Source organism: Tauraco erythrolophus, chromosome 16 (assembly GCF_009769465.1).
Source record: "Tauraco erythrolophus isolate bTauEry1 chromosome 16, bTauEry1.pri, whole genome shotgun sequence".
Lineage (NCBI taxonomy): Eukaryota > Metazoa > Chordata > Aves > Musophagiformes > Musophagidae > Tauraco > Tauraco erythrolophus.
Genome location: NC_141480.1, coordinates 1,793,094 through 1,863,768, shown reverse-complemented (window position 1 = coordinate 1,863,768; position 70,675 = coordinate 1,793,094). Strand labels below are relative to the sequence as shown.

The following is a 70,675-nucleotide window of genomic DNA, read 5'->3' as shown; positions in this document are numbered from 1 at the left end:
CTTAAAAGTCAGTATACCAGTGCTCCTCTATCAAAGTATCTTGGGAAAATGTGAGAGAAACCCAGAAAAAAACCATACAGCAGGGCAGGGGAGAGCATTCAAAGCTAGAAAACGTCTTCAGAAGACTGAAACTGTCTCCAAATGGCATCCAGGCTGTCACCTGGCAGATAAAGGGCAGAATCACCTTTGTGGAAGTTAAAAGAGACTATGGAAAAAGAAGTTGAAAAAAGAAAAAGCATAAATTATTTTTCAGCACCCTCTGCCTCCATAGGGGCACCTGGCAATGAGAGCTCGTGCCCCAGGCTGGGGACAGCCCAGAAGGAAAGAAATAAATGCAGATCCACGTACCGTGGGCATCCCAGCTGTAACGCTGGAAGGAACAGGGAGCCCGCGGTGCCGGCTGCCTGCCCTGGTGGAAGGTGATAAAATGCTGATGGGGGGTCCTCTGGGGTCTGATGGGATTTGTTGTGCAGGAGAGCGGAGTGCAGCCAGCAGGAAACCTGCTGACCCTTTCCATCAGACCTCTCTTTAGTTTTTGTTTGTGTAAAATATTCAGATGTTTTGTCTTATCCCAATTTGGACTGAAATGCTGAAAAATCTCTTCCAGCGGTGTGGATCGGAACAGCTCCGGGGTGCTCTTGTTGAGGCAGCTCCCAGAAGGAGGCTGAAAACATTTTCCACCAAAGGCACTTTGCAAAAGTGTATTTGTGAACAACAAGGGCTGTAATTTCTGTGGCAGGTCCGAGGAGACGCTTGCTTATTTATTTAAAAGGCATTTATTTTACATTAGAAACCTCACCAGCTGTTTTTCCCTCTGTTTGCAGCATGTTTATCCCCAACACTTGGAGTTACTCAGGCAAAGTCGGACGATCAGTATCTGTTAGATGCTGGCAGGTGTCTGCATCTGAGAATAAGCACCAAAAAACTGTTCAACTTCAAGCCCCAGACATTGCCACCACCTGGAGCAGGTTCTGCGGTTAGACTGGCGCTTGGATTCTCTCCCCTTCTATTTTAATTGTTGAAAATGAGGAAGAGAGACCAGTAACCTCTTCTGTGACCAGCTGCTTAGGTCTCCATGGCCCATCAGACCATGTTCTGCAGGAGCCCTTCAACAGCTCTGCTAAGGTAAAACCCGACCTGCAAGCTCAGCTCCGTCACAGAGGTGCGTACCTTGAATGGTCTCCTTGGTTTTCACTTTGTACATCATTAGAAATAGTTTCTAGCAATACCCTGGCTCGTTCACCCCAAGGATCTAATTCTCTTGACCATCAGAGACTTTACAATAACTAGATTTGCTCAAGTGTTGAAATGGCTTGGAAGAAATTTGTGGGGGAAAAAAGACAGTGACAAACTTTTATTCACTTTATTAAAAGTAGCAAAAATACAGAATAAATATTTTTCTCCAAAATACATATACCTATAAAATGTAATATAATTTATACCACAGAAACAAACTTATACTGATCTAAACACTCCTATCATCACCACTAGTTTTAGAAAAAAACATTAATTCTCTAAGTGGCATATGCTCAGGTCCTTACAAACCTTTAGTTGCCAAATTTATACTGATCTACCAAAGCTGCAGGTAGAGTAAAACTTCAGGATGTGTTTCTCAGTGCTGGTGAAAGATTTTGGGCAGGGTGCTAAGCGTACTAAATCAAGGTGATCCTATACACGAGTGCAGTGTTCTGCTCCTTGCTCATAAGTGATAGCCGTGCATATTTCATAGATTTCTAGGTTGGAAAAGACCTTAGAGATCATCCAGTCCAACTGTCCCTAATCCCCATTAAACCATATCCTCAAGTAGATCATCCACCCTATTCTTAAACACATCCAGGGATGGGGACTCAACCACCTCCCTGGGCAGCCTATTCCCGTGGCTGACAACCCTTTCAGAGAAGAAATGCTTCCTAACATCCAACCTGAATCTCCCCTGACTAAGATGGTGAGGCTTAGGCAGAGCTCAAGAGGTGGATGTTGTGTGACTGTGATCTTGCAGTTCAATCTCATCTGACCCCAAAGCAGTGGCAAAGCCAGCTCTGTACTAGGAAAGTTTTGCTCGTGTAATTATATGGATTGATCCTCTACTGTAGATGGGAATGGTGACGCTGAGATTTTCCCAGTACAGCCACACCAGTTCCCTGAGCTAAACCACCTACTTCAGCAGCATCGCTTGTGTACTGGTTTAATGGTCTGTACATGGGATCCTGCTCTTCCAGACGTGTTATCGAGAATAATACCCATTCCACTGAGGTGGTGTGGTACCAGCAAAACTTTCCAGCGGAAATTTGAACCTAAACCTGAAAAGTAACAGATCCCCAACCCGTATCGCTAGAGCACGTGTGTCCTCCCAACACTGGCCCACCCTGGTCTTAAAGAAAGGCCAAAGAAATATATTGATGTCACACCTTGATAAAGCACACAGTGTTCATGGCACAGCGTGCGGAACCCGCGGGGCCAGCCCATGGTTAGACCAGGGACGTAGGGCCCACCTGCTGCTTCTGCTCACATCTGTCTATGTTGAGTCTCGCTGTGACTGCTTGGACATGAACTTCACCTTTTCGTGAGAAACCAGCAGTTTTGTGCCTAATCGGGTCCTTCATAACCCCCTGCACTGTTTGCCTTATCAAGCGTTGGATTTTTCCTCTAGCAATAGGGATGATGTTTCACCATCGGTACTGTCAGAGATTCCATGTCAAACCCGACCCAGTACGGTACCCCTGAAACCGAAGACATGCCCTGCCAGATTTTAACACAAAGAAAGAGTACTTTTAAAACAAACAAATATTTTACTGCTCGCTTAAATGTACAGCAATTCTAGAAACTTATAACTCTATAGTCTTGCTCTTTTTGATGCCTTTCGGATGAACATCATCAGCTTTTCTATGAATAGTGTCGCATTCTTTCTTTCTGTATCACATTTCCCCTGGAAAGTTAACCAAGAAAATGAAATTACTTAGTATTTAATCATTTTGTAGAGCTTTTTTAATCTTGAAATCATTTTATAAATGATACGATTTGCCTTAAACCTTAAATACGCTGATCATGCATATGAATCCTTGTTTTAAGAGTGCGTCAAGCTGAAGATTGGCACAAGGGAAGGGTAGAAATATGAAATAACACCAGGATTTCTTCTTCCATGTACTCAGCACAAGCGAGTACAAAAATTATTCTCTCTTGTAGACATAAGGGCTCAGTTATGAATTATGGATCACCTTTTATTACTTCTCTGCTGCACGATCTCAGTTAGACAAGAAACAAATTCCTACCTCTTTTGCCAGGCTTGGTGTGAGCGATTGCTTCAGCCTTTCAAATTTTTGGAAAAAAACACTGAATTTTTTCATAGCTGGATTAGTTTTCAGCTGTTCTGTTCCTTCAAAGATTGTGCTGACACAATTCACATCCTAAGATGGGAGAAAGAGCAAAACCGAGATCCAAGAATTTGTAACCATTAATTACAATAAGTCTATTAAAAATCATCTTGAGTTATGTCCAGCTGCCTGATGGCAAATTAATTGTTACTGATTTTTGGGCTTGTATTTACAAACAGGCTTAACTGATGATGTGCACACTTATTTACTCTGCAGACAGAAACCTGGCAGATGATGGTTTCTGCTAGTGTAGGTTTTGTAACATCCAGATGATAATTATCTAAAGACTTGGTCTTGTCTCTTCTGCAGCCATCTGAAGACCGGTTTGATTTCTTACATCTGCTCGTGTCAGCAGATAATTCTGGTTTATGTTTTCAGTTTGGATGCGAGATGCTTTCTGCCCCAGAAGCTGGAGCTGCCTGAACACGAGAGAGAGAACATGAATGAGCCTGAAACTGCTCCAAACGTGAGGTGACCTCTGCGGCAGCCGACGTCTGCGTGCTGGGAGAGGTGTGGACAACGATCATGCTCACATCTCACAGCCCTGTTTGCCTTGTCTATTGGCTTTGTGTGCCAAGGTTTTGGTAGCGGGTGGGCTACGGGGTGGCTTCTGTGAGAAGCTTCCTCCATGTCTGACAGAGCCAATGCCAGCCAGCTCCCAGATGGCCAAGGCCAAGCCCATCAGCGCTGGTGGCCGCACCTCTGGGATAACGTAAGAAGGAGAAAAAAAACTGCGCATCTGCAGCCAAAGAGAGGAGTGAGAATATGTGAGAGGAACAGCCCTGCAGGGACCCAGGTTGGTAAGGAAGAAGGAGGAGGAAGAGGTGCTCCAGGTGCCAGAGCAGAGATTCCTCCCTAGCCCGTGGTGAAGACCATGGCGAGGCAGGCTGTGCCCTGCAGCCCAGGGAGGTCCATGGTGGAGCAGAGATCCACCTCCAGCCCATGGAGGACTCCACGCCGGAGCAGGCAGATGCCCGAAGGAGGCTGTGACCCCGTGGGAAGCCCACGCTGAAGGACTGCACCCCACAGGAGGCACCCACGCTCGAGCAGCTCGTGAAGAGCTGCAGCCCATGGGAAGGACTCATGTCGGAGAAGTTCACGGAGGACTGTCTCCCAAGGGAGGGACCCATGCTGGAGCAGGGGAAGAGTGTGAGGAGTCCTCCTCTGAGGAGGAAGAAGCGGCAGAGACAACATGTCGTGAACTGACCACAACCCCCATTCCCCATCCCCCTGCACTGCTTAGAGGGGAGGAGGTAGAGAATTTGGGAGTAAAGTTAAGCCCAGGAAGAAGGGAGGAGTAGGGAAATGGTGTTTTAAGATTCGGTTTTATTTTTCATTATCCTACTCTGATTTGATTGGCAATAAATTAAATTAATTTTCCCCAAGTCAAGTCTGGTTTGCCCATGATGGTAACTGGTGAGTGATCCCTCCTTGTCCTTATCTTGACCCACGAGCCTTTTGGCATGTTTTCTCCTCCCTTCCAGCTGAGGAGAGGAGCAATTGAGCGGCTTTGGTGGGCACCTGGCAACCCCGCACACTTTGTCCCATCTCAAGGGTGGCTGTGCACTTGGCACGCTGGGCCTCTGCCACAAAGTGATAGCTGGCATTTGTCTCCGAGACATCATCATCCAGGCAAGGTGGCCAGAAGGGCTGGAGGGGATACAAGATGGAAGCGAAGAGTGATGATGGTCACACTTACCAGCATGGGGTGGTTTTGGAAGAGATCACCTTGAACTGATGGAGAAGGAAAGGAGGAGAGGACACGACTATCAGCATCAGGAACAGACTGAAGTGTAATGGGAGAAGAAAGTGATGAAAAATGAAGCAAAAACTCATCAGTGAAAGTCAGAAGAAAAGCAGGCAGCTGCCAAAGGCCAACATCATGTCCGTGACATTCTCGACCAACACATGGTCTCCTGTTGGTCATTCCTGGATGCTGCAGGACAAAGAAGATCATTTTTCCCACGACCTTGCTTGGGAAGGTCCTCACTTCTGCCACTGACAAGCAACAAACGCAGAGACTCCGGAGGATTCCCCATCATCTCTGTATCCAAAGTACAGGTGGGAGCGAAGCAGTTGTTCTGCCCGGAGCAGAGCCGGGCACCGGCACGGTGGCTGTGGTGGCACTGCCAGGGACCTCAGCCGGGGAAGGGATGAGCGAGCTGCTGGCGTTTGCTGCTGCCGATTCTGGGTCTGTTTTCATTATTAAAGTCTCAGAGTTAAACCCAGCCCGAGCCTCAGCCTGGGGACAGAGCTCTTCCAGACAGGATCCAGAGAGAAGTGTCAGAGCTGGGAACTTCACCCTTCATTTACAATCCAGCCTGGATTTGCTACCAAAAAAACCAAACCCCACCCCTCCTGTAGCTGGATGACAGCACAAATATAAATTATTCTGCTCCTTCAATAAACTAATGACTCAGATCACATTCCCACAAATAGCCGTCTGGCCGGGATGTTATCCGAAGAGCTCGCGTTGAATCCGAGTTTCCAATTGATGTACAGCAGAAAAAAAAAGCCTCATTAGCAGCGTGTGCGTCAAGAGGAGGTTGGATAAGGTCAGCTCGCAAAGAACAGAGCCTTGACGCGGAGAGGGAACAGGAGAAATTTATTGGAGATGCGAAAGAAGGTGGCAAATGCATAAAGGGGAGTTTGGTGTTTAAGACATCTCGTTCGTGGGCACTAACACACCGTCTTTCAGACAAAACGTGGGGATGTCACTATTTAATCCCCTTACTGATGGTAAGGGTGTTTCTCAAATAAAAAGAAGTATTTTTGCAGAATGACAGGACAGAAATGTGAAGGAGTTTGTTCTTTCCGTTCTAACTGTCCTTCGTTTAAAAAGCTGATTCAGAAAATCACTGTGTCTGTGTGCTCAGCAGGAGATTTTCAAAAGCATAGAACGCAAATATTTGCTGTCCTTGGCTACTTTTATATCACAGCATATTTTTCTTTGACTCAACATTTGATTGTTTTAAATAACATTTACAATAACATTTAATATCTTTAATAACATTTTATAATAGCTACAGTTAAAGTCATTGTTTCTTCTTAAATACAAATAGAATATTTTAGGAGATAACAATTTTAAAACTGTCTCAATTTCCAATGACTAAATTTATGAAAAAGTTAATTTTATTTAAAAAAAAAAAGTTTTACTTACATCTATATTGTCTGGAGTTTCAATCCTCAGAGTCTGAAAAACAACATATCAATTAAGCCTTTCAAATATCATCTTCATTAACACTGATAAAAATAAAATGTCGCTTAAATAGGTTGGCTTTCAAAAAAGCTAAATGTTCAAGAACAAGAGGATTCAGTATATCAAATCTGAGATTAATAAAGTGGAAATTGAACTTACCTGCATGTCCTTTGTCACTGACTCACACATTTGCTGTAATAATGTCAGTAACTCGGCCATGCTGCTCATCTGGGGAGCAGCAGAGATGCCTGCGGCCAACAGAAGAAGGTAGAGATGGGTCTTCATCCTCCTGATGTGCTCAGAGAACCTGTAAGTGCTTCTGGACCGGTCCTCGACAGTTTTATTGTCTCTCTATAAGGAAATACCAGTTTAGGTTGGTGTATTTTGAAACCATTCGAAAAAAGGTCATTCGTTGAGACTTTCTGGAAGAGAAAGGTTCCAGTAAGTTTGGTGTTTCATCTTCGGGAGCGCTCCTTACCCAATCAGTGTTTCCACAGAAATAGGTACTGAATATACAAGGATGTGGTCTGTCAGTTTAAATACCAGTAAAATACAAAATAACCCAAAGCATGGCCAAGCAGTTGCTGTCTCCACAGCACTTCTCTAGAAATCAGAGCTTCTCTGATAACAACGTGCAATCTCCTGATAGGCGCTAGGAAAAACACTGTGGTTTGATAAAAAAAAAAAACAACATAAAAAACCCTGAGGAAAATCATGGACCACTGCCTAGAGAGGGAAAACGACAGCGTTTGTGCAATGCTTGTGGCATCGTTTTGTCAAAATGCAGGTACTCCATAAAAATTAATTGATTTACAGCCGCGGAAGCGGGAGGGTGCTGGAGCGGGAGGGTGGCCCTGGGGATGGGCACAGCCAAGTGGCTCCTTTTGGGTGGGGAAGGAGGGATGCAGGATGCCCTGAGCGTGTCAGCCTGGACCTGGTGGGCAGAGCTGGGGCCAGGGAGCTGATTTTGTGCCCCCGCTGCCCCACTCGCCGGCCGGGAGCTGGCAAGGGGAAAGCGTGCTGGGCTCGTGGGGGTCGTGCCAGAGGCCTTCGTCCAGAGGAGGCATTCTGGCTTGTTATCGGGCCAGGACAGCTGACTTAGTGACTTGTGATTCCGACAGCTGACTCTAGTGACTTGTGATTCCCTCTTCCCTGGAAGCTGGAAAAAGCCCTTTTTGATTCCTTTTCAAAAAGAATAGCATCATTTTGCAAAAAGTGCTGGCGTTTGCTTTCTGCTCGCGGGCTCCCTGTTCTGCGGGGCAGGAGCGGACCCACCAGCTCTGCTGTGCCAGCCCGGGTGGCCCAGTGCCCGCTGCCACAGCCGTTACGGACGAGAGCCTCAGCATCTCGGTTCCTCGAATTGGGGAAGTCAAAAAAATCAGTAGCCGGCGCGTGGCTTGGCTCAAGCCAACCCGCGAGCCGACTGCTGCCTGCTTCACCATCCCCAGCGCGTTATCTCGAGCAGGATTAGTGGTTTTTTTTTCACGCTGCGTGCTTATCTGCAGCACTTTCTCATCACGCAGCCCCGAGCACCGTACGCTCGCAGGAACACGGGCTCTGCGGCAGCGCAGCGCCGGGAGCTCTGCAGAGAACCTGCCTGGAGCTATCAGTTGTCCCCGGGCTGAATTTGTAAGTCACCCAGCTGAAAATATTAAGCCCCGTCCTTAATCTGCTGTATTTCTGGCGTTTTACAGCTTGTTTCCATTGGTCTCCCACAAACTCCCAGTGATTTTTCAGGCAAAGCCTCCTCTCCCCCTCGGCTGGCACCTGGGCTGCGCGTGCCAGCCAGGCTGAGGTTTGACCCCACCACTGCCCACCTCCGTGGACCACCTGGGTTTGAATTGTTGCGAGGCCTCGAGGTTGCCTTGGGAAATGTCTCTTTTCCACCTTTTCCGCAGTCAACGGTTGGTCCATCCCGTACCGCAGCGGTTCCCATCGCCGCTGCGAGGGGCGACCCACGGAGCCGGAGCCGCCCGCCGCTGCCGCAGCCCCACCGCGAGCCTCCCCGCGCCGGGGCCGCTTGTCGCAGAGAGCACATCTGGCTCCACTTCTCTTCCTGGCCAGCACCACGGCCAACAAATTTTATCTCACGCTTTTCCTTTCCCCTTGTCACTTGCGCTTGGAATTTTTGACCACTTCTGCAGAATCCTAGCACTGTCCCGGAACCTTGTGTGAATTGTACAATTGTTTGTGGTTTGTTGGTTTTTTTTTTTTTTTCCCTTGGCAAATTTTGCTTTTTTGTTTTCAGGAGATAACTCCCAGTTCCCAGGAATTATAGGGTATTTTTGTTGCAAATACCAGTCGTACGAGCTGGTCTTTCCCTAGGGCTTTGTCTAGGTCCCAAAGGAACAGGACAGCTTCTTCACTGTTATATGACCACTCTGTCTTCTTGTGGCATACCCCAAAATTGTTAGACTTTGCAATCCTGATAGGATAGGAATAAGAAAAGGAATAGGGATGGGAATAGGAATAGGAATAAGAATAAGAATAAGAATAAGAATAAGAATAAGAATAAGAATAAGAATAAATAAAAAAAAAAAAGAATAAGCTAAGAAAATATTTCTGAAGAAACACTAGAGGCTGGAGAAAAAGACAAGTGGAAATTCAAACCATTGAATTAATCCAAAGTGACTCAGTTTGAATTCGGAACGATCAGTATGGAAGTGAATAAGCAGTGTCATTAATTAGTGAATTCATGAGCTCTGATACTAATGAAATAAGTATTTGGGTGGGGGTCAGGGTGTGATAAGCAGTGTTCATGTTGGAGCTGATTTAGGAACATTATTGAAAAAAGGAATCAGACGATGCTATGACTATCCTGAAAGCTGCACAAAGGTCTGCTGATGCCAGAGCTGCCAGCTGGGGTCGTCCCCTGGGGTGAGGGCTTCTCTGCATCGAGAAACGGCCATTCCCATGGGCACGTGCCAGCACTGACTGCCTGGTACCCAGGGCAGGATGGATCCCTCCAGCTGTCATGAAGGCCCTGCAGAAACCACGGCAGCTTGAAACACCGCAGTGCCCAGAGGTGGTGGACCTGAACTGGCACACAGGAACTAGCAAGCTATCGTATGCTACTGTCACTGTCGTATCTCTTTGCTGGCATCATTAGGTGGAAGCTGCAACTGTTTGCAGGAGCTGGTTTTGCTCCTTCATCTAGATAAGCATGATGCTCAGATAAGGTTTCTTTACTGGTGCCAGTATGAAATGCAGCGTGGATATGGTGCAGTAGCTTGTGCCTCTCTGGCCTTCCAGGCTCAAGAAAATAGAAATTTTGGAAAATCTGGGAACAGGCTTCATTTCCTAGACTGTCTTTCCCCTGAAGTCAGCAATGGCTGCTCGAAGGTGCCTGCACTCCGCTGCCGGGGCAGGTCCCAGGGATGGTGGAGGTCTCAGCCGGAGCTGCGCTGCATGGAGCAGGTAACGCTCCGGGTGCTTCGGGGTGAGGAGCCCTTTGTGATCCCCCCCCACCCTGTCCTGAGGTGTAAGGAGCAAGGGGAGGTCCGAGGGGTGTCCTTGGGTGCCCCAGCGCTGCCGGCCGGGGCTGCCGCCCACGGGCGCTGCTGGGAGGACGCGCTGCAGAACGGTGTGTGGGTGTTTCAGTGGTAAATGGGACGAACGTGTGGGAGTAAACAGAACCCTCGAGCAGAGCGACATTTGTGATAGACCCTGCGTTGTGTCCTTTCCCTCCTTTATCTGAAAGGGCAGGCTAGATCTACGAGGACATCATGGAGCTTTGGGGACCATATCTTGGTTTTTTATATCCTCCTTAATAAATGGGCAGATTTTAACTCATGTAATCTCACAAATGGAAACTACATTTCATCAGTTAACCTCGTTAGTAAATGTTATGTCTAGTTTGCTAAAGCCAAGTGTTTCCCAGACATCTCTGAAGTGGCTGCGATGTCCGTATCCCACCTGAGCAGATGCTCTGTGGGTACATAAAAAGCTGCAACCGTGGTTTGTGGGATGCCCTCCTGCCCGGCTCCTCCCTCCGTTCCCGGGAAAGCCGTGCTGCTCAGGACCGCAGCGTGTGCCTCCTCCTGAGCAGGATCCAGCCCCACACCCAGAGCCAAGCTGGTGACTGGTGGGGCCAGGAGGGCTCCCAGCCACCGGCTGTCATTTCCATCAGAGTCTGAACATACTTTTACTAAGCTGCAGAAATGCTCTGAAACGCTTTCTCTCAGTGATTATCTTTCAATATTTTGTGGTGGGGACAAATTTTCTGACCCCAGACTGAGCCATCTCCTGGGGTCGAAGAGGCTGGTTTAGGGATACTGGCCCCTCTTCCAGACAGCAACAGGGAAAAGCCAGGTAAGGGCAAAAAGCAGGTCACTAGCAGGGGGCCTCGAGTCACATCCACAGTATTTAGGGATGGAATACGTATCTATCCGCCGCCATCCGCCAGTGCGTGCCCCTCGTTAGGGCGGCTGGCACGGCGAGGTGCACACACACGTGCCAAACCAGGCGGGGATGCTCCAAGCAGGGAGCAGGAATCCTGCTTCATGCAAAAGACAAAGCCCCAGACCTTGCTCCTGCTGGAAGAGCATCCCGAAGCAGCGCCGCTCCGCAGTGCCGTTCCTGGAGCACCTCTGCCACAGAAACCGCCCGGGGGCTTGTTCGAAGGCCAGTCCCAAGCCAAGGAAATTGAGAAATTTTGTAAAGACTTGTCTTGACCTAAATTGCATGAAGTAAAATCTTTTCTTAGGAAACAAGCTCTTAGGAGGAATGCTGTTTAGAGTTCTCCAGCAGTCCGTGGGAGTGACAGTTTTCTGGAAATATGTACAATATCTGACGTGTTTTTTGGGGGAGAAAGATTTGAACTCTGCTTGGGGGGATGGGAGCTTGCCAAGCAGAGGTGGGCTGGGGGTACACTGGGAACCAGGGGCGCACTGGGGACAATGCCCTGGCTGGTTTTTACAAAAGTATAATAGAGCTGAGTACGTAAGGCTTATTAAGTATGTACTAATTCCTTAATGTAGGTAATTTATTAAGTCTGTATTACCAAATGCACCCCAAAAGCATAAAGGATTTTAAATGCAAGGACTAAGCAAGGCTTTTATTTTCACAGATTTTCCCTTTTTCTGCACAAAGTGGGTCTCAGCAATTCCTTCTGGCAGCTTTAACATCTCTTCTGGTTTCTAAAATCCTTTGGCTTCCCAGCAAGAAAATGAAACTGGTAGGAGCTCAGAAACCAGTGATTATAGTTCTTTCATCTTAAATAATTCAGTATATTTGTCTGTAGTCTTTCTTTTTTTCCTTTGTTTTCTGATTTTTATCATGGAAGCGACGCGCTGGGTTTCAGTTTCCACACCACGCATCACGCTCTGCAGAAGGAGCCAGCCCCAGTGCGGGCTGCCCTCTGCGTTCAGAGCCCTTCCCAAGAGCAGGCTCTGCCCGAGTTCCATTTTTTTTTTTTTTGCCTATACATCTTGAAAATCTAAACCTTAAGATTTTTCCTCTTCACTCACAGCAGCGAACAGCATCGTGTACGTTGGACGTGAATTCAAAAGGTTGCACAGCCCCCTCCCAGGGCTCCTAAAAACCCCATTCCTGTGCCTTAGTGACTCTGGTTTGAACCAGCACCTTTTCTTTCTCTTCTGAAATGACTTTTCAACGAGTTGGCCAGACTGCAAACAGATGAAGCACAGCGTTGGCAGCACACCAACTGTCCACTTCTACCCCTCAGGGTAGAAAGTGCTCCCAAGGACTCTAAATTGTCTATAATCCTGGCACTCGTATTCCTAAAAAGCAGATATCATAAAATGAGAATTAAAGGTGCTCTGTTAACCTGTACTAATGCAGAAAGTAAAATGTTTCCAGAAAAGCAAAATGGAAAGAAAACAGATTTCCCTGTGTTTTTTTCCTTGCGGTGGGTCCGTTGCGCGGATGGACCCACCGCAGGGTAACAGGAAAGAAAAGGGAAGGAAAATGCTTGTAGGTATGAGCTGACCTTACATAAAGTTGCATCAAAATATGCTGTAATTAGAGATCTCTTCTGCTTAATTAGTTAATTAAGCTCCAGTGTGGTCTTTTAAGCAGTCAGCAGCACAGGTCTGTGATTGCCTCCTGAGGTTTAGCTTGACCTGAGGGAGCGATGTCCCACCCGCAGGTACATCACGTTGTAGCTGACACTTTTCTCGAGTTTTGGTGTACTTGGGTATGCTCAAGAAAGGTGAGTTTTTAAGATGACCTGTAGTAACGTTACAGTCACTCAGCAACGGTTGGTTCAAAGGGGTTTTTGCTTGTTTTAAGATTATATCGTTTCTGCAATCATCGTGGTAAAACACCAACTTTGCAATTTTTAAGTTTTAAGCAGAAAGCTGGAATGAACCGTAAAATAAAAGAAAAAAAACTGGTGCTCTCCAGCCTTGCATCAATTTTAGCAGTTGTGCATCATTACAGTTACTCGTGACAGCTGTTGTTCAAGTACATAATACCTCCTCTGCAGGGGTGTTATGGTTTGAAGTGGGGGGGGGAGGTCCGGGTGGCACAAGCTGCCCATCAGACCGGACTCCCGTCCCCCTCGGGGCTTGAGCCAATCGGCGCCTCTGCGAATTGCCCTATTTACGTCGGACAAAGGAACCGGAAAGGTGTGCCTGTGCCCAGGAGCGGGAGCCGGGAGAGGGGGGCACGGTCCCGGCTCCCGGCCGGGCCGGCGGCCTGGCCTGGTCCGGGCCGGGCCCGGCCCGCTCCATGCCGGTGCCCGCTCCGTCGAGGATGGTGGCGGCGGAGCCACTTGGGGAACTCGGGGAGAGCCCCGCTGCCGGGGCGCCCACCGGGCCGAGTTCACCCAGACAGGACTGAAATCTAAGAGAAACGGCCACACAGAGAAGAGGTCAGTGAAGATGGGACGGAACAACGTGTGCCGCGGCTGAGTCCCCCTTGTGAGCGGCCCCTTCTAACAAACAGTCCTCGGTGGAGCAAGCAGAAAACCCACTCGCAACCAGTGGATGACCCACGTTGGAAAGAGATGCCTAAGCCTGAGACTATTGTGAATCATGGGCACAGGTAGAGACACTTTTACGCATTTTACGCATTTTACGCATTTAGAGTCTGTACGGAGACGCATTTAAGGTCGACATGACGACCCACGCCGGAGCACATTTAAAGTTTGTTGATGACCCACGCCAGAGCGAGTGGCTGCGGCTCCTTAAAAGCCCAGGACTGGTAAAGCCCGCACTTGGGGCAAATCCGATGGGGTAAGGATTTGACCCCCAGCGGGCAGGATTCACGCCTTCGCCGTGAGTAGGGGATCCGCTGGAGCAAGGGACAATGGTGTAAGGACTCCTTTTCCTTTAAGAGAAGCGGCAGTAACAACTTGGAATGAACTGACCTGCACTCCCCCATTCCCTGCCCCCCTGCGCCGCTGGGGGGAGGAGGTAGAGCTGGGAAGAAGAGGCAAAGGTGGGGGGGAGTGGTGTTGGTTTTAAGACCTGGCCTTGTTTTCTCGTTATTCTCTTAAGTAACCGTTTTTGTGTGCTTTTCTCTTTCTAGGTAGCTGTTAATAAATAGTTTTGCATTAAGAAAAAGCCTCTTTTGCCCGGGACCGTGGTTGGTGGGTGCTCCTCTGTTCCTGTCTCGATCCTCAGCTCTTTATTACATTTTTTCTCTCCTCTCCATTTTACTGGACTGGGAGAGCTGCGTGGGTTTGGTTGACGGACTCAGCCTAACCCACGACAAGGGGTCAGGTTTCCCAGCGCGTTGCATCCCTGAGGATGTGCTGTCGTTTCCTTAGGAGCTGCGCCAGAGGGGGACACGTTTAGAGAGGTACCTTCTGGTGTTCAGGTCTTTCAGAATTCGATGTTTTGTTGTTGCCTGCTCTTGCTAAACCCCCAGCAGTGAGTAACGGGCACGGGCTGTGGACAGTGGCTTTTGTGCTTCCTCTTTGCAGCTGTGTTTATTCGCTCCGGCTATCGGCTTTGCAACCCGATGGATCAGCTACTGCTAGTAACGGTGTCTGGTTTCATCCTGGTTTTTCTCAGTCATCAGGATGGGAATCACTTTGCTGTGCATCCTTCCACTTCTTACATCTTGTCTGTCTGTTATGGTTTTCACAAACCCGCGGGTTCTTTGGACATAATTACACTCGGTTGCTTACGCGTGTGGTTTACCTCATTAGTGAGGGTCTATGACTTCCCAAAAACACATCCATGCCAAGTACCTTTGACTTAAAACTTACACAACACCTACTTGGGCAGGTCCTCAAACTACTTCATGCCCCAAAAGCCAGCTGGGTGTATCCACCGCGTTTCCTTTGGAAACAAACGTACACATCCATACGTCAGCGAAAGTGTTATTTTCCGCTGACGCTTCAGATTCTTGAAAAATGTAGTATCTTTACTTAAGAAAAGTAACTCACAAATACGTTCTTCACTTCATGAAAAGCAAAGCTTAAAGCAAAACATGAGGAAAAAAAAAAAAACAAATCCAGCCTAAATTAGACATCCTTCTCTACTACTGTTACTTTTGTTGGTACAACTATCATCTTCTGTTGGTACAATTATGATTACCATATTTCTACTGCAATAACCACTGAGAGTCCAGCTCAAGGTCTCATTTGGCTCAGCACTGAGTCGACAAACACGAATTCCTCACTTTGTCCTCCAAAGTATGAAGACAACAAACTAAATTGGCATAATATTAAAATAAATATGATCTGCTGTCATGATAAATATATTAAATAAATAAAGAATGGGCATGATGCAGGTATACTGCACTGCAGTTATGCTGTAGAGTTGCAGGAAAACATGCAGATTTTATGCACATACTTAAAAGATAGCTTTTTCTCTTTTTTTTTTTTTCTCCTGCCTTCAGAAGATAAAGATTCTGACAATTTTGTAAATGTCTGCAGGAGAGCACATGAATGGATCTGCCTTCTAATCTGTGATTTTTTAATTTCACTCACATAGTTTTAGTCAAGCCTTGACATATACTCTAATATATCTATATATATAGGTATATATATAGATATATATTAGTCAAGCCTTGACATATACTCTATTCTATAATTATTCTATTATAGAATGAACCCACAGCAAAATTAATAACTTTAAGTTCTTTTATTTATCACTTTGAATGTTACGACTCTGTACAAATACAAAAGCTCTCTATAAATAAAATAAATACCTTAACACCTGTAATAAGACATAAATATCTGAAAGCACAGGTACAAAACATTCCCGTTAACGCCGTGCTCCGCGGCACCTTTGCGATATTCCGTCAGGACCGGCTCTAGTGTTGGGGAAAAGGCGTCTCCCACGTGCTGGGCTGCAGCACCCATCAGGAAGGCATCTCACACGTCTCGTGCAGCTTTTGAAAGAACCTCTCGTAGCTCCCCAGGGCACTCCGCATGGGCACCTCTTTCACCAGGCAGGATTTGTCTTTCTCGGGTTTCTAGAAGAAGAATAATTATAATTCCGTTTAATACTGAGAATAAGGGAGAGAATAAAACCAGCATAGTGCTGCAGAGCTGTCAGTGGTTGTTCAAGGCAGTATTTAATCTGAAGAAAGGGTAGATCTGCATGAACGGACGGAGAGAAGGCTGTTGGGAATCAGGAATCCCTCTTCCTGCCTGACTTTGCTCACTGAAATGTGGCTTAAGGCCAGAAAATACTGATCTCCTGGCTAATGGCAAGGCTAGGATTTGTCTAAGGGTGATGCATCTTCGAGAAAACTGTAGCTTCCATCCAAACTCTATTAATTTTAGGGAAGTATTTTCTATAAAGCCATGGCTGAGCAGCAGCCATAATGCTCAACAGTGCAAAATTAAGATTGTACGGAAGCGGTATCAAAATTTTACTATTTACTTTAGTTGACCAGGATGCTGAGTTGCTTAATTTCATAGAATCACAGAATGGTTTGGGTTGGAGGGGACCTTAAAGATCCTCTAGTTGCAACCTCCCTTCCGTGGGTAGAGACACCTTCCCCTAAAATCAGGTTGCTCAAAGCCTCGTCCAACCCAGCCTTGAACACTTCCAGGGAAGTTTTGAAACAAATGAGTAGTCCATTCACAGTAATTTCACATTTTCACCCGTTCAACCAATAGAAATAACTGACAAAGAACTTACTGTATGTGCTTTTTTTAAAGTTGATATTATGTGGTCCATGTTTTTCTCCATCAGAGAAACGTGCGTTCTCATTTGATCATTCTTAAAGTAAATTTTCAAATGGTTTATGGTTCTTTTAAGGTGACAGGGAACATGGTTGCACTAAAAAAAAATAAACAACAGCAAAATTATATTCTGCCAAATGAGTTAAATTTTGTCTTTCATTAAAATAAATCACTAACCACATGCACAGCAGAAACAGAAAATTACCTATTGTCTACTCTATTTCTGTGCAATTAGGGAAAGGGGTACTTTCCTATATTTTCTGGGATTTCATACTAATCTACAGCGAGAGGAAAAAAGCATATAACATTAAAAAAAATCATTATAAAGGAAAAAAAAGGAAAAGAGGTGTAGAAGAGGAATAAAAAAAAAAAAATCACAGAGTAGCCCGAGGAGATTTGATCTGCTAATTGCCTTTCACCGCTGCCATCTCCGTGCAGAAGGTCAGAAGCACCGTGCTCTGCTGCCTGTAGAGTGCTGCTCCTGACCTTCTTGAAAGCTGCAAACTCTAGAGGTTTTTTCCTCTAAAGATAAGGCCACCCAACAACAGGTTGCGTGCTCTTAGTTAGTTTTCACAAACCTTTTGTCAGTTCACAGAGCCTGAGAAATCTGCAGACCACAGGCTGAAAACCACCGACCGACTGCGAATCGCTTCCTTCGGAGACAAACTCCATTGTGCTTTAGAGCCCTCGACTCGTCTGTTTGCCCCAAGGTAAGAACATTTTAACGTGTCCGGTACTAACTGTATTCACCACCTTCTGCTCTAAATAACAGCGGGTCACGTTCAGGGTCTGCACCTCATGAGAAGGGCCTCAGCACTAAGAGAGCTCCTGAGATTGTCTTCAGTAGGAGTATAAGCCAGTCTCAGAGACCCTGGTCTCAAAGTCACTTATTTATTTCTATAGCTTTTTGCACACCAGGAACTTCACTGGATTTGATGGAGCTTCTCATGAACATCCCATCAACACGTGTATTCCCTTTTTGTGAGGTTCGGTCTTTTTAGTAGTCTAACTCTATCTCAAAGCATCTCTCTGCTACAAAGAATCATCATTTTCCAAATGATTAACAGCAGCAGTAATAAAGAAGCTTTAAAAGTCTTACCTGAAATTTCCTGGCAGGTACTGGAAGAAAGATCTAAAATTTCAAAACAGAAAACAGTTTTAGAAGGTATTTCTCTTCTAAGTGGCTGCCACATTGTTAAGCATCTCTAACTACATATCGTCTTCATCGGGTTTTCTATTTCTGAACTTCCTTTGGGGAAACAATTGCAGCACCAGCTTCTGAGGAGAGGCTGACACGCAGTGCCTTCAGCATCTCAAGCTTAACAAACAAAACACAGGACATGTAAGCTAGAGCTGAAGCTAGCCCAGACTCGATTTCACACTTCCATCAAAAGAACCGTAGAAAAGGATGAAGAAAAGACAATGACCCACCTCCTGGTTGGATAGATTCACTAGAGCCCTGAAGTTTCTTGAAATTCTTCTATTGCACTTCCCATTGAGCCAGATAAGCAGCAACTCAATAGGAAGATATAGAGCAAGAGCATTTTCGCTACCAGGAAAGCTATGTTTGATTTATGCCCTTTTAAACACCGCATGCTGCCTATATATACTCATATACACCTTGAATATTAAATCAAAGGGAAAGTTTTCTCATCTAGGAAAAGGCACAAGAGCATAGCGTGAATTATTATAGGCATTGTGGGATGCCTCAGTGGGGACGAGTTGGGGGTTTCCTTCCCTCTGACATCAAATAAGGGGAAAATACCTTTGTAGATAAGAGATGCCATTTCTTACACGATATCAAAAACTCATCACAGGAAATAGGAGTATTCCTTGCATAACACACATCTTTATGTGGTTCTATTCTGACTTTTGCATCACTTAACCAGATAGATGGAGGTCTGGAAAGCTGAGTAGTTCTTACATTCCACTCAGTAATATGACATCCTTTGTTCAATAGGATTTTCTAACATAAACTGCGGCTCTAGGTATAGTAAAAAATAATAGCAAATTCCTAAACATACACAGACTCCAACACCACTTAAGCAATTTGATTTCCTGAGCCTTCCTCCTCCACTCTTGCTGTTTGGTGAAAGTCCACATGTAATACATGTAATACATGTAATACATGTAATACATGTAATACATGTAATACATGTAATACATGTAATACATGTAATACATGTAATACATGTAATACATGTAATACATGTAATACATATAATACATATAATACATATAATACATATAATACATAGCTGGGGAAAGCACGGGTTTAATTAGCAACAGCCAAAGGTTAAAAGCACAATAGATATTAATGGTAGAAATTAGCAATCCTGGCATCAAGCAAAAACCTTTTTTGAATTTAAAGAAGTCCTTCAACGTTAGTGGAAAAACTATGTACTGAAAAATACTGAAGTGCATATAAATGGCTAAAAACTACTTTCAGATGCCTGGTTAGTGCTTGTGAGAGAGTAACAGTCACTCATTGAAAGGTTACAATTTTCCAGCAAAATCAGACAAATCACTCAACAATACGAGAAGAGTCATCTGGTTTTCCACAGCTATCTGCTTGAGAGTCACAGAAACAAAGGACACTTTGTACACATCAAAGAATTAGTTTCCTAATACATAATTTTATTAACTGATCTGTTTAAGCCGTGTTGAAAACATTGCTAAACTTTTAAATATTTTTAAAATACTAAAATACCTATTCTTGTCTTAAACTTCTGCACGAGAAGTATGACTAGAGGTTAAAAAGCCCTCTTGAAAGGATCTTTCGACCCTAACTGAAAATCTCCTGAAAAAGGTTTTAACACGAGAATTAAAGGAGTAAATGTTTCTTGCTATATTGATCAATAATCTAATCTTTTTGGGCTGTCACCAGCATCTGAGTCATCAACAAAGTCAGTTTTGAAATAATGAACAATTTTGCCCCAAACTGATCACACCATGGTGACACACCACCTAGGGATAATTTGGGAAAGGAACAAGATGCACATGGTTTTTAATAATGGAAAACTTCTGTCCATCATCCAGGGATAGAATCATGGCCGTTTTTTGTATGACAGCATCAATGAGTCTTGCAGAATTTGAATACAGAAAGAGCTGTGACATTATGGGAGGTACGTGGGAGTAGAATGGAAAAAATGTATGAAGGCACCATAGGATAAGTGTCTCCCAGTGAAACGCCGTTGACCCAACTGCAGCAGAAACAAATGAGATCAATATGTAAGGTTCCATTTGCCAGCTGAGTGCAAATATCTTGTCTGTCAGACTTTGCATCTGTGCTTATCCCATACGGTAGAGTGAAATCAGAACTGACAGTACATAGGAATTAAAAAAAAAAATAAAATTGGGTAAGTGAAGATATCATAGTGGTTAAAAAAGTGTCGAGGAAGGCTGTGCAGTCGAAGGAAAAATACTGACATACTGCGAGGCAGGCGAGCGGTGAGGGAAAGGCAGCGTCTGGAACGATGGGGTGGACTGCAAAGAAATGGGAAGGATGACAAAATGATTTGGGTGGGCCAGCAGCTCTTGAGGAGACAGTCAGGCATCCGTGGCATTCCTCCAGGCCTGACTTGGAGCTGAACCGAGGCTGCAAATCAGGGGATGATAAAATCTACACCCCCAATTCTCTATTAAATGGTGCATTAAGTTATGCATAAAAAGCAACTCCAGCTAGCGAAGGCTGGCTCTTCTGATGGGTTGTCTTTTAGACCAAGCTTGGAAAGAAACGTATGTCCAAGACATAGAAGTGAATGGGAGAATGAAACAAAATGTAACGGTGATCGCTGTAGATGGATCATGCCAGAGTGACCAGATATCCTTGGTTGATAAGAGAGTTCATCCTATGAGAAGACAAGGATCCTAGGTATCTGGGGTTTAGCAAAGCACCGTATAAACGATCACAAATTGGTTAATCTGGAGAAGATGTGGAAGTATTAAGGCAGACGAACAGTTCCCTGGGCTATGGTAAGAGTCATGTAGAAAAGGGAAGTTACTAGGCTGAAGTAGGTAGATGGTCTCAAGACATAGTCTCTGTCCTACTGTCATTAACAACATCGTTGACCAGCTGACAAGGAACTCGGACAGTGAAAGAGCTTGGCTTGATTATTCAGGAAAGTGAAGGCTGAGAATCTGTCCAGTCTATAGACAGGTTGGGAGATAAGAGCAGGAAGAAGATACGTTAGATACAGGACAATGTTCAGACAAATTCAAACCAGGAACACTCCAGCCACCAGACGCTTAGGCTGGAAATATAAAAGTTTGTAACCGCTAGTTGTTCTTCTACCTAATCTTCCAATCAGTTTTCTAAAGGAGCATTGACAGATTTCTAGAAGGCATGACACGACAACACACGTTGCAGGAGACTGGAAACAGTGACTCAAGGTAGTCCCTTCTGCTCCTCAGCATACTTTCACATTCACAGATTTATATACTCTGAAAGGCTGACAACTGTGCTGAGTGTCATTCAAAGGACACAGATCACAAGTGAAGAAATCATTCCCACTAAACCACCCCACAGTAGCATAAACACTGATTTAGAGAATGGATTTCATATTGATGGGAAAATAGCGTGTGAGAAACAGCAAACTCCTAGCAGAAACAATGCCAATAACTAAGCCTCCTAATTAACAACTTCTGGAGAACATTCCAGAGGTCAGTCTGGTTTCAGAGTCAGGGTATAGTCTGTGCATCATCCATCAGCATCATGGAAAAGCCTTGCCATGGAGAAAGCAGCAACAGCAGAGACTGATGGCATCATGCTCCTGAACAACTGAGTCATAAGGAGGCAGCTACAGGGCAGGAGACAACACACAATGCAGTATCATCTACTATCATCTATCTAGAGGAGTCGTACTTGCTTCTGAAAGATGGGTATGACTTTTATCTTCAACTTTGGCCATATTCTTGCAGCCTGCTGTGCTGGTAATGTCTTAGTGAAGTGAATACTAACCTCTTCTTGTCTCAAGATCTGTAGTGGTCACAGCTCACGTTTTGTGAACCGTTTCCGCGCTCATAAAAAGTAGGATTATCACCAGACTTCAACCCTAGAGAAAGCCTGGATTGCCAGCCACAAAGCCACCTGCTGGCTGCCAGCTTATGATAAGGCCCAGGCTCACTTCATCTATCATTTATATGTCACTCATTTTAATTATGGATGATGCTGAGATCGAATACAAAGCGCTGTTTTCCAAAGTTTGCCTGTTACCTAACCATGAATTTGACCTGATACCAGACTGGCTGCTTTGTTTCCCTTCATAGTGGAAGCCCAGTAAGCACTGAAGCATGTCGGTAAAGCTATTAATCAATTTTGGAGCTGGCCGAAAGCGTAGGGAAATTAGATCCCCCAGATGGGCAGCTCGCCCGGTTCACCTATGGGTGAGCCTGAGATGGCTCCCACCTGGCTGGGGGCTGTCGGGAAGAGGTGAGGATGTTCATGGCATCTGCATCTGGCAGCCTGTCTCTGCCATTTGTCCTGGAGGGACTCCTGGTCCTCTGAAGTAGGATAAGGAAGCCTCGGAGAAGGAAAGAAGGGGCAGTCCTCTGGCTTCTTTTTGTTCTGGTTGGACTGTTGTCTAACTGGAAGATGAATAGGGGCTATGGAGCAAAGAGGGAGAGTTGCTTCCTGCAATGGATGTGGGAGAAGACTGATATAGAGGGCAGAGGAAGTCTTTGGGCCCTGGAAAGAAACGAGCAGCCAAAGGGAGAGATTCTTTTTCCTACCTCCAATCACCAGGAACCTTCCAGGTCTCCAAAACTGCCTCAAAACTCTGGTACTCCTTTCCAACCCCTTTGTAGACCTCAAAGTATCTATGAAGTGTAGAGTAACCTCTGATTAAACAGTGCCCAATGGCACTAGCTGTACCATGGCTGGAGTCCACGGACCACGTCTTCAAGATCCGACACGCTGTGTTAGACTTCCGATGCTCTATTAGGTGACTCCTTAACGGGCTTTGTGCATGCCATCGTTATTAGCAGCGTTATTTGGTGATCTCAAATCGAGAGAGATTGACTTTCTCATTATGGAAATAAAGGTCAGTTGCAAAACCCCAGATCTGGCTTAGAATTTCGGACTTTCCCAATGTCCATGATTTTTCCTCGGATTCCTTTCCAGGAAAGACTGGAATGTTGGAATTATTTAACAAAATAAACTATGCTAAGATCATAAATGTCAGAAAATCTGCAATGCTAAGTGTTTACATTTTCACGGGTACACAGAAAAGGATAAATAATGAGGACTTAAGCAGAAGCAGCTTTTTTTGTTTTGCAGAAGTTCATTTGTATGTTGGGAAAGTGGTTATTTCCCCTTTCCCTATTTTCTTCAGAGTAAGAAATAAGTTATAAAGTGATTTGAACTTCCACTTGCACATCCTAGTGAACATTGATAGGAACAACAGCTCTCGCAGCAGTTTCTGTCATTGTATCTGATAGCTGACACGCACATTGTCCATCGATTCAGTGTTTAACTCTTTCAGGTGTTTTATTTCATGCCAGTTTTGTAACTATTTGTTTCTCTGGTGAGAGCAGGATCTGTATTATACTACCTACCAAGTGTATAAAACTTGCACCCTTGCTAAAGGTATGATGTCTCTTTTAATTTTTTTTTCGTTTCCTCTTATTTTTCTAAAAAAAAATAAAATCAAACAGCACTGTGACTAAGAAAGCATATAAAACAGGTAGACCAAGCGGCAAAAAAACTACTTTATTTAGCAATCTCCCTTCAGGTACATATAGGAGGCATTTCCGAATGCTTTCTAATTGGTTTTAATTTCATCAGGAAACTGAGTTCTCCTTTGAGTTTCTTTCCAGATTAGAGAAGTTGCTGGAGGAACCCACCTAGAAGCATGAAGTGGCTTTGGTCAGCTGCCATTGAGCTGCCTGCGGAACCATGGAAGCTGTTTGCATCTAATGGGAAAACTGCTGCAATTTATTTTCACATTTTGGTAAGTCCAACAAAACTCCCCTTTATGCATGACCACTATGAATCCACAAGACGAATTTTCAGAAACCAGCGAGCAAATAAAAAGCAGGATTGATAACGGAAGTGATACTGTTTCTTTACAAACAGCTTATATTCTATTTCCAACAACTTCTGTAGGCAGGTGTAAAATGTGGAGAAGAACACTATATCCTATACCACTAAGTTTAGTCATTCTTTCCCTGTTTTTCATACAGATTTGAACGAAAGTTCCCCCCAAATTAAGCCTAAATTGAGTAATCCAACAATTAGATGTATGACTACACTTTATGATCTTCCTGCACTGAACACGGAGAGATCGATGTGGAATTTCTGCAGTTTGTATTCTAGATTTCCCACTAAGGCAGGTGAATTATCAGATCATACACCACCTCAGACTTGTGAACCATTTCCTGACTCTCACCAGTCGCTGCGACAGAGGGATGCATCACACTCACACTACCGGCAGCGTCATGGTGAACCACCGCTCACCCACAGCCCCGAGGACTCATGCCATGGCTGGAAATCCTCGAGCATGCCCAGGTACTGGCAGCACTGGTACCAGCCCGGCGGCTCCCATCGCGCCGTGCCACCTTACTGCACGCCGGTGGCTGATCCTGTGCTGCTTCGATCCGACAGCGCGTAGCGGGCAGGATGAGCGGACACCAGAGCCAGCCTCGGGAATGTGGTTTCTGAGCCAGAAGCGTCGAGATGGATTGTTGGGGGATCCACAGGTCTGCCCTGCCAGCGGGGCTCAGCGCTGCAGCCTCACAACTCGGCGACCCCCGGGGCTGTTCATCACTTAACCAGACTGTTGGGAAAACGGGGCTCATCCATGGGATGATCCATTGTCACTCGGCTCTGTTTGGTGACAGGGTGGAAGATTTGTCTTCCGAGACGTGACCCATCTGCTCTGTGGCCAAGGGCTGGAGCTGGAGCCAGCCGGAGCCCTCCACCACCCCAGCTGCGGTACCCAGGCTGGCAACACTGCTGTGAAACTCTGAAATTATTATTTTACAATTAGTTTGTGTTTTTAATAAAAGTGCTAACGGCTTCTCAGTGGGGGGGCAGGGCGGGAATCGCTGGGTGCAACTGGGGGTGGGTGGGAGAGGCTGGGGGAGAGGAGAGAGGCTGTGGGGATGAGCGAGGGGCCGTGGGGATGAGCGGAGGGGCCTTGGGGATGAGCAGGAGGTCCATGGGGATGAGCAGAGGACCATGGGGATGAGTGGAGGGGTCGTGGGGATGAAGAGAGGGAACGTGTGGGATGAGCACAGAGTCGTGGGGATGTGCAGAGGGGCCGTGGGGATGAGCAGAGGACCATGGGGATGAGCAGAAGATCCATAGGGACGAGCAGAGGGGTCGTGGGGATGAAGAGAGGGGACATGGGGATGAGCACAGAGTCGTGGGGATGTGCAGAGGGGCCGTGGGGATGAGCAGAGGACCATGGGGATGAGCAGAAGATCCATAGGGACGAGCAGAGGGGTCGTGGGGATGAAGAGAGGGGACATGGGGATGAGCACAGAGTCGTGGGGATGTGCAGAGGGGCCGTGGGGATGAGCAGAAGGTCCATCGGGATGAGCAGAAGGTCCGTGGGGATGAGAAGGACCGTGGGGATGAGAAGGGCCGTGGGGACGAGCGGAGGGGCCGTGGGGAAGAGCTGGAGCGCGGTTTCCTCATGGTCGCCCCCTTCACCCCACTCTGCCCGCGGAAGAAGAGCGGCCCGGGCCCCCCGTCCTGCAGCCGCGCTGGGCGGGGGGCAGCAGCCAGCCCGGGGCGGGGCCGCCATCGCGGGCGGGGGCTGCGCGGGCCGCGGTGGCTGCCGGGACGCGCGGGCCGGCGGCGGCGGCGAGCTGAGGTGAGCGGGGCGGGGGGCGGCGGGCCGGGCCGGGCCGCCTCCGCTGCGGCGGCCGTGGTGCCACCGGCTCTCCTTGGAAAATGCCCTCCTCCGCTGCAGCGCGGGGAACTCCGGCTGCCCGCCTCTGCCCCGGCCGCGGGGATTCTGCAGGAAATGCCCTTTCCCGCGCGGTGCCCGCGCCGCTGCCCGCCTCCAGCCGCCGCGGCGGCGCGGCCGTGCCCGGGGGAGGGCGGCGAGAACCGGAGCGCAGCGAGCAGCGTTCGTTCGGCCGAAACACGCGTGGAAATGCGGGAAACAGGCGCGTTCCCCGTGGGGCAGTGGGCTAGGAGTCGCCCCCATCGGTTTGCCACGGCCCGTGGCGGGGGCAGCTCCCACCCGTGCGCAGGATTTTTAAAGGGAAAAAAAAAAAAAATACTGGGGTGTCTGGTGGGTTTGGGTGCGTGCGTTTTGTGATGTGGAATAAAGCATGTTTCTCGTACGCTTCAGGGGTAATTTTGGTGATTTTTGGTTTTGATTTGGTGATAAATAGGATGGCACTTGTGTAAACTTCAGGTTGATGAGCTTCTCGGTTTAAAACAAACGAGAGTTTTGCCTTTGTGCGTTCTGTACCTTGAGCCACAACTGAAGAGCCGTGCTTTTAAAGGTTTTCGTAATATTTTGTGCTCGTATAGGCATGTTGTCAGCTTTCTGATACGCTGTGATTTTTGCCTTCTGGATTTTCACAGGATTTATAACATTTGCCCTTCTGACGTTGGAAGAGAAGAGGTTCTGCAGAAATGTCAAAGATTGAGAAAATGAGTATCCTCGGAGTGAGGAGCTTTGGGGTAGAGGATAAAGACAAACAAGTTATCACTTTCTTTAATCCATTGACTATTTTGGTGGGACCAAATGGTGCAGGAAAAACGGTAAGGCTGACTATATGTTGGTTTTGAACTGTAAATAGCTCTGAAAGGCCTCAAAGTATGAGTAATCTCTACTGAAAAGTAATAATATTGAAAGCATCTTGCTGTTCACTCACTGTTGTTTAGAGTTATTAGAGATCTGCTTTCACTCCTGGATTTTGCAGAGCACTGGTTGATATTTTTCATAGGAAATTGATCCAGATCCTCATTAAAATCAGTTTTGCAAAGTACTGTATTCTCATAATACTCAAAAAAAGAAAATGTTATTTCTTATTTCTCTCTCCTCACATATTTAACTTGTAAATATTTGGGCTGTTTTGTGTTTTGCCTGTAGTCCATTTTGTTTGTAGTCCATCTCTCCAAGTTGCCATTATAACTATATACTTATTTCTGGTTTTTTTTAGACTATCATTGAATGTCTTAAATATATATCCACTGGAGATTTTCCTCCTGGCACCAAAGGAAACTCCTTTGTTCACGATCCAAAGGTAAAAGTCATTTTTACTAGATTTAATGTGTGTTTACTCCTAAATAAAGTACTTGACTGCACTCAGGGTTGTGATGAGAACAGGGATGCTCCAGTTCTAGGCAGGCACGAGCTGACTGTATGGTTTCAGAAAAAAACAGAGAGCTGGGGGAGATTAGAACATGACCCACAGCTGGGAAGGCACGTATTCATTTGGATGTTGAGAAGAATTTCCCTTATTGAGTTTTTTTTTGTTTCTACTAAAGGTTGCAAATGAAACAGATGTTAGAGCTCAGATTCGATTACAGTTTCGCGATGTAAATGGAGAGCTTGTAGCTGTGCAGCGATCCATGGTCTGTACCCAGAAAGGCAAGAAAACAGAATTTAAAACACTCGAAGGTGTCATTACTAGAACAAAGTAAGTTGTCAAGTTTTTTTTCTTACTTTGGCGTGAAGATTGATTCGGGTTTTGTATGGTTTTATGTATAAGACAATTCGGGTTTTGTATGTTTTTGTGTATAAGACAAGAGAAAACTTCATAAATGTATTCCTTGAGTTAGCTACCAGTGCTCTTAGATTAAAGCTATGCAGTTGCATCACTTTATCTATTTGTGGATTCAAAAATCCTACATTTGATAGCCACTACTTTAAGAACTACTTACATCTATTAACTTGCATTTATTTGAAGATGGTATTGCTACTGATATGGTTTGAAAGTAACGTTGTGTGGAGTATGCAGGCTTTACTTCCTTTAGAACCATTTTCAGTTTCAGATTTTCATTTTCAGTCCACTATTTAAGAAATGTGTTAATGTCATTCAAGATCGTTTTTTGCTCCCTCTCGTGGTTCTGCTGTTTTAAAATGTGTAGTAGTCTTGACTACAAATCATAGAATCGTAGAATGGTTTGGGTTGGAAGGGACCTTCAAGATAATCTAGTTCCAGCCCCCCCTGCCATGGGCAGGGACACCTTCCACTAGACCAGATAGCTTTAAGCCTCATCCAACCTGGTCAGTGTTAAGTGCATATGCTGAACACGGTAATTATATACTTAAAAATTGTTACTCCTTAAGTTTTTGAATCAGTACATTACAATGAGATTAAACTGTTAAAAATGCAGTTTACTTTTACAAGAGTTTGCTACTAAGTGCTTTGTGGGTTTTCTTTATCTGTGCTACATAGGCATGGCGAGAAGGTCAGCCTGAGTTCCAAGTGTGCAGAAATCGATCGAGAGATGATCAGCGCCCTTGGTGTTTCCAAATCAGTGATTAACAATGTCATTTTCTGTCACCAAGAAGAATCCAACTGGCCATTAAGTGAAGGGAAGGCCCTGAAACAAAAATTTGATGAGATCTTTTCAGCAACAAGGTTTTTCTCTTTACTCTTTGTAGTTAAAGTTCTCTTTGTAATTAACTAAAAACTAAGTAAAAAATGTATTCTCTAAAAATGTAGGCATTAATTAAAAAAATGTCTAAGGCATGGTTTCGTAGATTTGTATTGCTATATTGCCAATGGGATCTGAAATTTTATTTTCTTTAAAGGTATATTAAAGCACTCGAAACTCTCCGTCAGGTACGACTGAAGCAAAGCTTGAAAGTAAAAGAATGTCAGACAGAACTGAAATACCTAAAACAGAATAAAGAAAAAGCACAGGAAATCCAGGATCATCTTAACAATACAGAGGCTCAACTGGCTGCTTCGAAGGAGAATGTAAAATCTATTGAGAGTCAACTTGATCCTTTAAAGGTGATTTGCATGACAATTACATTAAGATGTTCATACAAAACAGTAGATAAGTACTAAAGAACACAGAAAAATGTGAAAGCTGGACGAATTTCTTGATTAAAATCTTACACTTTATGTTGTGTCACCTGATCCTCTGCTCTGAAGCAAAATCAAGCATACCTCAACAAACCTGGCCGATGCTGGTCTAATCTGTAAACAATCATTGGAGGTCTAAGAACATAGTTTGTGAAATTTTTGTAGCCTAATTTAAAATCTCTCAATTTAGCTGGTAACTAAAACTATTATAAACTGTAACTAAACCAAAAACTAAACTAAAACTTAAACCCCCGATTTTTAAAAAATACTATAAAGCTGAAGGTTTTACACTTAGACTCTAATTCTGTTGTATAGAACAGTTGATTATGGGATTCTTAAGCTGAGGAGATACTTCACTTAGAACATTCTTTCCTTTGCAGAGTTCTCTGGCAGCAGTTGAACAGAATCTTGTAAAAGTCATGAGGCTAGACAACGACATAAAAGCCCTGGAGAGCAGGAGGAGGCAGATGGAGAAAGATAATCAAGATTTGCAACAGAAGATGGAAAAGGTTGCCTTTTAAATTCTGTGCTGCCATCCTTTCCTGCTGATGAAGCAGTCTGTCTTCTGCTCCCTGGTGGACTAAGTGTATATTGTATTATGCAGCAGATGTTGAAGAAGAACATTTTCATAGCCCACGTAGCTCGCTTGATGTTATCAGATATTGCAAATAATGGCTCGATAAAGCTGCATTAGTTTCTGTGTAATTTGGGTGAAATTCCTTTTTGTAACTTTTCCCCCCACCGTAGACTAGCTTGGCAGGAAGGCAAATATAGACAAAAGTTTTCATAAAAGTGATAATTACTGGTAATGATGCTCTGTGGTGTGTCACTTGAAAATATCTACCTCTCACTGTATGTTAATGACAGCCAGCACTTGTTTTAACCAGTACGGGACGTCTCCTGATGTTAATATTGTTCATCTCCCTGGAGACTTTTTTTATCTTTCTCTTAAAATCAGAAATAATTGTCAGTCTTCTGTTGTGATTGTGCCAAGGCATTTAAAAGTATTTTGACAAACGGAAAGAAATTCTTTAGTGGTAAAACTTAGATTCATTTATTTTATCAGCCTAAGAAGAATAGGTTTTCTTTTTCCAGTTTTGCTTGTAGCATATTCCATTTTTCTTCATCTACATCTTAGTATAGATATTCCATATGGGAGATGTTTGTCTTTTATTTCTTGAATTCTGTTACGGTGAAAACTGTACTTTTTCAAAACGTCGTTAATTGGCTTATAAATTTGGTTAAAAAGCTAACTTTAGTCTGCATTGTATTTGGTGTACAGGTTTTCCAAGGAACAGATGAACAACTAAGGGATAGATACCAGAACCACCAGAGAACAGTGAAGGAGAAGGAGAAGAGATTATCAGACTGTAAACGTGAATTAGATAGAGCCACTAAAGAATGCCAGAGATTTAACAGTGAGAAATCCGAACTACTTATTGAACGAGGTATTTTAGACTTCATCTATGACTTTGTATTTATTTTTTAGTGTAGTTAAGGTCTGAAATGGAACTACTGATAAGAATTGAAGGGATTTGAACTGGACAAAACCACTAAAATGTGTATGAGTTTGAGGTCAGTGCACTGTATGACATGAGACTCTCATAGGTGAACAAGGTCTTAGCATTCTTCTCCTGGAGTTTCTAATGTGCACTTGTTCTTTCAAGGTATAATTACAACACGTAGTACTTTTGTTCTTAAACGGACCCTTTTTTATGAAAACATTCAAAACAGTTAATTTATGGTGGCATAGAGCAATGTCAGCTCAGCAGATCACAACACGGATGCTTTCACAATCTGAGTTTGTGCTTTCTTTAGATGGTGAAAGTGCCTGCTAACCAGATATGGTTGTATAAGTGTGTTTTAACCAAGAAAAATGTGAAAGCTGAATGCTTGGCATGCTGTGTCTCAGGTGGGGGCTAGTCAGAGGGCTTTAGGATGATATTCTTTCATAGATCATGTGTTATCTTTTAGAGGGACTGTGGGAATTTCAGTAAAGCTGTAGTAGTTGAGACACAAAATACATGCTTACATAAAATATTTTGTCTGTTTGTATTTATCAGAACAATATTTTTAGTGTTTTAAGACACTTTCTTTTAAATTCCTAATTTATTTAATTAACAAAAATTTAGTTATCTGAAATAGCAATCCCTCAAGCTACACCTTGATTTTACTCTGGAGCTTTTTGTGTTGTTTAAAAATACTTCTGTTTCAAAGACCTTAAGAAAATAGCTGCCACTAACTGAATCCTAAATGTATCCTCTGCCTCAGTTTTTGAGCATTTATGTCACGTTTTCTTTTTGTGAAGGTCGTCTTCAACTGCAAGCGGATCGTCACCAAGAACACATCACAACGAGGGATTCATTAATTCAGTCTTTGGCAGCACAGCTGGAGTTAGATGGTTTTGAGAGGGCACCTTTTAATGAAAGGCACATTACCAGTTTTCACAGGTTGTTGAAGGAGAGACAGGAAAGAGATGCAGAAGCTGCAAATCATTTGATGGTAAGAATTTTGTTGGTTTAGTAGTGCAGATAGTGTCGGCTACTAGTGTGTTACTGGTCCATATGTGTCTTCATGGTGCTGGGAGAAGCCCTTTTTTTTTTCTTCTAGCATTCTTTATTATGGGTTGCCTGAATCTTTCCATGAAAATTATTTTTGGACGTCCAGTGACCTGAATTGCCAAAGCTATTGAACAGGCAGTTCTTCACGTAGGTTTTTCTCAGCAGCCCTCTCATGCAGGTCGATTGCTGACAAGTAACTTTTTGTTGAGGTCATCTTCAAAATGGAGTTGCTCTCAGGATGCTACCGGTATGATGCATCTGCATTTTCCTGTTGAAACATTTCAGCAGAAAATTTTTGACAAATTCTGGTTAAGTATTACAATGTCTTATATTACAGCAGTGAATATTTGCAAGCTAGTGCGAAGAAGTGCTTTTAAATGTTGTTTTCCTATGAAAAAATGAGTATATTATTGCTGACTTCTTTCAGAGAGAATTTGCACGAAAAGAAGCAATGAAACAAAACCAGATAGATGAAATAAGAGACAAGAAAACTGGATTAGAAAGAACCATTGACCTGAAATCAGACATTCAAAATAGGAAACAAGTTGAGCTGAAGAATGTAAAACAAGAATTGCAGCAGTTGGAGGGGTTTTCAGACAGAATTCTGGAGTTGGATCAGGAGATTGTCAAGACAGTAAGTTAATGTAATTGAAAAATTTATAGAAGTTTGAAGTGAAAGCTTTTGACTTTATCATTAAAAAAAATAACAAAAAAGCTCCCTTGATGTTTACTCCATCTGCTGCATTTTTTCCCTTTTAATACCCTTTCTGTGCTTTATCTGTTTAGATGGTGTGTCCTTTGGGACAGGGACTATTCACTACTTTGTTTTTGTACCGTGCATGCATAGAATATACAGCTTCTGCTTGGTGAGTTATAAATAGGGTAATAGCCTATTTATAATAGCCTGGTGACATCACAAGATTAGTCAGTCTTAAATTATTAGGCCAGAAAAATACGACCTAAAGTGCTGCACTACCTACATTTTTCCAGGTAAACTTGTCTGTGAGATGGGCTAGTTGGTTATAAGCGTTTTATCCCGTGGAGTATTGTAAAGTTACAAGCATTCTGTGTCCCAGCTGAACAGCTGGTTTTGCCTTTGTGGCCAAGTATTTTATGTTTGTTAGCAGTGTATGAATTCAGTGGTAGACAGCATCTCTTCTAGCCTCCTCACAAGGATAATTCCAAATTTAATGTGCAGTAGATGCTAAAATACAGAGAATCAAACTACATATGAGTGGTGGGTTGACCCTGACGGGACAGCAGGTGCCCACCAAAGCCATTCGATCGCTTCTCTCCTCAGCTGGACAGGGAGGAGAAAACATGCCAAAAGGCTCGTGGGTGAAGATAAGGACAGGGAGGGATCACTCACCAGTTACCATCATGGGCCAAACAGAGTCGACTTGGGGGAAATTCATTTAATTTATTGCCAATCAAATCAGAGTAGGATAATGAGAAATAAAACCGAATCTTAAAACACCATCTCCCTACTCCTCCCTTCTTCCTGGGCTCAACTTTACTCCTCATTTTTCTACCTTCTCCCCCCGGCGCTGATGGGCTTGGCTTGGCCATCTCGGAGCCAACTGGCTCTGTCAGACATAGGGGAAGCTTCTAGCAGCTTCTCACAGAAGCCACCTCTGTAGCCCCCTGCTACCAAAACCTTGGCACGCAAACCTGATACAATATGAGTGTGATCGTGTGGGTTTGGCTTATGGTGAAAGCATGAGTAACCTGGGGCAGTGCCACATTTCAGAGCAGTGCATCCAGTATCTTCTTTGCTTTTCCCATGCTGACATCACAGCCTTTGTCCTTTTTCATGTATTCTCTATAAACCTTGTAAGTGTATTCCTGTAACAGCTAATGACACTGCCTCTGGATAGCTTAAGAGCTTTCTCCTGTTTCCTTTAGTTAGGACTTCATTGATTAGTGTAATTATTTAAGTCTTCTGGGATTTCATTTTTCGTTTAGGAACATGAGCTGGAGAAGGCTGAGAGGCACAGCAATGTAGAAACACTCGAACTGGAAGTACAAACTCTGCAAAATGAGAAAATAAACCTGGACAAAGCTCTTAGGAAGTTGGATCAAGAGATGGAACAGTTGAATCTACATACCATGACAATTACCCAAATGGAGATGCTGAAGAAAGACAAAGTAATTTTTCTATCATCATCTCATAAGAGAGGGACATGAAATTAATACAGTCCCTTCAAGATTTGTGTATTTTCCAGGTGTTTATCAACAATCATAAGTAAAGCATCTGTCTGGTTTTGTAGAAGCTGTTAACTCCATGAACACATTGAGTGACATAAACTTGAAGGTATGAAAAAATTAATGTAAAATGCTTCGTTTCCCCAGGCGGACAAAGAAGAGCAGATTAGAAAAGCAAAATCAAGACATTCGGATGAACTGACATCACTGTTGGGATACTTTCCGAATAAAAAACAACTTGAAGACTGGCTTCATCTTAAAAATAGAAAGATTAATCAGACAAGGGATAATCTTGCTGACCTTAAGTAGGTATTAGTTTGATTATGTCTCCATAAGTATTTGTGTAATTATGAATTTAAATATTGGAAGGTTTAATATGCTTAGCATACTTGTTAATTATTGTTTATATATTTCGTGTTAGTTAATAAAATCATGACATTCATAGTATGTCAAAGGCAGCACTAAAAGCAGTTAGGATGATCTGGAACAATATTTTGCTTAATTGTTTGTACTAATCCTAGCTGAATGAATGTGCTTGGGAATGGAAACTGCTGGTCTTCCTTACAAGTCGCAGAGTGCTTAGTGACTATATCATGAGTTTATGTGTGATTACCTGTTCCTGATTTCATTTGATTGTATAAAACTTTGTTAGAAAGAGTAGGTAACATCAGCACACTATGCAATGAGACATGTTAAACTTCCACAAAACAAAAACCCCAGGATTTTAAGTGTAAGAATATTGCATGATTCAAAAGTATGGAACATGAGTAGAAGGATGCTAGCATTGTTTGCTGAAGGGGTTCAATAATATCTCATAAGCAATAATTGCTGTAGGAGAAGAAGGTTGATACTGTATTGTTCTATAACGTTTTGTATGGCTTCGTTGTTAGAAATTAGTTTCTCATCAGTAAGCATCTAGAAAACAAAAGGGAATTAAAATGAAACACTTTCTACTGTACTTAGATTAATAAAAAATTGATGCTATGGGTTTCCTGAAAAATCATTAAAGAACTGGTGAATGACTCTGCAATATCCCTTTCAGATTAACTTCCCATGTTCTTGTTTTTGATTAAACAGTTTGAAATCTTTATTTATAATAAAAGAGTTTATGCATTGATGTTTCAGCAAACGACTGGCATCAGTAGAGTATCACAGAACTTACGTCAGCAATGAGCTAAGAAAAAAAGAGGAGCAGTTGTCCCTTCATGAAGCAAAACTTTTTGATGTTTGTGGAAGCCAAGATTTTGACAGTGATCTGAACAAACTTCAAGATGAAATCGAAAAAAGTTCCAAACAGCGAGGTAAATTTATCCTTTTTTCCCTAAAACTTCTTTTAAACATAAGCCACAGATATTGAGATGGTCTTTTGCGTGTGCAGGACAAACGGTCAGCACAGAAACTGACTTCAGGGACATAATTACTGAATCTTGCTATTTTTTAACAAATTTTCCTTTTCTTTACTGCTATTTCTGTTCTACACTTAAGCAGGATTGGTTGTTTTAATTCTTTCAGTTAATTCTGTTACTGTGTGTAATTGAAGGATCTGCTTTGGCTTACTGTTCTAAGGAAATGTTGGAGTGCCTGGGTCTGGCGGGTGGGAGGACAAGTACAGAACCAGCTGTTTGCCGGGGGTTTGGCCCAGAGGACCTAGTACTAGCTGAGAGAAAGTAATTTCTGAAGGAAGTACTCCCTTCCACTGTTACAGAGGGTTGGGCAGGGTTTAATGAGAGAGACTCATGGGCTCAGGTTGAGGAGGACTTCAGGAGGTGATCTGGGGCAACCTGCCGGTTCTCAGTGGCATCCAATGATACGACAAGGGGAAATGGACATAAGCTGGAACATAGGAGGTCCCGCTTAAACATGAGGAAGAACTTCTTCCCAGTAAGGGTAACAGAACACTGGAACAGGCTGCCCAGAGAGGTTGTGGAGTCTCCTTCTCTGGAGATGTTCCAAACCCACCTGTACGCGTTGTGGTGTGATCTGATCTAGGTGGTCCTGCTCCAGCAGGAGGATTGGACTAGATGATCCTTTGAGGTCCCTTCCAATCCCTGACATTCTGGGATTCTGTGACAAGGGCAGCATTGAATTCAGACCAGGGCACTCAGGGCTATTTCAGTTTCCAGTCTTTGTGATTTTGCATCTTATAATTTTGTCTTATTTCTGGTAAATACATACCTAGTTTAGATCTGATTTTGCACTGTTGGTGTTTTTTGTTTCTTTTTAAACCAGCTGTGCTTGCTGGAGCCACTGCAGTTTATTCCCAGTTCATTACACAACTGACAGAGGAGAACCAGTCGTGCTGTCCAGTTTGTCAAAGAGTTTTTCAAACAGAGGCCGAGCTGCAAGATGTGATTAGCGATCTGCAGTCTAAGCTGCGTCTTGCTCCAGACAAACTGAAGTCAACTGAGTCCGAGCTTAAAAGAAAAGAGAAAAAACGTGATGAAATGATGAGTCTGAAACCACTTAGGTAAAGTACTTAGCAAACTGTATTGTTGCAAGCTGTTTTCTTTCAAATGCTTGTTAATTCATTCAGAAATTTCATTGTCGATACAGATATTTTACTGGCATTTGTTCTCTGCTCATTTGGACTTTAATATTAAACTGGTTTGTATTTTTGATATTTCTGGTCCTTTGGGGCTTCCCTTGAGAGTGAGGCAGAAAACGTGGTTATATACTTACTTTTGTACAGATTATTTTCACTCTACAGGCACAGTTCCCCTCCTTGTTTTTTATCATTGTAATTTAAAATAGTCTGGTTTTGTTGTTACTGAAATGTTTTCATATCATGTCACCTTAAATATGTTCCTTAAAAATGCTGAAACAGAAGTTGTATAGACAGAATGGGAACTGAATCTATGTTATACACCCTTTAATAATATCTTTATTTGTATCTCCTTTAACAGTAGTTTTTGTTGCCAACCATTTTGTACGAATTATGATGTCCTAGAATGGCATCTCTGGATTTTGTAGTGGATTCCTAATGCCATTTATGTTTCCTTGAGGTTCAGTCATGTGCAATTCCACCATTTGGGAATGCATCTCTGATAACTGATAAACCATGTTAGATTGGACTGAACTTTTCCCTTTTTTCTAGTTATTTAAAAAAAACTTTTTATGTTGTGGTTTGTTGTTTGGGGTTTTTTTAGCTTGCAAGATAATACAAAGTGTAGGTAGTATTAACAAATTCAGAAAGGGTGCCTACAGTATTTTCCAATTTCCAGACCAAATTTGTCTGTACTTTTAAAGCCATGAAGATACTAGACAGGCTGTTTTGTTGTTGCCTCTTTTCCTGTTGTCTCCTTCCAAAACGTAAACAACTAACACTAGCCCTGAAGAGTTTTTGTCAGAGCCCTGTTGGTTTTCTTCTTGACGTATGAACAGCATTTAAAGTAGGAGTACACAGGTTTCTTGCCAGTAGGTGAAGAGGCTCTGGTCTCAAGAAATCTGCAGACAGTCGGTTTGAGGGAATTTGGAGAATTTATGTTAGAAGATAGACCTTTCCTTCACAAGAGGGCACTCTTGTACAGTGAATTTAGACCCTAATTAATTAAGTTAAAAAAAACAGAGAGATTTGTTTGCTTTTTGCCTTTTTTTTTCCCCTCACCTGTCTAAAATGAGGGATGCATTACCTTAGGTGGGTATATAACACAAGCTTAATCAAACATGGGAAAGGTTAAAGGGATACTGTTTTGGGTAAATTTAGTCATCTTCTATTAAATCATATCATAGATTTTGCGATCTTAAATGTCTTGAATTTATGCTGCTGTTTTTGACAAAGGAAATTTTATGGATTCGTGTTTTATTTAAGGCGAACTGTAGTTGAACTGCAAGACAGGGACATACCGGACTTGAGGAACAAGATCCAGAATGCCAACAGGGATTTAACAGCCCTGAAGGGGGAGATAGAAGAACAGGAAACAGCCTTGCGGGCAGCTTTGTCCGAGGAGGAGGGTGCCAAGGCACGTTTACAGGACATAACACTAATGGAAAGGTACCAGGTATGCTTTGGTAATTTCTTTTAATCTATAAATTAAAACTTGCTAGCATTTAAATACGTAGTTACTCAATAATACGAAAAAAACTTTGAGATCTCAAGAGTTTTCAAGCAAAGTAACAATACTTTAAAAGACAGCATAACATAGGTCATCTTGGCACTGATAAAACTTGAAATTTTATGGAATTATTTTTTCTTTTGAGGACCCCAGAGCCCCTTGAGTTCCGATTCAATTCTGTGCTGTAGTCACTGTGAAAAGAGGCGTAATCCAGAACTTGAGTACGAACACAAGTACACCAGTGTTTTCCAGTCCTCGTAGTCTTTATGCTTTAGTGTTTTCTCAGCATCTACTCTGTGTGCTCTCTGAAATCTTGTCAGATATGCTTCCTTCTTCTGTGCCATCTGAATCTAAGTGGAATAGATATCCTACACTTTTATTATTCTGGTGTTGGAGACTGTTCTGAACAGTCTTCCTGCCTTATTCCCAACACAAAATCTTTGCTCAGCTGAGAACCATGAGAGGGATGGTTAGGTAGAGAACCTGGGGCCAGGCAAAGGACTGAGAGCGTTTCACGGGTGGGAGATGGCAGCAGCTCCTGAGACTCCAACAGTTCTGTTGTTGAGGGGACAAGTAGCACATGTAACTGTTCTGACTCAGCCTGGGGATGTCAAAATCCTATCCATCTGTATTGGCTGATTTCCTCTCACAGTTAGGAATTCCAGTTTCTAGCAGCCTCTGGGCTGACATAACCTTACTGCTAATGATGTGGTATTGCTCCCAGCAGAGGAGATAAATTTGAAGGTCTGGAGTCATGTGTGCCTCAAGCCCCAAGCTTGTTCTTGTGTGCCAAAGATAAAAAATACGTTGTTAAACACTAATACAGTAATAATAGTATTTTTCCTTGTGCTGACACTTTCAGGCTGATATTAGGGATTTTGAACGAAAAATTGCTCAGCAGGAGGCTAAGCTGCTAGGGGTCGATTTAAGTAGAACTGTTCTACAAGTAAGCCAAGAAAAGCAAGAGAAAAAACACTTGTGGGATACAGGTAGGTCATACAAAACCAATATTTAATTTTTATGTTGAAAATAATGTTTCAAACTTCCTGCCGTTATAGTTTTAGTTTACTTATTTTACATTCTGAAATAACTGTATTCTAATAGTTTGTTGTTGTGGCTTTTTGGGGTCATAGTAGCTTAATTTAGAGTTAAATTTTCATAAGGAAGACAATAAGCGTTTTTAATAACGGATTGACTGTTTCACTCTGTGTTTGTTTTCAACTGCAGTTACTGGTAAAATTGAGTTAAATCAAAAACTCAAGCAAGACCAGCAGAATCAGATTCAGCAGCTAAAGAGTACAGTTAATGAGCTTAAGGCAGAGAAACTTCAGATTTCCAGCAGCATGCAGCGTCGTCGACAACTGGAGGAACAAACAGTGGAATTAACCACTGAGGTTCAATCCTTATGCAGAGAGATCAAGGTAGGAAATACTCTTAATTATTAACCCTTAGCTTTGTTGTCCCGGGAAGAAATAATAATCTTGTTATATTTAGCATTGTCTGTAATCCCAGCAAATAAGATATATTTTAAAATGTTTGTTGTGTGCTGCTATTGCATATCTTTGGGAATTTCCAGAACTTACTAATACATGTTTTCACATCTTTTTTCCCACTCACATAAAAAAAAAGAAACCACATGACTTCTTTTTCCACGTGAAAAATTGTTGATCTTTAACAGAATGAGAAAATAAAGCTTACTTTCTCCGACTGCTTTTTAGGAAGCAAAAGAACAGGTGTCTCCTTTGGATGCAACTTTAGAAAAACTGCAGCAGGAGAAGGAGGATCTAATGAATAAAAGGACTGCAAGTAGTAAGGAAACACAAGAGAAGGTTTGTTTGCTTTTGACCTAGCTGGGAGGTAGGATTATATGTTGTTTTTCAGACATGGATGGAGGCCATGGTCATGAGTTCGCTTTGAGGAAACAGCAGTGACTTTAGTGAATGCTTCAGATTGGTGCAACTTTTAGGGAAGAGGAGAAACATAACCAAGACAGGAGATAAAGTCAGTTGTAATTAACCTTTGGCAGTCTTGTCAAAAGGCTCGTAGGAACTTTTGGCAATATTTAGTAACTAATGGTGTTTAAAAGCCCTTCCTAATAGATGTAAGAGGAATAGCAAGGGTGACTGTCACCTGTCCTTGCCAGGACACAAAGTCAGTTTTCTCAGGTGAAGTGGCCCTCTTGGGTAAGCACAAATGATTGATCTACCACTTGTTTGGGAAAACATTTCCATGGTATTGAGGAGCATCTGAACTTCAAAAGCTGAAGGCTTTATTGGTAAATCGAAGGGAGCTATGATAAGGAACTGTAGTTTGACAATAGTGTTATCCAGTACCTAATCTTTGATACGGAGCGTATCAGCTCTTGGGCATAAGACTGTGTTTCATTTGAAATCTTTTCCCTGCAGATGAATGGTATAAAAGAGAAAGTTAAAGATATAAACAAGTACATGAAAGAAATCGAGAACTATATTCAACAAGGAAAAGAAGACTATAAAAAGGTAACCCAAAAAACAGTCAATAAAAATTTGATGTTAAAAGCACTTCTGCATTTAAATCGTATATCATTTTATGTCTTTAGCAAAAGGAGTGTGAACTTGATGAAGTGAATTCTCAGTTATCTGCCTGTGAGAGACAGAAGGAAAAGATAAGTAAAGAGATGGAAATGATTCGACAAGATATTGACACTCAAAAGGTAGATGTACTGTTTTACAGTAAAATATATTTTGCATAGTTGACATAATTTCTGGCTTTGGTTTAAATCTGCCTACGTCTGTTAGTGCTGTAAAGTTTGTCTTCTGCTGATGTGCTTAATCACTTGTTAGAATAGCTGCTATGCCTGCAGTAGGCTGAAAATGAGATCTGTATATGCAAAAGTAGATGCATTTTAAAAAACTTTCATCTCGAACTATCATTTTGTGGTATTTCCAAAAGGGATAAGTCTGTTGGGTTAATAGCCAACATTTTCAAAAGCACATTTGCATGGAGAATACCTGCCTTCTGAAGTAAGGTACCAAATTGCAGGTACCAAAAATTGCTAGTTACTCCAGATTTTGTCATGTACTTAAATTCTAGTGCATGCATTTCAAGTACTGTTTACATTCTTTATAGGAAAGATGTGTCTTTTCCCATTCTATCCCACCTCTTAACTGTCTAACTTGCAGAACTGAAATGGGGGACTTTGTTAAATCTCATCCTAAATTACTTGCCCCGTTTGAAACATTGATTAGTATTTGCACACAGGATAGCTCTTGTGTTCGCCTGTGACAATAAATATTGTAAGTATTATTTGAAATTGGAATGCGAAATAATACTGTTGATGTCCTTTATACCGTATTTCTAGCACAAGAAATGTGCTAATTTTTGTCGTTGTCAATTATTTTATGCTTGCAGCATGGTTTAGAGTTGTGCAGAACTCATACTTTGTAAATGAGGTACAACTTTTTGCTTTCTGTGGAGCTAGATACAGGAAAGGTGGCTGGAGGATAATCTGACTTTGAGGAAACGGAATGAAGAGCTAAAAGAAGTTGAAGACGATATAAAACAACTTGCAAAGGAGATGGGAGAAATGAAAGTCCCACAAATGAAAAAGTAAGCATCTTCAAAACAGAACGGCATGTTTTGGACAAAAATTCACTGAATATCTGGATTCACTGTGTTTTAGTGTGCTTCCTGGCCCACCTTTCTCTCCATTCATGTGTACCGCTTCCTCCTTCAAACTAACGTTGGCATAATATCCCCACGACAACAAAATAAATGAGTTGGTGAAATTATGTAGTGCTTCTAGCTAGCAATACATAAATGTGCACGTGTGCCCATACATGTTCCAGTCTAATCCATTTTTTAATGACTTTCAGTATTTAAATTCTCATTTAAAAAACAATTCATGTCTCTGGATAAGAACATTTAGGTTTTATTTCCAGTCTGCTCACTTAGGTCTCAGCAGCAAATTATTTATTTCAGTAGATTAATATTAATTGCTTAGATAATAAACACTTTGAAAAGAAATTAGCCCTATACTGGTTCTTATGGGTGAACTGTTTATTTAGCTGTCTAGAGGTTACCCAATTAATTCATCTTATTGTGCTCAGTATCCTAATTTAATGCCACCTTTGAAATTAATTATTTTATATGTTTCAACATACAGCACTTTGGCATTCAAACTTGATAACTTGCTTCTCTCACCCAGAAGAGTGGTTTAAGTGTGTTCTTAAAAATATTTTTATTTCAATAATGTCTTCATTTCAGTCACACTAGTTCTATAATTTTAGCTGCTACAGACTTTATAGATACAATATAATGAGCTACTTCTAACAGAAACTCAAAATTAGAACCCTGATTAAAAAATTATGAAACACTAAATAAAAAAGACTTGTATGTCAATTATGGTTTCACAGTGAAAAAAAAAATTTAGAGGAGAAAATAGAATCTCTGAAAAGAAACCACCATGTTGCTCTGGGCCGACAGCGTGGATTTGAGGAAGAGATTGTTCGGTTTAAAAAGGAACTTCGAGAGTCACAGTTCAAAGATGCAGAGGAAAAGTACAGGGAGATGATGATTGTTATGAGAACAACAGAGCTGGTGAACAAAGATCTGGACCTTTATTACAAGGCTCTTGACAAGTAAGTATTGTCATATGTGGGTCATTCTGAACTGGTTTAGACTTTATTACTGTTGATAACCTTGATGCAAAAGCAGCTTGCAATTCCACACTTTGTTGGAAATTCAGAAATAGTAAATTGATACAAATTATTTGAGATATATAATTATTTCTCTTTGTAAAATCAGGCATTTAAATATTAAGATAACGTAACAAGGTACCCCTTCTTAAGTAAATTAATGAAATTATACTGCAAACTCCGCAGGGTTGGTGGGATGTAGGAAATTCTTAAGGTAATGTATATAATGTACATACAGTAAATGCATTGATGGTAATAATTGTAGTTTAATATAGTCATAGGTAAGTCCAGTGATGATAATTTTATTCCGAATTCTCTGTAGGACCCTTTTTGAGTTATGGTTGCACGTGTTGGGGCTCCTATTTGCAAAGCAACAATTCGAGAGAGATAATAGTGAGTGAACCCACCCATCACCCACTCTTGGTCTGAAATAATCTGCTGCTGTGTTGCCCGTGGTGGTGAGAGAACATCCAGACAATTAACACATTCAGCTTTGGGTTTCATATGCAAACACATGGAAAAGCTAGTGGAGCCCAGGCTGTTCCTCTGTCCCTATTCCTCTGTAGCTTTTTTTCCCACTTGAAGGCATTTTTAGGAAGCTTTTGTAAGTGTGTCTCCCAAAATTGCTGGTGGTTTTCCTTCCTTCCTGTGATTTTGGTGGGTTTTGGTTTTGAGGGAAGTAGAGGAAAGTCTTATTTTCTTAAAAGAAAGTTTCTTACAAGTCTGTCTCACGTGTTATCTCAAAAACTCTTTGAGATAACTCGTACTTAAGTAGGAGCTTAGGGAAGGTGAAATCTGTGTTTAAATCCTTCGTTATTAACCCGGATCTTTCTTGCATAGTCTCTCATGCTGCTTCCGTTTCCGTAGCAGTATGTTTTAGCATCTCCTGGTCGTATCTTCACATGAATAAGGTATGCCAGGTAGATTTCTTGTTCCCCATGATCATCTTCTCAGGTAAACAATTGTGTTTTCATTAAAGAATATACAGTATAGAGGTGTTTTTTTTCCCTTTTCTAGTGTGGGTGGTTGTGTGCTTATGTTAGAGAAGGCAGGATCAAAAGAAGCTTGTCTTGCATTTGATGGAAAGCATAGTAAACTTTGGGATTGTTTCTGCTTTCTCTGGAAGCTTGTTTTCCAGTGTTGGACTGACTGGCCAAAAATAGCATCTCAAAATTTGTAAACAGATACAGAGTAAAACATATGGCTCCCTAAAAAACCCAGTATGTTCCATTATAATGATGGAATTGCAATGAGCTATTGCAACTTGATGGGACAACGGGGAAGGGTCTTGGAATCAGTGGGTATGTTTCAGGAAATATGAAACGTGCTCAGTGATAGAAAGATAAATTGAGTATTAGGAACAGAAAAGAGAAAGAGAAGAGACACGTTTTGGCCACTATAAATTCACAATACACCTGTGTCTTGAACATAGTATGGAATTTTGGTCCCCTGTATTAAAAAGGGACAAGTAGTGCTGGAAAAAGGAGCACAGAAAAACACTGATGTGGTTGAAAGTGCAGCATAATGGTCAAGAAGAGAAACTAAATAGCTGAGAACTATCCCAGTTGAGTAGACAGATCTCGACCATTATTACACACAGTGGTCTAGAGGAACCCTGTTTTACACAGTTTTAATGATGAACTAAATATGTTTAATACCAAAAGGTATGCTATTCCAAAATTTATTTTGTGAAGATTTAAATTGTTCAGAGCATGCGTAATTCTTCCCTTTCAGCTTAAATGGAAATGCACTCCAAGAATTTCCCTTTTAGAATTCAGAATCTTTTTGTGTGGTATCAAATCATCTATTGTTTCTGTTTAAGGCAAAACAGGAAATCAGTCTTGTAATTTCAAGAAAAATAGATAAGCATCACTTATTGGTAATCATCTGAAAAATCGGTGAGACGAAATGTTAACTCTAATGGCCAGAGATTGAAAGCTGTGTCTGTAGCTGGGAAAACCAACATTTTGGGTGATCTACGCTATCAGATGATCTTTATTGACTAAATATTTAGAGGTTTATGATAAATACTGATGAGGAATGCATTCTTGGGTTTAAGTAAATAGTTGAAAGCACTGTCTTCACACTTAAGAAGTCCTATCAGACTTGATACTTCAGTATTCCCCAGAACAGATGGAAATAATTCCTGTAAGAGGGGAGGTGGGAAAACTATGTGTAAAAGGCCATTTCAGAAGTATATTTTATTTCTACTGTATTTTTTTGAAAGAAGACATTGGCATAAATTGAGCAAGTTTTTTTTTCTTCACTATGGAGCACTTTTTTTTTAAAAAAGCCAAGTTAGCATCCTGTCCTTTCTTGAATGCTTTTATAAGGAATCATCTATTATTGAACTACAGTCATGCTGATATATTAATCAGGGAAATGAAATTGAAAATTATGAATTTATGCAATAGAGTGTGGTTAGTCTTTAGATACCACTGCATTCAAAATGAAGTAGTACTTACTATATTTTTAGTAAAAGCATTTAGGGAATGGAAAGGGAGCTTCTGCCTGCCGTACAGCTCCTGTAGTCCATAGCAGTCCATGGTTGCACCTATAACAATTTATGTTTTGTTGCTGTTCTTTAGAGCAATAATGACATTTCATAGCATGAAGATGGAAGAAATCAACAAAATAATTCGTGACCTTTGGCGAAGCACCTACAGAGGACAAGGTATGTAATTTTTTTTTTTTTAGTTTTGCCCATGTGTATCCGTTTGATACTGAGCAGAGCATACAGAAAAGTGTTTGTTCAAAATATTGAAAATCCAGATTGGGATATAGTTCCATTCTAAAGGTTACATCTGTTGTTCACCACTATAATCTTTTTATTACACATTAACTTACTAGAGTTAATTTTCCCTTTTCCATGTTTTCCAAAGGTAAAGTTTCCTTGAGACAGGGGAACTGCACGAGTTCATTCCTTCAATTTTGGAAAAAATAATTTCAAAGATATATCTATTAGTGGGAGTTCAATTTTCGTGGTTACTGCATATTATACCTCTCAGCTGCTGTTAATCTTACGATATTTTTAAAGATTTTTGATAATGTAAAAGCTATCTCCTTCCCATTTTCAGATATTGAATATATAGAAATTCGTTCTGACGCAGATGAGAACGTCTCAGCCTCTGATAAAAGAAGAAGTTACAATTACAGAGTAGTAATGATCAAGGGGGATACAGCACTGGATATGCGAGGAAGATGCAGCGCTGGGCAAAAGGTAACAGCATTTTATTTTTAATACTCAATAAAGAGGATTCTGAAAACTGCCTCGGGTGACTGCAAGAGAGCAACACCTCCTGAAGTGACCCTGAAGAAGAGGTGGCTCCAACTCCATTTCCCTCTCTCCTCAAACTCAAATCTTCCCAGTCTCTTGCTAGCTACCACCAAGGTTCCCATAGCTTTAGGTTTATTGACTTGCTCCTGTATTTTTTCCTTCCTGAGGGCTGGCCCTTGGTTGTCTTGAGAGTTGTTATTTCCACCTGTCTTTTATGTTATGACAGAGCATCTAAAATATTCCTCATCAAGAGAAAAGAACCAGCCTTGTTCGTCTGCCTCCAAAATCACCATCTGTACTGGGTTTTTTTTGTGGGTGTTTTGGTTTTTTTGAAAGAGCTGAGGTATGGAAAAAAAAAAAAACCACACAATACTTGTAGCTGTGTGACACTTGGCATGTTGGATATGCAGTTTGGGCAACCAAAGCTACGTGCAGTATCACAGTGGGAAACTCTGCATCTTCTTTAGGTGAACCATTTCCACCAGAACAAACAATCTTCCTAAAAGCAGAGATAGTAGAAACGGACAAAAGCGCAGCCAGGGCTGCTCTTATTTCTTCCCTGCTGGAACTTTCTGCCCATCCTTTGTGCCTGCTGCACTGTAAACAGAAGAGCTGGAGAGCTCTGCCGAGCACTGAAGGCTGGCTGTGCAAGGTGCCAGTGACAGCCTAGCTCGAGGACACTGCAACTGGATGAGAGAGACACGTTCTTCTTCCTCTTCTGCAGTGGGAGCTGCAGTTTTCTGCCTCCCTTTCCTCTGCAATAGCTGACGACGGGCTGAGAGAGTTGGGGCTGTTCAGCCTGGAGAAGAGAAGGCTGCGGGGTGATCTTATTGCACCTTCCAGTACCTAAAGGGGCTACAGGAAAGCTGGAGAGGGACTTTTTACAAGGGTGTGTAGTGATAGGACAAGGGGCAACGGATTTAAACTGAAAGAGGGCAGATTTAGGTTAGATATAAGAAAGAAATTCTTTACATTGAGGGTGGTGAGGTACTGGAACAGGTTGCCCAGAGAAGTTGTGGCTGCCCCATCCCTGGAAGTGTTCAAGGCCAGGTTGGATGAGGCTTTGGGCAACCTGGTGTAGTGGAGGGTGTCCCTGTCCATGGCAGGGGGGTTGGAACTAGATGATCGTTGAGGTCCCTTCAAATCCAAACCGTTCTATTATGATTCTGTGATTAAAAGGCTGTGATGGCAGTGGATTTTGATCTCTGATGTTGAGGGAGAATCATAGAATCATAGAATGGTTAGGGCTGGAAGGGACCTTCAAAGGTCATCTAGTCCAACCCCCCTGCAAGGAACAGGGATATCTCCAACTAGATCAGGTTGCTCAGGGCCTCATCCAACCTGGCCTTGAACATCTCCAGGGATGGAGCATCCACCACCTCTCTGGGCAACCTGTTCCAGTGTTCTACAACTCTCATGGTAAAAAATTTTTTCCTAATATCCAACCTGAATCTACCTCCCTCTATTTTAAAACCATTACCCCTTGTCCTATCACAACAGGCCCTCCTGAACAGCCTCTCCCCATCTTTCCTGTAGGCCCCCTTGAGGTACTGGAAGAGTACATTATCGCCATTATTATTATTAATCGCCATTATCCAAAGTAACAAACTGCTTACTTCATCCCTCCAGAGCAGCAATTCCCACTGTATTGCTTACTCCAGCAGAGTTTCACTGGCAGCCAGGCCTTTTTCACGACCAGGTGGCACAGGCAGTAGTAGAACATGAAATCAAGGAATATAACAAAATGATACACGATATTTTAAAGTGAATACAGCAATAGGACCGTGAAAGGATGGTACTTTGTGAGAAGTTGAATTCTGTATTGTTGCTTGAATATGAAAAACGCTGTCAAATTAATGCGCACCTGAGTGTAGATGTGAACTTGGTTTTGAAAATTCCATACTAATTTTGGGGGAAATCCGAATCTTCTTATAAAACAGCAGTAAAGGCAAAAAATATGTCTGCTCCTAAAGTAGTCTAGGATGTTACGTTAGAGTCCTATGTAAATGAGAGTGAAACTTGTTCACAGTTTCTTAGCTTATATTCTGAGAATTCCTCTTTGATCATGAACTGTGATGCCAGCAGTCGTGATAATTGGAAAGTATTTTCGGCAGCACAGTTTCCGTTGAGTGTTCCGTCATTTTCACTAGTTCAGGAGATCTAATAATAATATGATTAGGCATGTTAATAGAAAACTGACATGCAAGGTGGTAAATCCTGCTGGCGTCAGTTTTAGTGAAGTAGTCAGGAGTTTGGTGACTCAAACTGAGCGACGCACGTACGGATTTCCACCGTCCCTGCTGCGGTCGGTGGGGCTTCAGCAGAGTGTAGGGGTCATGCAGACAGCAACGTCGTAGCATCTTTGCCTCGGATTGGAATCCTTACCTCCAGTGTCTCCTGAATTTTGAGTACTTGACTTCTCTGATGTTTTTCAACAGTACTTTGTAGAATGGACCTTTCAGTTCAAACTTGAATGTAGTTTTTCAGCAACTGATTAGTTGTTGTCATTTTGTGAGCTATCAGCACCTTGTTACGTGAACTTTAGTCACTGTAGTGGCATTGAAAACAGCCTGTTACATGTGGTTCCTCTGGAAACACTTTGAAGAGTGAGATTTTGATGTTGGTTTCTTTTTTTCCCCCCTCAGGTGCTTGCTTCCCTTATTATTCGTCTTGCTCTGGCAGAAACATTCTGTCTCAACTGTGGCATACTGGCACTGGATGAGCCCACTACTAATCTTGATCGAGAAAACATCGAGTCCCTGGCACATGCCCTGGTGGAGTAAGTGATCTCTTCTTGTGAAGCTTAAAGATGGGTATTTTTCAAATGTTAATAGTAGTCAGCAGAAGTGAATTATATTTTAAGCTGGCATAACTTTGGTGGCGTCTGCAAATATCCACGCAAAGCAGTAGTTACAGATTCCCTCTCCTTTATCTGGAAAAGAAAAAGTATTTCTTAAATAATTTGAGGGGGGTTTATGTGGATATAAAGAGTTGCTCATCAGCATTAGATTGCTTGATGGTTCTTGTCATTCATTATCAATAGTTAAATATTTATTATTATGTATGTGTTTACAAGTTTTCTAAAACTAGAATGTGATTTAGATAACTACAGACTAAAAAATGTCTCTTTGTAGGATAATAAAAAGCCGCTCACAGCAGCGTAACTTTCAGCTTCTGGTGATAACTCATGATGAAGATTTTGTTGAACTTCTGGGCCGTTCTGAATACGTGGAAACGTTCTACAGGATAAAGAAGAACATTGACCAGTGCTCTGAGATCATGAAATGCAGTGTCAGCTCCCTAGGCTCGTACGTTCATTAGAATTTCACGTAATTACGTATTATGGACTGGCTGCCTAATTTGATAGAGTTCAAATGAAGGTATCTGAAAATGTAGTTCCTTCATATCATATACTGCTGAAGATTTGTGACAATTTTAGCTAGAGTCTGAAACTATTAGACTTTTAAACTCCGTGTCTTTCTACATATTTCTGTGCCTGGCTTTAAGAATCGCCACGATTTGGACGAATTTAAATGAATACAACGCAGTTAACTTTTAGATGTATTTTACGCTTTAAAAGTGAAAATAAAGTTGTGATGTTCTTTGCGTATGTCTTGGTGTGGAGATCCAGATGCAGCTTCTTTGGAGCAGCTGCAGCTCTGTCAGTGGAACAGGCCTTGCTGTCCATCACTGCAAAAGGGCAAGTTGGGGATTGATTTGTATCTCTCTAGTCAGTGCGTGTTCGTAGCTACCCACCTGGTCGACACAAAACTCACAAGATTCAAGGAGAACTTTTACTACTTTCTCTACAAGGTAACGTTACTCTGGCTGTTCAAAGACAGAATCTTCACAAAGTGTAATATCTTTCTTTATTCTAAAGGAAAGTCCCATTTCTAACTACATGAAAGCATGAATGGACGACAAAAACGTTTCAACCATATTCTGTTTGCTTGGTGTCATTTACCTCTCTGCTGCTTTAAAATGATGACATTTGTGAGAGTTATGTCATGTTCTGATTCTCCGTGAGATACAGTCAATTTCTGTGAAAATGATACGAAAGTGCAAATGCCTTAGAGAGTTAGTTGGCGTGGATGCTGAGCTTCACCTGCACTGCTCAGGAGTTCTTCCTGAAGCCCTTTTCCTTGGTGCAGCAACACCCGCTGGCCCTACAGAACACAGGCCAAGGGGAACCAGCCACTCAGAATGACAAGGGGAAGCCAAGAGGGGTGGCATGATGGCCACAAGTCCTGAGATTTCAGGCAAAGGTTCCTTAGCAACCTGCCTCGCTGCCTCCAGAGCCACGCAGTCCCCAAGGGATGTGATTTCTGAGTCTGTTTCTTCGTAACCAAGTAAGAGGGCGTCTCTTCTGCCTTGGACTCTGGGTACTGGGTACAAGTCCACAACCAGAAGCTGGACTGGCAACTCCCAATCCTTGCAGACAGCAGTGATCAGCTGAACCTCCTTAGCAGACAGCATGTGGCTTTGCCATGGCTCCTGCTTGTCCGTGGGCTCTGCTGTGGCTCCTGCCTGGCTCTGCTGAGCCCCTCACATTAAATCATCCCACCTGCTAAAGGGTCTGGACAACATCTGCACAAAACAAGACAAAACCCAACCATAGCTGGGTCTGATTCTTCATCTCAAAAGTTCTTCCGCGTGGCCAGAGAGTTGAGCGCGCTTGGCAGAAGGTGCCTTAAAGGGTAATGTCAGAAACAAGCACTTGACCTAAGGATTGTTTCCACCTGAATTTTCTGAAACTGCAAGTCATTAGCGTCAGGATGGCCCCAGTCACGGGGAAACCCTCAGAGATAAGTGAATGAATGAGACTTCCGAGCAATTACGCTCTTGCACCAATCCCCTGAAAAAGCAATTAACACCAAATGGGGGGGGGGGAGGGGGGAGAAAAGGCAAAGGAAAATGCCACTAACATGCATTACGTTTGCAGTTTTAAATAAGAAGCTTCACTGACTCTAGTACTACTTCCTGAAGGGGAATTTTCTTAAAGATACAATCAACAGAAAAAAAAATGACTTTGTATTTTCAAATTTTCCTGTCCTACCTGTTTATTTTAGCATGACACATACATCCCAGCTCATGAAGAATTACATTATTTTCAGAAGCAACTCCCCAGCTGTAAAGTTCATCTCCTTGCAAAGACACACACACTGTCTGGGGATTAAACTTTTTGCCAGAACTTGGAAAAAATACAGAAAACTTGGTGGGAAACTAACCTCTCGTATGACAAGTGTCAGTATTAAAATGACAAAAAATAATCCATGTAATGATCTTTTTCCACACCTTTCACTTGAATAATCCATAGACTCCCCTACAGATAACGGCGTGGAAAAGAGACTCCACCAGCCCCATGGTTTTGATACGAACTGGGAAACAACAAAAAATGAAAGTGAACCAAGCGTAGGAGAAACTTTCAGCACTTTTGTCATTGTTTGCTCGTGGGCACCTTGGGCACAGCGAGGACAGAAACGGGCCCCCACTGCCACCAGCCCTGGAGTGGGCTTCGCTGCCACTGCCGATGGGCACAGTCAGCCGTGCCCCGCGCCACGTCGAGGGCATCCCTGCTCCACTGTGGCTTCCTGCCTCCGCACGGGCGACGGCCACCGCCGCGGAGCCACCACTGCCCGTGGTCCCGGCCAGGCGGCTGGGTCAGGGTCAGCCTCCTCGCCAGCCATGTCCTGCAGGTGGAGGACTGAAGGTGAGGGTGGCAAGAGGAGCTGAAGATCAGGGGAAGAGGGGTTGTCGCCCTCGCTGACGTACCTGATGCCACCCAAAGTTCACTCCGTCTGTAGCGCAGAACCAAGCAGAGACATTTTAAGCCGAGCGAGGTGCGGGTCTATCGCGGCGAGTGGCCGGGCAGGGGACCAGGCGGTGCAGAAACCAGTTCTCCACTGGCCTGACTGGAGCCGAGGCTGATTCCCAGCACAGGAGAGCGGCTCCGCGCAGCGATGCACACACCTTCGCAGGGAAGGCGCGGATGCTCGCTCGGAGGTGCTGTGAGCTAAGAACCAAAAATGACAACTGAAAATAATTTTAAATGCTTTCACAGAACTACCAGTGAGTGTGGTTGCTCAGGAGCCAAGAGTCAGGCTGGGATGGTGATTTCACAGCCCAGGCAGGCACCCAGCACCCCTCCGAGAGCACCGAGGACATCCCATGCCTGTAGAGGCAACCCTTGGCAGGTCAGCCTGGGAAAGGGTCAGGTGGGTGTAAATCCCTTCCCAGGGATTTGGGGCCAGAGTCATCCAGCTGACTGCAGCCCCAGCCTGGCGAACGCTTTTAGAGCCAAGAGTCTGCAGCAGGACGGGGGGTCCCACATGAGCGGCTCCAGCTAAGGCTTTTCTCCCACCTCTATTCCACATTATTTATTTCTTCAGTAATACAACTTATTCTCAGTCAATCTGCACTTGGTAAGCAAGGTGGCAACTACTTTCACTAGAAAAAAAAGGCCTTAAAGACATCCCTGTCTGAACAGTCTTGTTTTCAAGTGGAATTGGTATTAGCAGTGGAAAACTGATAGTTCAATGATGTTCTGATGCTTCCTTCGCTGTTACCTGTGCAGCGCAGCACCGTGCTGTCTGCTTAGAGACTGCTGCAAAACCAGATGCTTGGCCCAAAGTACTTCGGGTGTTTAAAACCAGAGAAGGTTGATTGATTGATTGATTGATTGATTGATTGATTGATTTCAATCGAAACTGCTTTCTCACCTGCCTGAAGTAAAAAAGTGACTTCCAGAACACGTAACTTGCTATTTCCAGGAGCAACTGCTCCATAAAGTTTCTAACTGGGGAGGTCCCATTTTCCTCCTGCACGCTCCGTTTTGGGCAAAAAGCTTTTGCATGCTCTAAAAATAAAATTAAAAAAAAAAACTAAACGGATGTAATTATCCACAAACACCACAAACCAAACCAATAAATATAGATGATGCTTTTAAAAGCTTAATCATTTAATGTCTCCTTGGAACTTTGTTAGCATTTAAATGTCACACTAAATATCATTTCTGAGCTATTTCAGTATGACACTTTATTTACTACCCCCTTCCCCGGGGACCAGCCGCCAGGAGCCAACGCTTACTCTCTACTTACTGCAAGATTACACCTTCAGAAAATGTGATGCAATCTGCAAATTCGCCTTCATCCTACTCCACGTTATTTGTTTTATTCAGGGAAAAAAAAAATAAAATTGCTGTAGCTGTAGCTCACCTTTCCCTGCAGCCGCCCCGGCTGACGGCGGCAGGTTGGCTCCCGCGCTGCGGTGGCCCGAAACACTCACAGTTTGTAAATTCAACCACTGATTCAAGAGATATTACATGTGCTGATGCTAGACATTACACGGTGACCCACATTTGGGTTTTTTTTTTTCATGTTATAAAGTGTTTTGTTGAACTTTTCCATCATTTTCTGAAAGTAAGGAACATCGCAGATGAGCAAACGGCCCCGAAAAAAATGTTGCGGCGGTTTGATGAGGATTTCATAGGAGGCAGAGCTGGAATAGTGTCGGAAAGCAGACAGTGGTGAGTAGGGTTGGCCAAAGTCAGGCCCTTGAAAATGACAGATGAGACCTGAATTTCTTTGTACCACCTCAATTATAGCAGCTGCTGGATGTGATGAGTTCCGACACTGCTTCGGAATTACAGGATCCCATCCTGACCCTCTGCAGGACCCGCGCTCGGCGCGGCGGGATCGCCCAAGGGCTGAGCTCAGCTGCTACAGCAGAGGTGGCCCAGCTGCCTCCCTTTGCTGAAGCCCCAGAAGAGATGGGCCGAGCATGGCGGGGCAGTGAGAGAAGGTGCCCCCCCCCTACCCGCGGTGCCGGGTCCTCTCCCCATCCCGAGCCGGGGATGGCCAAACACAGCTGGGTGGGAATTATAGAACCATAGAATGGTTAGGGCTGGAAGGGACCTTCAAAGGTCATCTAGTCCAACCCCCCTGTAAGGAACAGGGATATCTCCAACTAGATCAGGTTGCTCAGGGCCTCGTCCAACCTGGCCTTGAACGAAGGAAACCACTGCTGAGACAAAGCCAGTGCCTATTTCACTGGAAAGGCACAAATTCAGCCCATTAAAATCATGGACCGTGGTTCCCGAATTTCCTACAGGGTGAGGGGAGAGAAGGGGACAGTGCCACGGGAAGCTGCAACCCCTGGAAATCTGACTCACCCCTTGGCCGTACCTGGTTTTTGCCATTGAGTTCCATTGATTCCATCCGTGCCCACGGATGCCGTCCCGTGGCGGTGGTGGCCGCGGCTCCGGCTGGCCCCGCTGCTCTGCATTGATGTGTCATGACTGTGGGCAACCAAATCTGGCTTCACTGCTGGAAAAAAAAGCACGGCTTTGGACGCAGAACAAAGCAAAATTTCTGGTGTTGGCTGCACTGAGGGTGTCTTCAGCTGCTTCCACTGTCTTCTGGAGTCATCATCCAGAGCTGCAGGTAGGGAAATGCCCCACCGGCGCCAGCCCAGTCTGCACCTCCCCTCACCGTGGGGCAAGAGCAGCCCAACGGGGGAAATTACAACACTTCAATTAACCACTTGCATCATTTTTTCTGAACTGGTTGAGGACCGACATGGGGTGGCTTAAATCAGACCTGAAGAGCACTGGGAGGGTGACTGCGTGGCAGGCACACATCCCCCCCCCCCCCCCCCCCCCCGCCAACATCTGGATCTCTGGGACCCGCCTGCGTTCTGCCTCTGGCCACAGCTGGAAGCCAAACCAGCTCTTCCATGACGAGGAGACCCGATTCAGCTTGGATTCACGTGCCTGGGGTCCTGCGTGCACACCGGCGTCCCAGCCCCACGCGTCCCCCTCCCTCGGGAAGGGCAGCCCGGCCGGCAGCGCCCGTCTTGCGGCCGGCACTGGGCTGATGAACAAGCAGAAATTTTCCATTATTTCACAATAACGCTCAGAGCAGCCACAGATGGTCTGAAAGAGCTTTTTTTTTGGGCCCCTGCAGGTCGATGACGCTCCGGGAGGGCTGCGATCCCCTCTCCCGCCTCTCATCCGAGCCCCCGGCTCGAGGCTGTTTCTCAGAACTTGGCTCCGCTTTCGAGCTATCATTTTCCACCCACACGAGCCAAATCGATACATGTCAGCTTTTCCCATCATCAGGTTCACGTTACCATATCAATAGTTTGGGGGAATGATTTTATCTGCCTTCGAGGGAGGTGACACACGCTCTCTGCGCAGGGTTCTCCGCGCGGATGTGGGGTGTTCCCAGCCAAGGGGCTTCCACCCCCGCAGCCCCGCGGTGCCCCCCAGGATCACCGTGCCGCTGCCGGACCCCATGCCAGGGCACAGGGAGTGGGACCGCAGATGCCTTCCCTGGAGCCATGGTGCATCCTGCTCCGGCATCCCGCTCCGGCAGCTCGGCTCAAGGCACCCAGGGACACCGGCCGTGGGACAGACGGATACACACACTGTACTGTGCTGCCCTGATACACCCCAGCTCCTACACCTTCCTCCCAATGCCTGAGATGGGAAACCTCCAGGTTCCCATCTGGCTCTGAGCCAGCCGTTCGATTTCGCTGGAAATTCAATGATTGGGAATCACCAGCATCTTTTTTTTCCAGGAAAATCAATTTTTTCAGGCTAATAAAGGCAATGAAAGGGGAGTGCTGCAGCCCAGCCCTGCCGTTGCAGTGCTACGTATATATTTAAACTTAAATGTTTCTACATTTTCTAAATTAATTTAATAATTTACAACTATTTACAAGCCTCTAAGGTGAGGGCTGGGGCTCCCCTGGTCGGAGTCTGCCGGAGCCGGGGCAGCAGCACCGTGGGGCTGCCCGACAGCGCGGGGTGTCGGCGTGAGCCGGGCCATGAGGTGCCACTGGCACCAAGACACTTTGCCTCTGCCCGCAGCAGTGCTTGGACCGAGACATGAATTTGGGGAAGAAATGAGCCATTTTTGGCAAGTCGACTTGTTTTCCCCCACAGAATTCCCACTAACAGCACGGTTCAGCCGTGGTGGGAAATAACCGCAGGTTCGTCTCTGCTGGAGGATGAGCTGGTCTGAGTCCCTGAGCTACTGCGGGGTTTCTGATGTCCTCTGGGATGGTGTGGGACACCATGGGGTGGTGTGGGACACCATGGAATGGTGTGGAAGGCGCCGTGCCAAGCCGGGCGCTGCAGGAGCCGGGCGCTGCAGGATGGGATACGTGCTACAGAGCTGAGCAAGTCCTAGTTAAAACCCCAACACCCACACGCCAGAAAACCCCCTCAGCTGCCTCTTCCTTTACATGCAAGAGCATTTTTTTGGTTCTTTGCAGATGTTTAACATCTTGATAAAAGATATGAGGTTTTCTTTTCTTCTTTCAAATCTGACTTTGGCTACTCGAGCTCGCCAGAGCTCCTGCCCTTGTGGCCAAACGACGTGAATTTTTTCCTGACACACAGCTCAGCTGTTCCTCTCCGACACCGTTTCCTTCTCTGAAGTTCTGCCATCGCCCATGATGCTCTTTTCCACTAGCACTGGCCGAGCTGCGGCACAGGGCACCATGGTCTCAGCATGGCCCCAGGGCCACCACCGGGGAGAAGGGCCCACATGGGAGGAGGGTCCTCCACGTCAACGGGAAAAACAGCAAGTGGTCCAGGTGCCCTGGGAAGCAGCACCGGGCACCGGGGTGCTCCCACCCATGTCCCGTGACTGTTGTGTCCCCAGGGCAGGTGGGTGCTGAGCCGGCTGCAGGGCCCCGCACGGGCTGCAGAGGTGCAGGTTCAAGCACAAGAGCAAATATCTGCTCTCGTGTCACGTTGGCTCCTGGGTTTCTAACCCAAGGGTGACGCTGATCCCTGGGCTGCAGTCACAGCACCTGGGCATGGACCCACCTGGGCACGGACCCACCTGGGCACGGACACATCTGGGCATGGACCCGCCTGGGCATGGACACACCTGGGTGGTAGGGCTGGGCTGGCGCACGGCACGGAGACACCTCCACGGTCAACCAGATACTTGCTGGGGTTGTGTCATCCCCGCAAGAAGACACTGATGTCCAGAGAAGGAGTCCAGCAGGTGTCTGGCCACGTGCATCCCAGATCCGATCCTTCCGCATCACTGTTTTTCTTTCCATCGTGGAGCCAAGGAAAGCTTCAGGAGACACTTCTCTGCACATAAGATCATGATTTGGCTTCACTCAAGCCTTGCAATGCGCTTGGTTAAGTCGTGCACACGTTCATGGTTCTCCTCATGCAGCACGTTACAAACACACTCAATATAGTAAATAGATCCTCAAACATCAAAGAGAAATTCTCAGCTCGTCATCCCAATATCTCTTCATCTATCAATCAGGTGATTAAAATCTGCATGGTAGCTGAATAGCAGATAACGTTGGTTGAGGGCGAAAAGTCTTCGCCGTCATTACATAATGCCCTTCTTTGGGGCGAATGGCACTTCCCACCGACTCGCCCGATGAGCACAGGAAGAAACCTATATTTGGTAGTCAATGGAGACGCCGGTCCTTCTTCACGCTATAAAAATGGTGCTGTGCCGAGCAGCGAGGCAGAGAGGCCCCGGCCAGCCAGCCCAGCCGCACGGGACGCGCTCAGACGGCGGCAACAGGATGCTCCCCTTGCTGAAGGCAGCTTTCACTCTCCTCTCCCTGCTGGAGCTCATTTTGTCCAAGCCACTGATGACCATCTCCTCTCCCAAACTAAAGCTGTCAGAGATCACCCACCGCATCCATCAGCTCAACTCAGGAGTGCAGGTAAATGCCGCTACACCTCCTGGCTTTTCTTTGCTTACAGACCAGAGGAGCATTATCGATGATGATGATGATGATGTTCCTCAGTGCTTTGGGCACCCCAGCCCGCTTCAGCCTAGACTTTGGGTGCTCAGCACTTGACTTGGTGGTACAAGAGGCTGCTCGGGTGAAGTTTTCCACCTGACATTTGGCACATTGCAGAAAAAAAATGCTGAGAAACATGACAATGATGTGTCAGGGTGACCAGGGTGGCTCAGTGATGGGGACATGGTGGCCCAGCACTGGGTGAGCTGCTGGGGGGTCCCTGCTCTGTGCCAGTCCGTAGCACCCACTGAGCACCCAGGGACCCTCCTGCCCTTTCCCAAACAACTGCTTGCAAGTGCCGTGCAAATCCGGCTCCTGCCTTCCCTGGGACTTGTTTTGGAACAATTTGCTGAAGGACGGATCTTGGTGGTGGCAGCACGCGGGGTGCACCCGCTCTGTGTCCCATCAGCGAGGGCTGGGGACATGGTGCCCTGTCCCTGGGGAGGGCACAGCTGGCACCTCCTCGGGCACAGTCTCATAACGATGGCCTCGTAACAACGAGCTCGTAATGACAATCTCATAATGACAGCTCTCTCTTGTGTCGCCTCTCCAGGTCCCCTGCAACGACACCCGAGTGGCACAGGTCGCCTTCATGGACCGAAAGGTAAAAGATGATGGAGAGAGAGATGGAAAATGCGTTTGCAATAAACACAGACAGAGCTGGCGCCCGCCCTGCCCAGCCCACGGAGCAGAGGTGGTTTTGTTAGTCACCAAGAGCTGCTTGAGTGCCAGGGGCCGGGGGCGAGCGCAGCTCGATGCCAACTGCACCCAGGACCTGCCTCCAGCCCCCACCTCTGCCCACCTCGACCCCACCTTTGGGCACAGCCCGAGTCACCGCGCCAGGCTGCCACTGCAGCCGTAAAACGAAAGTGATTTCGGAAGTCACTGTGAAACCTCCCACCGGTGCCAGACACCTGGATAAGTGGCACCAACTTAGATGAGCTGCAGGTCTCTAACAGCGTTTCCTCCCCTGTGTTCCCCAGCTGCCGGAGCAGGAGCTGCTGTGCCAGGCTGCCGCCGCGCTCACCAAAGTCACCAGGTGCAGGAAAGACTACGAGCCGCTCATCATCAACCTGCAGAGCCTGCATGATGAGATGGTAAGCAGGAGCTGCCGCTGCCCCGCTCGCCGCCCCGCAGTGTGATCCGGTGCCCGCGGCAGCCGGGACCCCCCACGCCAGCTTTGCCAAGCACGGGCCCCGTTTCAGCGCCAGCTCCCCGGTACCCGCGGGGCTGAGCAAGTTGGCATTTGTTACCATGCCCGGGGCCAGAGCTGGGCACTGCAGCCCGCGCTGTGCTGTGGGATAATTGGATATAGAGTCATCCCAGGCCAGCGGAGATGAGGTCACACCGCTGGGCACAGGGGCTGGGTGCTTGTCCTGAGCAAGGGGCAGATGCTCAACCTCCTGGGGCAGCATCCTCATGACTCTGAGCTGAATTATTTATAGGGGACACAGGGACAAGGGCAACAAACCATCTGCCAGGGCTGGTAGCCCAGCTACCAGCCGCCTGAGCTGCTAAATCCCACTGCCAGCTCTAACATGGCCACACTTTTCCTTCCCCAGAGCTGCTCCCTGAGCAACGACAACGAGATCTACCTGCGCAACTTCTTGCCGGAGCTGGGGAACTTCACGCAGGGGCTCTACAGGCGCCTGGCCGCGTCGCCCGCGCAGTGAGCCGGGCACTGCCAGCCCCACGCTGGCACCGCGCCGCTGCAGCTCTTCACATGTTTTGGTTTTGCAGAGTTTTTTTCGCTCCTCGTCGCATGCACTTCCTCAGCTCTGCCCCAGCCCCCCCAAACCCAACGTGATCCTAACGGCGAGTCCCAGCGGGTCGCCGGGTGCCCGGGATCCGGCAAATGCCCCCTTCCTGGCAGGCACCCAGCATCTCCTGAGCTTTCCATCTATGTATTGCATGTCAGGCATTACTCAACCTCTGCAGGAGCGCTCTCGTCTGGACGAGGCTGCCCTTCGCCCTCCCTTGCAGTCCTGTGGCTCTTCCGGCCGGCACGAGGTGGGATGCGGCCCCTTGGAAGGGATGTGATCCCCTGGGATGGATGCGACCCTCCCAGGCGGGACAGCTGTGACCCTCCTGGGATGGATGCAACCTCCTGGGATGGATGGCTGTGACCCTCCTGGGATGGATGCAACCTCCTGGGATGGATGGCTGTGACCCCCCTAGGACGGATGTGACACCCAGGAGGGCTGCGCTCCCCCGGGAAGGCTGCGGGAGGGTTTTCCTGGCTGGGAGGAGCTGGGCATCACGCCTGGCCGGGGCGGCCGAGGAGGTTGAGCTTTTACCTCACTCACCTCCTGCAGCGCCTACCAAAACCAAAACCAACTTATCTGCTTCCTGTTCCTCTTAATGAAGGGAGGCTTCTTCATAATCGCCTTCTCTTCCTAAAGAGATCAAGATCTAGGCTGAAATGATGCATTTTTCGCTAACGAGTAACTACAGCAGCTCAGGGGCCCGGCGGGAGCCGAGCCGGGGAAGTGCAGCATCCGAGAGCGAAAGCCGGAGGGGAACGGGCAGCGGGAGGGGGCCGCCGGCACCGACCGGCACCGAAACCTCCCGCGTGTCCTCGGCGCTGTCGGTGGGCTTTTACGTCATTAACAGCGAAGACCAAGGCGAGTCTGCGGGGTAACGTGGGGTCCGATGGGTGCTCATTGCTATCGTACTTCTAGAGTTTATTTATTATCGTATTTTATTTAAATAACTTATTTTTATACTGCGTAATCTAATGATTCAAGAATAAAAGGTTTTGGCTGTTGACAGCTTTCCTGTGTTGGGACCCGGACCAAAAAGCAAAGCCAGTATTGAGAACAGGTGTTTTAACTTCCAGGAGAGTTCTGTGGAACACAGTTCTATTTAAAACACTGCTACCTCATTCTTCCAGAACTATTAGTGCCTAATTGCCTCTCCGTGACAACAAATGACCGTGTGCTGATTCATAATTTATTGTTCTTCCCTCTATTTAAAATATTTGTATTACGACAGAGTTAATATATTCAAATGATCATATATTTGGATGTTTTCTTTGTGGGTTTGTGTTTGTTTTTTTTTCATTTCAACTTTGCACTGATGTTATAAAAGTGTCTCAGGGCTTAAGCAATAAACTCCTGAATAACGAGCTCCTGGTACTGGTGGTTTATGCTGTCGATTCCCACTCCTTACCTTCAGCAGCTAAGGAAGAGCATCCGGGGGTGCTGCCTCCTGCTCAGTCAGCTCAGGGAATGGGGTGGGGAAGGGCAGCGTTTTGGGGCAATATATAGCAAATCTGCCCACTTAGAGCAAGTTTTCAAGGAAGCAAAAGGCACCGATGCACCTGCCCGGCTCGTGGCATAGGAAAACACGGGGGGACGGGAAGGGCTGGGGGAGCGGGGATGAGCCCTCGATTGGGAAGAGGGTCTTGTGCCCAGGACCACGCCAAAGCGGAGCGTGTCAGGGGGCAGCCTGTGGGCTGGGGGGCTGCAAGGCTGAAACGGGAACCAGTGGGTGGCAAAGGGGCTCTGCAGGCGGAGGGCACCTCGGCGGGGGGGAGGGATGGGGTTGGCTCGTGGGATGAGCAGCAGCAGGTACGCGGGTAGGAAATAACGGGGCAAACCGGCTGTCAGAAATGGCTATAAACGTGGGACATGACTATAAACGCACGTGATGGGGCATCACCTGCAGCCTTGGGATTTGCCCTGGATAAACCACGGCGTTGTTGCCAGCAGCTGACACGGCAGCAACAGGAACGCATGAGAACCGCAGCACATCGCTGCCACCGCCAGCCAAAGCCACCCCGGGCAGCGGTGCCCAGGCAAACCCTCAGCCATCCTCAGCACCTGCCCCGGAACCGCCCCGCTCCAGGCCACGGGAAGAGGTGGGAAGCGGAGCCGGTGGCCGTGGCTTTCTGCAGCGCCCAGGGCTCGGTGGCTGCGGGGACGCTGGGAGCCCAGGCAGGACCCTCGTGCGATGGGGAGATGCTTCAAACCACAGAGCAGGAGGGGGAGAGTGGCAGTGGAGAAAAACCAAAGACACATTTCGGAACCAAGCGCCTTCCCTTGGCAGGGAAATGGCAGCGGGTTCATCCCGAGCGACGGCTGAGCCGAAGGTGCTGCCGGGGCTCTAGAAACGAGATGGGGACTGCGCCGGGGCCGGAGCCATCCGTCCAGCGAGCGACGGGGCTGTCGCTGCCATCGGCTGCATCCCACCCTTGGCAAAGGACGTGGGAATTTTTTTCTTTCACTGGTGAATTTCCCATGGCACAGTGATGCAGTTTTCCACCATGATTCAGCCCGAGTAGCTCAAAGGTTACATTTTTCTGTTAATTTAGCATTTTCTGTTCCTTTACTCCAGCTTCACAGCTTTCCACCGTGATCACTGGAGAAACCGCCAGGTCTGTGGGATGGGACCACCACCTCCATCCCCTTCTTCAGCATCACTTTTTAGGCACGGAGCCTCCCACCACCACCCATCCCAGACCAGCTGGAGAATCCCAGCCAGGAGCCCGGCCCCACGGCTGCCATCCGCCGAGGTCGCAGCGGCAGCGCGGTCCCGCAGCCGGAGCGCGCGCGCTTATCTGCTCTCCATCGCGAGCGGTGCAGGTAGGAAACGGCGCAGCTCTCCGCTGGCAAATCCCTTGCAAAGGTCTTTCTGAGTCAGTGGCACGAGCTTCATCTGGGGCATTTCGGAACCAGACAAACAACATTACGCTCAGTCTGGCTGCTCCCGGATTAATCGAGCGCTCGCAAACTCTTATCAAGCATCTGATGGCAAGTTGCTATTTGAGTTAGAAAAATACCTATTAGTTATTACAAAACTCCGAAGTTTCCCAGCTCAGCTCATTTCTCAGCGCGATTTCCTGCGGCAGCGCCGGCCGGTGGTGCCAGTGGAGCCCATCGCCCCGACCTGCCCCGGGTTCACCCCGCGCGGGGCAGGACGGGCCAGGGCAGCCTCCGGCTCGCCGAGATGCCGGAGCAGAGCCCCAAAACTCCATTTTCCCACGCGAGCGCCAGCGCTCCGGGCATCGATGCCGCAGGACCACCAGCTCCACGTCCCTCGCCCACCTCCCCGCAGGGTCCTGCTGTTCCGGGGGTCCCGTTTGGCCAGGAGAGCCCCCAGCGCTCCGTAAACCCCCCAGCCCCGGGAGGCAGCGATGTCCTGCTCCGACCCCGGAGGTTTTTGTCCCCCAAGGCCCCGGGCAGGGCTCTGCCACGCTTTCTGCTTCTCCGCGGGCGCAGGTGAAGATAACCATAGACAGAAAATGGTATGCAGATGAAGGATGCTTTGCATGATTTGGAGATATTCAAATGAAACGCAAGATGGAAGAGCTTGAAGGATAATTAGAGAAAAAAAAAAAAAGCAAAGCTCCGAAAAAATAGCGCGATCAGATCCGTGGCCTCCCCCGTTCGGCCACTTTCACCTCGCGGTGTAGAGAAAGTCTTGGGATACGGAGAAATGAAGAATCCCCAAACCGGGCAGATTACACACTTCTCTTTTGTACGTGACCTGACTCCTACTACCGTTATCTTACGGTGGAAATTTCCTACGTTGAAACGTAATGCGAGATCAGAAGAAAATCTTGACTTGTACAAAAAAGACTTGTTGTCCTAATTGGATAGCAGCAACTTTGGAAAGTGCAGATAAGGGAAAAATAAGTTTTTCCTACAGGTTCAGCAATTTTACAGCCATAAATTGAGATGCTCCTTCCAGAAAAGCACACGCGGGTATAGATCACCAAAATATCCAGAAACTGCGAGCTGAGAAGGTCTGGTCCAAGCAGGCCATGAGCATCCCGGTCCCGATCCTGCTCACCTTCCTGGTGCTGTCAGCCTGCCAGGGCCGCAGGGCTGCCCTGGTGCCAACCTCCACCTTCCTGAAGGAGAGCATCCAGCTGCTGAGCAAGCTCCTGGAGAGGAAGGTAGGGCTGGTTCGCGCGGCTCAGCCTTCACCCGCCGATGGGAGGGACGGAGCGCGTCGCCGGGCTCGGCGAGAGCGATGCTGAGTCAAAGAAAGGTGCTGAGCGCGCAGCACCGGGGCAGGGTGCGTGTTCACGGGGGGCCGAGGGTGGGCGGATGGAAGGACGGACGGACGGATGGGGTGGGGGGGTGTGTCTGCGTGCGCACGTGTCAGGATGGGTCCGTGTTGGTGGTTTCTCTCCCCCCATCACTCCTCTCCTTTGTGTCTTGATAAAGGTTTCCTGTGACAAGATGAACGTGACAAATATTTTTGCAGGCGATAAGGTAAGAGAGGAAAAAAACTAACTTGTCCTTGTTCAAAAACAATCCTACGGCCACGCTGGGCACCGGCAGGGGCCGGAGCAGAGCGCGAAGCCCTGAGTATCCTGCCCATCCCAGTGCAGCGCTGCACGGGGGCAAGGAGCCCATCGCCAGCCCTGAGCAGAGATGCTGGGCTGCCAGGCTGGTCCTCACCACCGCCGGTGCCCAGCACGGGTGCCCTCACCTTCTTGCACCCACCTCCACCTCCAGCCAAAGCAGCAGCGGCTGCTCCCAGGCACGGCAGGGGTGAGGGAGAGGCCGGAGGCGCAGGCAGGAATGGGCAGCGTGCGTTCGAGCGGCACACGGGGGTTTTCAATCTTTTCAGAAAGGAAGAGAGGAACTTCTTCCTTTGCCTTGGAGCGGTGTGTCACCGTCTCACAGACACCCACGCGCGCCTATCGCGCAGCATCTCGAGCTCTGGTTAGACACACTATATCCCTCTTTAGCCCCTCAGCTGGGGGAAGGCTCTTCAGTCAGCAGCAGATTTAATGGCAGATAATAAAGCCAATTTCTGCACCGAAAATTGCTGCCTAAGCCAAGCTCCCCGGCACCGGAGTTCCTGTTTTCACAGAAAGCCGATGCCCTCACCTCGCGCTGCGCGGGCGGGTGGGAGCCGAGGGGTGCAGCAGCCTCCCTCGGGGGGACTGAGTACCCCCCTGGGGGTCCCTGCACCCCTCCTGCTGCAGGGACCAGCCCTGGGAGAGCGAGCAGAGATGCCCAGGTTGCTGCACGACCAATGCCCACAGACCTGGCCGTGCCCAGTCCGTTATTTGATGGTGCCATGCAGTGTGGGTGGCAGCCGGGGCAATCCGGGCAGGCAGAGCTGGCAGCACCCCCCTGTGCTGCTGCAGCGAGGGGCCATCAGGAATGCCCCCCAGGGAAGGCAGCTGAATACTTTTCTTATTGCCACCAGCACTTCACTTATTAGCTCTTCACCTTCCACATCTCTGCTGTGGGACTTCATCTACTCAAAGCACCTGACGGAGGTAACCGCTTCCCAGCGGCTTTTATCATTCCCGTGGAGCCTCTGCCCACTCAAACCAGCACCATTGCCCCAGGACAGCACAGGGAGCAGCTCCCAGAGGGCAGGGTCCCATCCACAAGTCCCACGTTGGAGCACGATGCTCTAAGCACGTGGGTGCTCACTGCTGTGCCAAACTCCGCCACGACGTTCACCAGCGGCTGTCGGCACTGGAGCTTCGGGCAGGCTCCGACAGCCGGAGCTGTACTTGGCATCTGCTGCTTAGAACAAAAATGTATTATTTGTGCTGCTTTAATCTGCTGCTGAAGCTGTGACTGTAGTGATAGGACACAGGGCGATGGCTTTAAACTGAAAGAAGGGAGATTTTGATTGGATATAAGGAAGAAATTCTTCCCTCTGAGGGTGGTGAGGCACTGGCACAGGTTGCCCAAAGAAGTTGTGGCTGCCCCATCCCTGGAAGTGTTCAAGGCCAGGTTGGATGAGGCTTTGGGCAACCTGGTGTAGTGGAGGGTGTCCCTGCCCATGGCAGGGGGGTTGAAGCCGGATGATCTTTGAGGTCCCTTCCAACCCAAACCGTTCTGTGGTTCTATGACTGCACAAGAGGGTTTCTAAACAAGCCACGTGTGTCTTTTTTCCAGAAAGACGACCCTACAGAGATCTTGTGCAAAGCCAGCACGGTCGCATTGGAGGGCCGGAGCTGCCACAGGCAGCTGGAGGGCATTTACCTCAACTTGATCCATCTGGTCCAGAGGAGGAGCGCAGTGCACAAGGTAAGGCAGAGCTCTCCCCTCAGCCTTCAGGCTTTCTGCACGTCCAGCTTCTCAGTCACCATTTTCGCTTCCACGGGAGCCTCACCCGAATGGCTCCGGCGGGTGGTCGGCGTTTTGCCGCTCGCTCGGGCTCTGCTGCTTTTCAGCAGCTCCCAGTTTTGATGGTGCTGTGTTTTCTGTGAGCAGCTCAGCACCCGACCCCCACGCACAGCCCAGTCCTCCCCAGCACCACCCTTTGCAGCCACGGCCACGCTGCGGAACCAGATATCCCCCCGGGAAGCATCCTCATGGCCTTTTTTTGATCCTGTTCCAGGCACCGTGTCCCGTGGCACCAGGCACCACTACTTCACTGACTGATTTCCTAGTGGACCTACGCAGAGTCCTCCAACGATTAGTAAAAGGCTAGAATTTGAAGTGGAAAAACATCAGGTTTTTTGTTTTTAAACTATAATGACACTGTATTTTTCAAAGATTATTTATAATAATTCTTTAAATAAATCTATTTTTGGACTAAATTTGCCATCATTGCTTAAGATGTTTCTTGGCCAGAAACTGGAGAGCACAGGAGCACATTTGAGAGCTCGAAGGTGCCAGCTGGAGCGTAGGACACTGGGTGGCAGGAGCCAGCCAGCAGCACCCACCAGCCTGGGGGCCCCCAGCTCCTGGAGAGACCCCTCAGCCCTCTCACCACCCCCCACAGAAACCCTGAGGGGCCCAAGAGGTGGTCATGGCTGGGACACAGCACCAAGGTCAGGCCAGAAGCAATGGGGACCAGTCTGATGACAAACTCCAGGGCAGGGAACAGAGGATGGGTATTTCCTACCCAAGTTGTTGGAAGGAGGCAAGTTTGTGACTGGGTTGGAAACCAGGGCACAGAGGGACAGCGCTGAGCAGTTGACAGGTTCCTAGATGGAACTGGGGCTTTAGAAATAAATGGGTTTAAAACCATAAAGTCAGAAGTCACTTCTACTACTTTGCCATATAAGTTGCAAGAAATATACGGGACTACAGTGAACAGAGTCCACTGGCACGAGGGTGTTGCTGGCAAGAGCTGCCAAAACACAGAATTGGTCCTGCTGTGAGGTTAAGGCTTGTACTAACACGAGGAAAGCAGGTCTAAGCTGAGGAAAAAGCCCAGGGGAAGCCAGATTGGAGAAGGCAGGTCACAAAAACGTCCTGCTTCTGACAGCCATGAGCTTGGAAGCGTGTGCTAGAGCTGCAAAGGGAAATGCCAGGTCCATAGCTGAGCAGGCCCTTTGTTCTCCCCTCACTTTATTATAGTTTATTTATAGCCTATATTTATACTATCACCACATATTTATATATATGGCATTTATATTTGGCACAGTACTTTGTGGCCCAGGAGTGAAAGAAACAGCAACAGGGAGCAAAACTGCACCGTTGAAGGGATGACTCCAGCCTGCAGCAGACCTGGCTGGTGGTTAAAGCCTCTCTAGCAACAAGGGACTGGAGTTTTGCAGGTATTTAGGTGTCTACTATTTTGCAACTTACTTTGGCACGGCGTGGGAGAGCACTTTGGAAAGTCCCAGGACTGTGCAGCGTTTGGTTCGTGCATCAACTGAGTCACGGTACTCAGGGGAGCTGCAAAGTTCGCAGACCACAAAAAACCTGTTACCTACAGCATGAGCAGGCTGAGACGTCTTCCAGAGGAAGAAAGGCACTGCAGACCAACACAGTTTCTGCAAAGGAAACAGAGCTGAACATTTCCAACTACTGCAGGTAAATTCACACCATCTGCATCAATACAGGGTGTGAGAGGCTTGCGGTGCAGCGTTAAGGACACAAAGCCAGAGCAGTGTGAAGAGCCTTCTCTCCATCAGCTGTGCCACCTATTTGGCACACGGGTGCAGGAAGAGGCAGAACACAGGCAGCACCAAGTGCTTCAGTGGACAAGAAGCTGCTCTCGTGGTGCTCTGGCTCTCCCCTGGTAAGGGCAGCTCAGGACAGCCCCAGCAGAGGAACAGAGGGCTTATCAGCCTGTTGGGGCACATCTCGTGATTTGCATACTGGCCTCATCTCGCTGGTCTTCTCCAGAGTCTTGCAAAGCATCCTCTTGTTCTGCCCTCTCTACCTCTTCCACAGGAGCGTGTTGCCCACTGCCCTGGGGCATGGCAATGGGGATCCCCACACACCCCAGACTCACTTCTCTAACTTCTCCAGCAAGTGCTGCGTATCACAGAGCCACCCAGACTATTTTAGCCAACTTTCCCAACACATCATCTGACTCAACTGAGTGAGAAAGATGCTGTACGTACAAAGTTACCTGAAAAACATGCACAGAGGTGGAACTAGGAATCAAGAATTTTATTTTGTGGTATGAACATGCTCCAGGGACACAATACTGATATATACAGTGTAATGAATAAAGTTTAACCCTAAAAACAAAGAATAATCAGAAATAAACAGAGTTAGAAAACCAATAAATAGGAAGACAAATTATACAGACAGACTAGCAGTTTTTCTTATATACAGGACTGGCTAAGCAGAACTGTTGAGAAAGGTGGAAGCTGGACACGTACAGACAGTGTAGTCAGTGAAAGGCACTAAGGACCATTTTCCCCTCCTCTTAAGGAAAGGATCGGGAGCAAGTTAAATAGGAAAGAATTCATTTACACGACATTAAACATAAAGTGTCAAAAACCTCAACTTTAAGGTCGATGTTCTGGAATGAGGGGAATCTTCTGGCAGCAAGATGCACAGATGAGCACACACAGCACATTTATTATGGTAATATGACTTTTGAGAGCATGTACTGACCCGGGATGAGAATGGCTGTATTACACTCTTAAAAGCCCCACAGAAACCAAACCCCTTCCTCATTAAAATGTGTTATGGACCCATTAGACATTCACAGTTTGTCCAGGACTATCCCATATGGTAAATCTGCAAGCCAGACTCCCTGGTTTTAAGAGAAAGTTCCCAGAACTTCAACAAGACACACCAGTTAAAAGGTAAGCCAAGCTGATAGATCATCATGACCACGACAGCATTGCACTTAAAGTCTTCTTGTAAGAACAGGTAATTTGTTCTCCAAGCTCCTGTAACAGATTACAACCAGTCTCTCCAACCTGCCAATTACAAATGTGTGCAGGCAGTTATTTATTAGTGTTTTCTCTGCCCCAAAGCTCACTTAAGCATGTAGAGTACTCTTGTTTTCAGCAGCAGGACTGTAACATTAAATCACAAAGCATATGCATTTATAGGTAAGTTTTAAATATTTTAAATGTAGTGCTATGGCTCACAGTGGTATCTAAGCCACTGATGTCTGTCAGGTAAAAGAATTTTCAATGCTCTTTTTGAAAGCACAGTTCAAGAGAAACTCCCTTAAAAACAGGTCATTCAACAAATCCCAGTGCAACAAGACATAACATAAAGGGAAACACAGTTCTCACTGGTCTGAAAACCAGTACAGGCCAAAATGACACATCTATCTTTTTGGACCGAGAACTGACATAAGGTGTAAAACAAAACAGCATTTAAGCCACTTCCAGTCTGTCTTGTTTGATGAGAAATATGCAACACGAGATAACCCAGCTCTATCCAAGCACATTCAAAGTAAGGTCAGCTCTTGAAGAGCAAAACTACCTACAGCTTAGATCAGGCAAAAATTCTGAGTATTTACCTTTTTAAAGGTTAGGCTAGAGAAAAAACAATGCCAGTGTCTGTATCTTGTACGAACTTAGGTGACAAAGCCAAATCTTGCATGAACTTGGGCAACACACCCTCCCCACCCCAAAACAGAGGGCAGTATGTCCTTCTCCTAGGTCATGATCCTGACAAACACATTTAAAAAAAACACAGAGGAAAGCTTACAAGTCATTTAGAAGAGCACTGAATATATCTCCAGAGCGAAATATGCCCTTACAAGACCAGCTTTAACTATGACAGGTCCTGTTACAGACCTGTCAGGAGTCACAAGGTACATCCAGTTAAGCATCAGGACAGTACGAAAGGGCCACCAACTTCTAGCTACTCTACGCACTCCACAAGAACATTCTGGTAATTGCAAACAGGGCTACTAGCAAGAACTCAGGACACCTAAGGAGCTCTCTTGTTCTCTCTGTCATGCTTAAGGACTCAATTTCTCCTATTAGTAAGCACAGCTTTTTAAACCTCTAGGTAACACTAAATTACATGGAAGTTACAGCTAATCACCACCACCCTGGCACGGGAGCTGTTCACATTTCTGCAGCTGATGTGCTCCAGCACGAGTTACAAAGCACATGCAATCCAGGAGATGCATTTTTCTCTGTGACACAAAAGCAATGTGTTAAAGTGATATGTGTCTATTAGCAGCATAAATATAAAAGAAAAAGAGCAGCCACCACAAATAAATGGTTATTATCAGAGACCAGAATTTTTTTCCTCTCGAAGCACAGCCAGAAACCCGAGATGATAAAGTCTACACAGGAACAAAAACCAGCATCAGCTATTTCAGGGGATGTCACTGTTCTGGGAAAATTGGGCAGTTCATGCCTGTTTTCATATGGGAGAGTAAATTCATCCTCAGTTTAGAGCACTGGTCCAGTGCCCTTCTCACCAGGGATGAGGAAATGGAGCTGTAACACTCTCAGTCCCAAGGCTGAAGCCAAGTCCTACTATTACAGCGTTCCCCTTAAATAGTCTCTGCTGTTCAGATTACAAAACAATTCACACATTTAAAAACCTCCAGCTCAGAAGCATAAAAAGCAGCCAAAGCAACGCTGCAACACAGCCTTAAAAGGAAGGGAAAAAAAAGCTTTTATTGCCTTTGCACCAAAGGCCCCTCTCCCACAGTGCCAGATCACACACGTCCCGACCAAAGCAAAAGCCACACTTGTTTTCTGTCGCACTTAAGCACAACATGGTCCCTTCCCAGAAGTCTCAGACTTTTGTAGTTCTCATTTTCCCTACCCAACTACTTTCCCTGTACAGCAAGACAGCAAATGAAGGGAGAAGGACTGTGTATTTGATACACAACACAATCAGGTTAACAGCCACAGTGGGGGAAATTTAAATAACGGGGTTTGATGCTCTTTAATTCCGAGGTTTGCAGCAGCCACATCCAAACAGGGATCAGTGCAACAGAGGACAACAGTGAAAGCTGCCAGGGATGTGCAAAGCAGGGCAGGCATCAGATTTACCGGCCTTACATTTCAGGAATTTCAGCAACCGTTTTGAGCTAACGTGTCTAGCACTTGAACACACATCTAACCCTTATTTTCTACACATTTCAACAAGGATTGCCAACAATAGCTTCCCTGCACAACACATTTAACACATGTAATTTCACAACCATTCATATTTACCAGTTTAATATTATGTTAATATAACATACGATATATGGGCAACTAAAGAAAAAATACATTTTTTTTTTTTTTTTAAATAAAGCTCCATACCAGCAAGGCATGG

General features: G+C 45.6%; 3 protein-coding genes across 3 annotated transcripts; all 3 read left to right on the top strand.

The window, feature by feature from the left end:
- The first annotated feature begins 26,233 nt into the window (after positions 1-26,233).
- Positions 26,234-48,797, top strand: RAD50 (RAD50 double strand break repair protein). Its single transcript, XM_009980796.2, has 25 exons — positions 26,234-26,405; positions 26,807-26,890; positions 27,135-27,286; positions 28,049-28,234; positions 28,408-28,612; positions 29,068-29,196; positions 29,970-30,135; positions 30,996-31,189; positions 31,676-31,882; positions 33,214-33,396; positions 33,601-33,758; positions 34,579-34,754; positions 35,683-35,920; positions 37,262-37,451; positions 38,368-38,494; positions 38,733-38,926; positions 39,224-39,334; positions 39,911-40,003; positions 40,084-40,197; positions 40,966-41,093; positions 41,900-42,124; positions 44,770-44,855; positions 45,259-45,401; positions 48,104-48,237; positions 48,593-48,797. The coding sequence occupies exons 1-25, from the start codon at positions 26,277-26,279 to the stop codon at positions 48,777-48,779; spliced, it is 3,939 nt and encodes a 1,312-aa protein (XP_009979098.2). The 5' UTR covers positions 26,234-26,276; the 3' UTR covers positions 48,780-48,797.
- Positions 48,798-57,026: 8,229 nt separating this feature from the next.
- Positions 57,027-58,924, top strand: LOC104376461 (uncharacterized). Its single transcript, XM_009983043.2, has 4 exons — positions 57,027-57,170; positions 57,805-57,855; positions 58,235-58,348; positions 58,814-58,924. Exons 1-4 carry the CDS (start codon positions 57,027-57,029, stop codon positions 58,922-58,924), a joined length of 420 nt encoding a protein of 139 aa, XP_009981345.2.
- A 4,094-nt stretch (positions 58,925-63,018) lies between these two features.
- On the top strand, positions 63,019-65,669 carry IL4 (interleukin 4). The gene is made up of 4 exons (XM_086621809.1): positions 63,019-63,153; positions 63,428-63,475; positions 65,132-65,263; positions 65,577-65,669. The coding sequence occupies exons 1-4, from the start codon at positions 63,019-63,021 to the stop codon at positions 65,667-65,669; spliced, it is 408 nt and encodes a 135-aa protein (XP_086477935.1).
- The last annotated feature ends 5,006 nt before the right edge of the window (positions 65,670-70,675 follow it).

Bases quoted from the DNA above. Each gene is read 5' to 3' on its own strand.
- IL4 (XM_086621809.1), top strand. From the start codon at position 63,019: ATGAGCATCCCGGTCCCGATCCTGCTCACCTTCCTGGTGCTGTCAGCC. The intron at 63,154-63,427 runs GTAGGGCTGGTT...GTCTTGATAAAG, and splicing joins GCAAGCTCCTGGAGAGGAAG to GTTTCCTGTGACAAGATGAA. The intron at 63,476-65,131 runs GTAAGAGAGGAA...TCTTTTTTCCAG, and splicing joins ATATTTTTGCAGGCGATAAG to AAAGACGACCCTACAGAGAT.
- RAD50 (XM_009980796.2), top strand. From the start codon at position 26,277: ATGTCAAAGATTGAGAAAATGAGTATCCTCGGAGTGAGGAGCTTTGGG. The intron at 37,452-38,367 runs GTATGCTTTGGT...TGACACTTTCAG, and splicing joins CACTAATGGAAAGGTACCAG to GCTGATATTAGGGATTTTGA. The intron at 44,856-45,258 runs GTATGTAATTTT...TCCCATTTTCAG, and splicing joins AAGCACCTACAGAGGACAAG to ATATTGAATATATAGAAATT.
- LOC104376461 (XM_009983043.2), top strand. From the start codon at position 57,027: ATGCTCCCCTTGCTGAAGGCAGCTTTCACTCTCCTCTCCCTGCTGGAG. The intron at 57,171-57,804 runs GTAAATGCCGCT...TCGCCTCTCCAG, and splicing joins AGCTCAACTCAGGAGTGCAG to GTCCCCTGCAACGACACCCG. The intron at 58,349-58,813 runs GTAAGCAGGAGC...TTCCTTCCCCAG, and splicing joins AGAGCCTGCATGATGAGATG to AGCTGCTCCCTGAGCAACGA.